The 72,089-nt window shown below is 41.3% G+C and overlaps 1 protein-coding gene across 6 annotated transcripts; it reads right to left on the reverse strand.

Annotated features, from left to right (window-relative positions):
* Positions 1-2,680: 2,680 nt before the first annotated feature.
* LOC126299223 (uncharacterized) lies at positions 2,681-36,558 on the reverse strand. Of its 6 annotated transcripts, none has more exons than XM_049991008.1 (6): positions 36,003-36,503; positions 21,687-21,749; positions 21,342-21,569; positions 20,161-20,211; positions 18,525-18,594; positions 2,681-5,039 (listed from the first exon to the last, which is right to left on the reverse strand). In XM_049991008.1, the coding sequence occupies exons 1-5, from the start codon at positions 36,442-36,444 to the stop codon at positions 18,527-18,529; spliced, it is 852 nt and encodes a 283-aa protein (XP_049846965.1). In that variant the 5' UTR covers positions 36,445-36,503; the 3' UTR covers positions 2,681-5,039; positions 18,525-18,526. The 6 variants fall into 6 exon arrangements, with proteins under 6 accessions (XP_049846965.1, XP_049846964.1, XP_049846967.1 ...); XM_049991007.1 differs by having other exon boundaries at positions 20,161-20,214; positions 36,003-36,486; XM_049991010.1 differs by lacking the exon at positions 21,342-21,569 and having other exon boundaries at positions 36,003-36,558.
* Positions 36,559-72,089: the final 35,531 nt, after the last annotated feature.

Below are 72,089 nucleotides of genomic sequence, written 5' to 3' on the forward strand. Positions count from 1 at the left end.
CCGATGGGACCAGGTAATGCTCAGGAAACGTCTTGTAGAGAATTGTGGTAACACCACATGATAGTGGGGGGTGGGTGTGCTACAAAAGTTTATCATTTACACTGTCAGTGGGAAAAAGAAAGTCTTCAAATTAAGTTTAAAATCTTGTCCTTCAGAAAATTACGTATTTTCTACACAGAGGTGCTGTTATTATTATTACTATTATTATTATTATTTTCAGTGTTGTATCTATTCTAGTATTTATCAGTTTTATATTTTATTCGTATTTGTTTTCTCTCTATAAATTCTTTGCATCCTGGGAGATATTCTATGACATTATACTTTTCATTTATATGTTCAGCTGAAGAAAAACTAAATAAATAAAACAAAAATGTAATCTTACTAAATTATTAATACTACTTCATTCATCAGACGCTCCTGAGTGTCATATACTGCTTTCAGCACACAATCTGCATGTCTGTGTATAGGGTTCATATTGAAACTATTACCATTCTAAAAGTGCCTGGTTTGTAGGATTCTTTAAGCATTCTAATCCATACCCACAGAGCAAAAAGTGCAATCACCTGTGACAAGTTAACGGCCCTACGAATATCCTAGGAGTTTGAAGAAGAACTTAAAAAGTCCTTTCTTAAAACCTACAATATAATCTGGAAATATTGAAGATCCATAGCTCTGACCCACTATTGCTCTAAAATAAGTTTGTACAAATTGATTTATTTTCTCTGTTCCTTTTAATCGGTGCTCAAAAAAGAATTATTTCAACTTTTCTCCCGTAAGTTTCATGTCTGAACAGTGCAAAAATTTCTTTATTTTGTCAGCAGTTTTTTCTTGAAATTGCAAGTGGTTTTTCAGATGTTGTATTGAATATGTTAGTAAGTAAAGTCTCAGTGTTCCCTGAACTACCACTACACATGCTTCCTCCAGATAAGTAGCTGTCATATAAGTCCACATATTTAAGTTGTATTTTGTTTCATTGCATCACTGTTAACTGTTTATGCATGAATGACTTTAGCAATTTTTCTACATAATGTATTTGTCACTCATAAAAGCATAAATCTTCATTTGAAAACACCACAAAATGAATGCTAGCAATACCATACACAATTGCCTCCAGTCACATGTAAAGTACATCATCAAGCATTCTTGATTCATGTGATGATAAAAAGAACAGTTTATTAATGTGTTTCTTGTTCTGTAATCAGTATAAATAGAATTTTTGTTTGATTTTTTGTAACTCCAACTAGCTGTAAGCAAAGAATTATATCCTGTTCTTTAAAATGCGTCAGGGATGCACTAACTGGTGTTTCTTATGAATTCACTAACAATTATGTGCAATATACCTTAATCTCCATGGATATAAATTATCATGTACAGAGTTAGCACAATTATTGGAAGTAATAACTTGGCAAATGTACAATTTGTCGTCGTTCACCTCCCTTTTGAGCTCCTTAATATTAATGTATATATTGTAAGTAAGATCTCAGTATTATCTTAACAGTCATTTCCCTAAAATTTTGATCTAGTTGTGCTACAATCGGTCAAAGATTTGATTTGTATAGTACATCACTGAAGTTGGACTAGACATGTACTCAGTTCTTATTACAAATAATAATGATTACTGGTAGTAGCTTGGTAATGCAATGTACTATTGTTACTTCTCAGAAGTACAAGGCAATGAATATTTACTAGCATCTGTGACCAGCAGTATGTAAGTGACATAGCAAATTTTGCGATGAAGAGGGAAGTTAAATAATCCCGTTTTTTCCAGTGAAGCTTTATGAATAGCATTCTTTGTAAGCTTATCCCTATCTTGTGATGGTAACAATGTTCAAACCACGCAATATGCACACACACCAGATATGATGGAAGTTTTTGGTACAGAATATATATTAGCTTTCCAGGCTTGAAACCTAACAAATATCTTTACCAACCTACATAGCTGAACATTTTATTTTATTTTCTGTAAATAATTTATTTTCCACATGCCTGTTAACTCCTATATCATGCACGCTACGTTTTTTCACATCTTTTGTTTGCCTCCATATGGAAAATGGCCAATAAACACATAGTTCCAAAGGCAAACAATTAGAAAATAACACTATTGGCTGTTTTTCCTATAACTTGCATTACTAAATTGTTTTCCTTAATGCAGCCTCAGAGTATTAAACATTTTGTGACACTCTTGCTCCATTAGTTAATGCAAAAGCATATTACTACATTACATCTTGCAAAATAGTTGAAAATTGTGAATGTTTGATACCTATTCCTATGTCCTTCTCACTAGTTCCTTCATCACATATTCCTTTCATATACCTTAAGAAATAAGTCACAATTCTGGAAGCTATGAACACAGCTGTGGTGTTCATTTATGAAGTCATTTTATCAAATGGAAGTGCCAAACTTTATTTTTCACAGATAAGAGAAAGAGGAAAGTTCTGCATCTCTCTTCATTCCTCCATACACACACACTCTCTCTCTCTCTCTCTCTCTCTCTCTCTCTCTCTCTCTCTCTCTCTCTCTCTTCAGAAAATGTTGAATTGCATTCCCTAATATGTATAATACTGTAGTAGTATCTTGTATACTGTATCAAGCATCGTGTGAGGGTATCACTGTTACCTGTTTGTATACTTGATAGTATAGCAGACAAGGACAATATTGGGAAATAAATGAAGCTACACAGTTCATGTATACATAAATGTATTGCAAAACCACATATGCAGTTAAAATAATCTTTAAAATTCAGAATGCTACAGTAAATTAAATCAACTATAATACGTTTAAGAATAAGTATTATCTCAAACACCAGAGAGATAAAAGTAGATTGTCCATTTGCATTTCAAAACTTTATGTTCTACAATGTTTGGAACACCCACTCATGTTGTTCAAGGCCTTTAATGCTTTTCTTTGCACTAAGAATCATGTGAGAATTATACGGAAGCTGCAATTATACATAAGCTGCAATTATGATATATCCAAAAATTTACAAGTTTCACTTTCTACAAATCTCAGCTGAGAAATGATCATACATAATTAATTTATGTTTACTTGTATGAAAAGTAATTGCAGGTCTAGAAGCACATCTCCATTACACATTAATGGTCTATACACAAACACAACCAATCATCAAAATAAACTAATTTCTGTACTGATATTTTAAACTATTATTGAATTAATTTTTAAAACATTTGTCATCATTCCACTTCCTTTTGTGCTTCCCAAGGCATACACAGTGAAACATAGACATCAAAGGACACAGTTACAGTCACGAGATACAAAAATATATGTGTTATATTCAAAAACTTATTTATTTCATCATGAAATTACATGTGGCTGAAAGCATTTTATCTCGAATTTCTAGTTCATCCTATTGACTGAGTGATTGATTGAGGAGGGTTATGGGACTAAACACTGAGGTCATCCGTCCTAGTTCATCCTAGCCTACCTACAAAATATTGTGGCAAATACTGTAAGAGAAACATGACACAGTTTGTTCTGCCTCTAATTGTTGCTCGATTGTTATTTAGATGTTACAGAATTTGTCAGCAAATATGAAGTAATAGTGCTGAAAGTGTCAAAGAATCAACGCCTAAAATCTAAGGAACAAGATGTTCTTCAATAAAATTTTTGGTAGTTGTTTCTGCAGCGTAAATTTTAGGTAAACATGAAGGTGTTTAATGAAACCATTGATAATCTAGATTAAAATAGAGGACCTGAGAAGAAACTATGTAGAGGTAAAAAGGGTAGCTGTTTCTGCTAGAATCATGCCATCAGCAGCATTGTTCATCAGCATCCAGAGTGGACAAGACAAATCTCAACCAGAATGGTGAGATGGGAAACTGAATCTTCGTTTATCCTAATATAACACCAATTTCATTAACAATGTGCTAATCTACTGTGAAATGGGGCACATGTATTATTTGATAGAATAATACATATAAAATACCCTCTGTTGGACTGGAGGGCTAATAGTAAGCTACAAAAGGCTTGTGTCAAAGATAAGGTCTTGGCTGAGTGTGTTAAAGTGGAAATCTGCTGTACTGTTTAAATATAAACTAAGTGCTTGTTCCTGAGTAGTTCCTTCACTCAAGTACTTTTTATCTATTGCCCCAGAACTTTTTCTCGAGTAACATCAGGGCTCAAATCAATGCAGCAGGAATTAGTAATAACTAAATGTATTTCACAGATCAAAGTGAAACTACTGATCCATATCAACATATATTGAAATAATGATAATATAGGAAGGTAATTCAAGTCTTCAACAAAAAACCTTTCCCTTACCAATGCAATTGATTCAAACTCATAGCAAAATAAATCATTTGTATCTTATAGCACCTTTAACACATGGACAAGAGAGATAGGTTATCTTTCATTCCTGCAGAAAGTGGAAATCATGTTACAAAAGTAATTTTAAAATATTTCATTTCGCTGATTATTTGAACATCTTGTGCCATTAAAAGAAACATCATAGATGTAGGTCAAAAATCATATGCACTTTACTTTTTTGCAGTTAAGCACTTCTCTGTTTTCTGTAAGGCACTTGATAGTGGTAACTGCTCTCCTATTTACATAGCATTTAGTGTCTTTTACACTCTCACTTATCTCATTCACAAACAGAACTGTGTTTCAAGAATGGTATCCTCTCATGTTTAATGACAGATACTTGATACACAGGGTTCTGTATTTTTAAAAAGGAACTAAAGTCTTAAAATTAAGAGAGCTGATGCAAGTAGCAAAGAACAAGGTTATTAATTAAAATCAGAGCAAACAGTGTAAACACTGAAATATTGTCCTGCCATTTTTCACATGGAATGGCTGACATGATATTCTTGCTAAAGGTACTAATCAATAATCTCATGATGGCTACAAAAGATAGCCTCCATCATGTAACAGTCCACAAAGACAAGAGTTCAGCATATTAATCCAGCGTCAGGTAAACTTGGCACCATTTTCAGAAAGCATAATGGATCACCGAAGACCTCACTCATTTCATGTGCGAAGTAATGTAGAGCGAGTATTAGTGTGGTGAATAGATGATGATCCTGAAACAAATGTTTGAACAGTTATAAGCACTTGCATGACTGATTCTGAGTGAGTAGTACTTTAGCCTATCAATTACAGTAAATGCAAGCTTGCAGATCACAGCACCAGCATCATAGATTTTAATTATTTTATTTATTTATTCCAAATTCTGTGAACCCATATTGTGATAAGTCACAAAGGTGTGAACCGAGTCAGGTTTACAAGCTTAGAGATACAAACATAATACACACATCTACAATAACAAGAATGTACCATAAACTGGTGAATGAAATTAAAGATGAAATAAATTTATCAGACATAGTTCAAGGAAAATGACATACTTACTGAAAATAATTTTAGATTTAGAAAAAAATATTCATATGTTGACCATCTTAAACAAATGAGAGGAGTATGGCTAACACATTAAAAATATATTTTTAAAACATAAAATACAAATGGCAACACAAATTTAGAAGAAGTATCTGTGATTTTTCTCCAGTTGTCTGCAGGCACTCATCAAGAGTGTAGAAGCATTTTTCCATGTTGTATTTTCTTAATTTATATTTAAACGTAGGGTATATATTACACTGAACCTACATGTTTTATGGAAAATAACTAAAAACTTTGTGGTAGAATACATTCTTTTACAAGACTGGGATGCTTTAGAACCCTATTAATTAATTTTAGATGTTGTATTGTGATCATAATATGGTTTATCAAGTGCATAATAGGAGTGTTTATTAGAGACAAACATCAAAGAAGATAAGTACTGAGATGTAGTTGTTAATTGTTGTAACTTGAAGAACAGGTTTCTGCAAGAACATCTTTGCTAAATGCCACTCATGATTATTTTGTACAATAAAGTTTTTTTGACTTAAGGTTGACTGCTCCAAGGAATCATACTATTTATGAGACATAACATAGCCAAAATAAGCAACATTGATAGCATCCATACCACCGATAGGGATAATTGGATGCAGGGCATGAGTTGCCAAACTGAATCTTTTAAGAAGATTTAGAATATGCCCAGATCAGTTTAACTGACCATCAATTAGAATGGAATGGAATGGAACTTATAGGCCTCACAATGTATTATATTTTGCCGGCAGGAGTGGCCACGCGGTTCTAGGCTCTGCAGTCTGGAACCGAGCAACTGCTCCGGTCGCAGGTTCGAATCCTGCCTCAGGCATGGATGTGTGTGATGTCCTTAGGTTAGTTAGGTTTCATTAGTTCTAAGTTCTAGGCGACTGATGACCTCAGAAGTTAAGTCGCATAGTGCTCAGAGCCATTTTTTTAAAATATATTTTGGCTATCACAATTTAAGTGGATTACTTTATTTTCTTGCTGAGAGCAATGAAACTGCATTTATTGAGGTTTTTTTTCACTCTTTCACAGCTGACAACATTTTCTAAAAGTTTTGAGAAGGCAATGGTATCTCACCTGAGCAAAAGTAACAGCAAATCATAGTTTTGATTCCAGAAGAGTTGCTCCACTGATAATGCCATTTAGATGTTCACTCACCAAATTTTACAAGTACTAAACAATAAAATAATGCCAGTTGGTATTTTTTGTGATATGTATAAGGCATTTGACTGTGTGAATCATAGTGTACTCCTAGATAAGTTGAAATTTTATGGCACTAAGGCTATAGCCAACCAATGTATCATATTATAGCTAACCAAAAGAATGCAGAAGGGTGTACACAGTAATTCAACCAATGTAGTTCAGAGACATTATTCTGACTTGGAAGAGGTCACAGATGGGGCTCCCCAACACTCACTACTGTTTCACATATATGTAAATGATCATCCATCTAAGACACAACAAGGAGAATTAGTTCTTTTTACAGATAAGAAGAAAATATGGTGAACAATCTCATTGAAAGTACAATTGACTGGTTTTCTGTGACTGATCTCACCCTTACATTTAAAAAGACACATCAATTTCAGTAATCCACATCTATGAGCACTACACCAAATATAACACATGGTGAGGAAATCATATACAGGATGGACACTTCAGGATTCTTAGGTGTTCATATAGATGAGAAAAGCACATTTTAGAACTCCTAAAACAAATTAGTTCAGCCGCGTTTGCACTTAGAATCATTGCAGACCCAGAGGAGAGACAATCCAGTAAGTTGACATAGTTTCCGTATTTTCATTCAATAACGTCACATAAAACTACGTTCTGGAGTAACTCATCTTAAAGAACGAAAGTTTTCGTTGCTAAAAACTATGCTGTGAGTATAATATGTGATGCACACCCGTGATCCTCTTGCAAACATCTGTTTCAGAAGTTGGGTATTCAATAAATGCTAATAATTTTTCAGTATCATGTAATTCCGTCCCTGGCCTTGCTAACCTCCTGGATTCAACTAGATAGTGAGTCTATAAGGTTGTGCAAATATGTCACATCCAAGTTAAACTACTCCCTGTGAATCTGATCGCACAATTCCACCAAATTGCAGGATTGCTGACATCGGCGTTTTACGCGCTGTTCCAACATGTCCCATAGATGTTCTGTGGGGTTCAAGTCAAGTGATTCCGCAGGCCAGTTGAGATGTAACAGGGTGGGGAAGTGTTCATAAAACCAGTCACATATTCTTCCAGGCCGATGAACTCCACTGTTGTCTGAAAAGTAGGGGGGGTCAATAGCATACTCATCAAGTAAATTTTGACCTAAAGGCAACACCTGATCATTAACAATGTGTAGACAAACATGCTCGTTCGTTTTAGGGGTCACCTCAGTGAGCGGGCACAATTCATGATAAGGAAAACACCCCAAAAACTTCACAGACGCCTCTCTGGCTTGAACCTGGCATTGCACACATTTAGGATGAAATGCTTCATTTATTTTTCAGTGCACTCTACAACGTGAGTCATTTGAATAGGCAAAAACTTGATTCGTCAGACCTCATTACGTTCCACCAGTAAGCTAATGTGCACGTTCGATTATTTCTAGCCCAATGAGGAAACGAAGTTTAACGTGCCTGTGCGAGCAACGGCTGGGTGACCGACTCCAGATGTTCATTGCATGCAGTTGCCGTCGCCATGTTCTGTCGTTAACAGGTGGGAATGGACCAGTGTGTGATAGTGCATTCGATTACTACGACAGGTCCCATGGATGTCATCCATTTGCCTGTATCCGTTGCTTGGTGTGTGTTTCGAGCAACCATTCGCCTGAATGACGGCGCATCCACACGTGACCACCGACCTTGCGTAACAAGAAATTTGCCTCATCGGAACAAGCGAGACGTTTCATCGCATGCTCCAATCTCGGTTATCCCGTGTCCACTGCAATCATAATTGACTATTTCGTCGGGTCTGCAGGGGAAAACGTATCCTCCTCTAATGTTCGGCCCTCTGGTCAGTAATTTGCGCTGAAGGTGTGCTTCGAGGCACTTGTGCCTGCACCATCATAGTATTCTGTCATCAGATCTGTTACAGTTCACCACGAATCCTACTTTACAGAGCGGGCAAGCCTCCGACGTCCATGTTCTGTGATGAGTCGTGGAAGCCGAGCAACTTGTCGCCTGTTCATGGTTTCACTAACGTTCAACCACTTTCAATAGAAACTTACGACAGTATCACGCGATCAGTCGACCTGCTTCGCTGTTTCCGAGATGCTCGTCCTAAAACGCACGGTATTAACCAGCCTCTCCTTCGTCAATGTCGCTTGTGTTGTGGTCAGTGGCTAATTTGACGCAGCTCTCCATCCTACTCTATCCTGCGCAAGCCTCTTCATCCCCGAATAACTACTGCATCCTACATCCTTCTCAATCTGCTTACTGTATTCATCTGTTGGTCTCCCCCCACACTTCCTTCCAGTACTAAATTGGTGATCCCTAGATATCTAAAAAAAATTCCATTAACGGATTCCTTCTTCTATTCAAATTGCGCCACAAATTTCCTGTTTCCTCTAATCTGTTCAGCACTTCTCATTGGCTACGTGATCTACCCACCTAATCTCGAGCGTTCATCTGTAGATGAACATTGCAAAAGCCTCTATTCTCTTCTCGTCTAAACAGTTTATCGTCCATGTTTCGCTTTCATACGTGGCCACACTCCATACAAAAGACTTCCTAACACTTAAATCTGTATTTGATCTACGTCCTCTTTCCTTTCTATAACATTGACTTCAAGTTCATCTCGCTTGTATAGGATTTCTATATACCCCTTCCAGATTTCAGATTTCCTTTCTTTGCCAGGTGCTAGTTTTACATCGTTCCAAAGTCACTTATGTCAGTGAACTTTCTCATTTGAAAACAGTATAGTTGATAGAACGATATGATTTCCCATTCGTTTCCACCCTTTTTTTATATTTTCCTTACCGCTTCACGAGCCCGCATTGTCAAAAGGGTGGGCGGTGGTCATAACTTTTTTCCCTTGTACAAGGTGTTCGGAAATTTCCGCAGCAAACTTCGAGGACTTGTAGAGGGTAGTGAGTGGATAATATTTTGAATAGGAATCCGTGTCCGAAAACTTACCGTTTCCGTTCTACGATGGTTTCAGTTCAGTGTGTAACGCGTCCACGTCTGCTAAGGGAACGAGAAAAGTCACCGAGTTGCTTGTTCTGGTATGCAGTAGGGTAGACAGGATGACGTGTACTTTGTTAGGCGGTCACCTGACGTCACTTAACGTCTGCCTTGCTGCGAGACCTATTCAATGCCTGTACGTCTCCGATACAGTTAACATGGTTCGGTATAGGTTTTCGGAATACGCAGACATACTCTTTGTGTATCGCGAAGCTAGAAGTGACGGAAGAGCCGCTTGTCGGCTATCCTTTATGGTGAGGAGGCGAGAATATGGTGCTCCACGGCAACACCGCTCACCCGAATTTGAAGAAGATGTAGTGCATAGCATTTAAGAGAACCAGTCAACGATCATTCTAACAGTTGCGCGTACAGTGGGTATTAGTCACAGCATCGTCTAGGAGGTTCTGCGTGAGCAACAATTATGAGTCAGACATCTGAATCTAAAACGTCCTAGAACGGAAACGGTACGCCTCAGTACATGGGCTTCTGTTCAAACTATTATGTACTCACTTCCTTCTACAAGTCTCAGATGTGTGTAACGGGAATTTATGAACACTTTGCAGAAAGAAAGACGAAGATAAGAAGACAAGAAAAACGGTAGCAAGAAATTAATTTTATTACTTCGAAATAACGAGGAAATATTAAGAGTAAAACGTATTTTGTACATCGATACTATTATAGACGTAGCTTTATTTTAAGTGGCGAATGGCGGTGACGGAAGTGTACATAGTAGGCTTCAACTTCCACTGACGTCGAAAACGAGGCCAGTGTTTTAACCATTTTCTCGCCTCGCTCTCCCTCCGTTGATTTGTGGCGGTTACGGGAAGCGAGAAAATGCCGACTGCTGCAGCAAGCAATGATGATAAGGCGCCTGGGTGGTCTGCCGGCGTTGCCAACTCTGTCAGCGGCTCGGACCTCCCGCTGCTGTAAATCCGTTCATACCTCTTTTCCTGTTATTCTTCACAGTGCCTATAACCGCAGTTTGATTTATATGGACGTAGTTGGAACATGGCATTAATCTCGAGAACGCTGTAGAAGGGAATGTCGTCACAGTTTCCAACAGACTGAACGAGGCGTTGTGACTGCTAACGTCTACAGCTGACATCACAGAAGAAACAGTGCTCATAAGCCACGGTCCCAAAGGAGGAGGTAAGACCATACAGCCCACACACCATACCCTACACGCCGTGCCACAGATCACCGATCTCAGAACTGGGTCACCTAGTCATATGAGTATCTGCGGGAAAAAGGAAAATGTGCCTCGGAACCAGGTTGGCGCTTCGTATTTGGCATATACACCATGCAATCTATACACAAACGATATGACGAATAGGGTGAGCAGCAACTGTTTGCTAGTGACGCTGTAGTATACGGGAAAGTGTCATCGATGAGTGGTTGCAGAAGAATACAGGACGACATGGGTAGAATTTGTATTTGGTGTGATGAATGGCAGCTTGCTCTAAATGTGAGAAATTGTAAGCTAATGCAGATGAGGAGGAACAACAATACCGTAAATTTCCAATACTTAGTGGCGTGCTGCCTGATACAGTCACGTCTATTAAGTATCTACACGCACCGTTGTGAAGTGACATGAAATGGGACGAACGAGTAAAGTCGGTTGTAAGGAAGGCGAGTAACCGATTTCGCTTTATTGGGAAATTCCTAGAAAAGTGTAGTTCATCTATAAAGAAGACTGCTAACAGAACACTTTTGCGACTCATTCTTGAGTATCGCTCGTGTGTCTGGAATCCCAAGCAAGTCGGATTAAAGAAATACTTCGAAACAATTCGGAGACTTGCTGCTAGACTTTTATCGGTGAATTCGATCAACATGCGAGTTTTACTGAAGTGATCAGTGAACTCAAATGGGAATCCCAGGAAGGAAGAAGACATTCTTTCTGCTAAACACTGCTGAGAAAGTTTGGAGAAGCAGCGTTCACGACAGACTACAGAACGATTCTACTGCCACAAACGTACCTTTCACGTACGGATCACGAAGATAATCCGAGAAAAATTAGGGCTCGTTCGGGGGTATGTAAACAGATGTTTATCCCTCAGCCCGTTTGCGAGTAGAACACGAAAGGGAACGACTAACAATGGTTCAAGGGACCCTCCACCGTACACCATATGGTGACTTGCGAAGTGTGTATGTAGATGTATAACTTCCAGGCACCTATCTTAGCAGACTGGCAATCGGTTATTGACCTTACGACTTTCTCATATGCCGGAGTAATGAAAACTGATGACTGACAAGCAGAAAAGGAGAGAAGATCGCTGTTTCTTGCGTAACGGTGCAAGTAAGATATGATTCTCGCTGCCTACGAGTAAGGGACGATGATTACGAACAGCCGTTTTCTACAATGAAGATTGGATTGTGTACGTATACAGTCTAGTGTTTTGGGATCGTGGATGTGCAATAAAAAATTTAGCCTACGATAAGTCAGAAATAATTTCATTATGGCCACTGCACAAGCCATAGCGTCTGCCGTACAGCCACCGGAATCGTCATAATTGGGTGTCGGAAGTGTTCCACAGGCTTCAAGTGTGGAACTTCTGTCCTCGCTGTGAGGACGGAACGTGAGTCGTGCTTGGGTGGCTCAGTTGGTAGAGCACTTGCCCGAGAAAGGCAAAGGTCCCGAGTTCCAGTCTCGGTCCGGTACACAGTTTTAATCTGCCAGGAAGTTTCAAATCTGATTTGCTTTCTCATAGTGGAGCTACTAGCATAACTCCTATGCAACAGACGCGAAATTTGAATAGATATCACCTTTCAGATGTAGAAACTACCAACTTTCGTTTATGTCGCACTAGCCCTTCTTGGCGTTGCCATTTTTTTCCGGTAGTATATTTTAAAAGGATCTGCGATAGAGATCCCCCCCCCCCCCCCCCCCCCAAGTTAATTCACTTGAAACTTCTGTATAAATCTGGGCAACAACTGCATCTGACCCTAATCGCTTATTGAGTTTTGGTAATTTAAGTTGCATTTTTAACACTAACAATGTTGCTAGTTAGTAAGTTGTACAGTTATTCAGTTATGGGAACATTTCCTGAGTTTCCCTGTGAAGGATGCTTGAAAACAGAAGCAAAATTTCGATTTCTGCCCTACTTTTTTCTGTATCGATTGCTGTCTTCCACAAATTTTTGTGCCACTGACAGTCATAATTTGTGTGCCTGACTCATTGGCGTTTGCGGGCGCCCCCTGAGATAGCAACTCATTATGATATTTACTGAAGGCTTCTAACATTGCCCTTCTGGTATCCGAGTGTATTCTGATTAACATCTGCCTGCTTGCAGAACATCAGATTGAAAGAATATGCCAAATTGGATACACGCCTATTAAAACCGATGATGCATAGCGTTTCCGTTGGCTTTATTCCCGAAAAACCACGATAGACGAGTTCGGCAAAACAGGAGGAATGGGCTGCCGACTCCTCTTATTACCGTCCCTTGAGGGAAGTAACGATCACGTTTCTTAACTGTAGTGCCGCTTTCCATTTCCAACTACCTTGTCTGGAACAGTACGACGTGATACAGAGTGGCGTGTATTAATCTCCAACTATTGCATCATTAAATCACTGCAGGCATTTGATCGGAAGATTTCTTTGCTAAAGAGACGCTATGCCCGCGCAAAACTGAATTAATGAGCGGTTTCAGGCGCCATATTTGTCAGCTGCATGAGTAATACCAGTCAGATTATTTCCTCTCGAATGCAGTGTGAACTCGCTATCTGGCTCTACATCGTTCCCTCACACAGAAGCTTTCCATAATTCGTCTTATCGACGTACTGTTTTACGGTGTTTCCCTGAAGCAACGCTAGGGCCGTACTCAATAGCCTTGGGTCAGCCGGCAACGTTACGGAATTTATGGGAGCGTTCCGCGCAGCTGTGCACCACAATGGCGCACTTCGGGGCAGGATTGCCTCACCACACACGAAATACCACTGCTAGTGCCCTTCGTAGAGGTCTCGCGAGAAAACTCAGGCAACGAATGGGTACAGCCCGTCTGTAAGCTGAACTGCATAAATATTCAGTCAGATTTTCATAGTGTTTCAAAGTGTTGCAGAGACTGACAACTTGCTTTAAGTGTTCAGAAACGTAAAAGTGTGTACCTTACCAGACGAGAAAACGTAATATCCAATGACTATAATATTAGTGAGTTACAGCAGGAATAGGCCATCTCATATAAATACCTGAGTGTAACACTTTGCAGAGATGGCAAAAGGAATGACCACAGAGGCTCAATCGAGGCAGACTTGTGTTTCTTGATAGAATCATCGTAGAAAGGAGATTGCTCGCAAATCACTTGTGCGACCCGAGTGAGTGGGATCTGTACCAAATAGGACTAAGAGAAGATATTGAAAACTATCGTCAATTAAGTGGCCAAACGCATGAAGTTGTCCTAAAAATGTATGCCTACCGTGGTTCTGATAAGGAAAACGACCTGGAAACGTTATTTGGATCTTACAATTTGATCTCAGTAATTAACTTTCCAACACAGATTGATAAAGACAGTAGGATCCTAATTGATAATGCTTTCTTTGTTGAAGTTCAAAGCAAGAAAATACCTGTGTGCCCAGTAACAAAGCAAATCCCTGAGCACAATGCACAGTTGCTTAGGACAAATAACATTGTGCCTTACAGTACAGATACTCCTTAGGGGAAATCAGTTAGAGTAATTAATTACAGCAGTGCAAATGATTTTAAGAATAGCTTACAGGAGATGACATGGGATGTCATTTATGATGAACTCAGTGCTGACATAAACCTTAATCTGTCCACGATAAAATCATATAAATATTTGAAAACATCTTTCTGCGTAAGATATTCAGAAAGGGCACTAAACATCCATGTATAAAACCGTGTATCACTAGAAGGATTAAAGTATCTTGTGAAATGAAAAGGGAAATGTATCTTTTGGCAAGATCAAGTAGGAATCCTGTAGCAGTTGCAAACTACAAAAACCAATGACAATTATGAAGAAAAGTTTTTAAAAGATCAAGGAACATGCACATAATGTCAGGATCTAGTACTTATGACAACAGACTTAAGGCTATTTGGAATGTAGTGAAACTAGGGTCAGGAAACCCAGCCACAGAACCAGACAACTTTATTACTGAGCTGAATGGAAGGACTATAAATGAGGAGTCCTAGTTAGCAAAAGCATTTAATTAATAAACATTTCTTAAATATAGTAGAAAGCATAGGGACAGATAGTTCAAGAGCAAAATCAAAGCAATATGTTAAAAAATGTGACTTCCAGAAAATTCAATCATATGGATGTATTAACAACTTCTCCTTCTGAAATTATGAAAATTATACATTCTCTCAAAAAATATTTCATCTGCTTTTGAAGGCGTTTCCAATAGAGTACCAAGAATTTGTGCCCATAACATAACCACAGTCTTATCTGAAATATGTAATGCATCATTAACTAAAGGCATTTATCCAGGGAGTTGTTAAACCCTTCTTCAAGAAAGGTGATAAGAGAGGTATCTGTAACTACTCACCTGTTTCACTGCTGATATCATTCGCCAAAATTTTTCGGAAAATGATGTATTGTAGAATAATATTTCACCTCAGCAACAATAGTATCCTTAGCAAATCACAGTTTGAGTTTCAGAAGGATTTTTCTACTGTGAATGCCATTTACATGTTCACTCATCAGAATTTACAAGCATTAGATAATAAAACAGCGCCAGCTGCTATTTTCTGCGACCTCTCTAAGGAAGTTGACTTTGTATTCTCCTAGATAAGTTGATGTTTTATAGGATTGGTGGTATAGCCAACCAATGGGTAATGTCATATCTTACCAAAAGAAAGCAGAAAGTTGTATTGAGTAATTCAAGCAACATAGTCCAGAGACATAATTCTAATTGGGGAGAAATCATGTAGAGGTTTCCCCAAGGTTCAGTCTCAGATCCAATATTGTTCGCCAAATATGTAAACGATTTTCTGTCTATTATACAACAAGCAGATCGTTTAAAGCATTAATACAGAAACAGAAGAAATAGTAATTTTTAAAAGTATCATTGACTGGTTTTCTGCAAATGGTCTTGTCCTAAATTGAAAAAGACACAACATATTCAGTTTCGCACATCCAGAGGTACTACGCCTGTGATGATTGTAGCATATGGTGAGGAACTCCAAAATTCGTAGGGGTTCATATTGGTGAAAATTGTAATTGCAGAATTTAATTTGGAACTCCTAAAACAACTAGGTTCTGTCATATTTGCATTCAGAATCATTGCAAATCTTGGGGAGAGACAGATCAATAAGTTAACATATTTTGCATATTTTAATTCAACAGTGTCATATGGAATAACGTTCTGGGGTAACTCAACGTTATGAAAGTAAGTCTTCATTGCACAAGAACGTGCTGTGAGAATAATATGCGTTGCTCACCCATAATCATCTTGTTGATATTTGTTTTAGGACCTGGGCATTCTGACTACTGTTTCACAATTTATTCATTACCTTATGAAGTTTGCTGTAAATTTTTCAGTATATTCCAAAAGGAACAATTAGGTACAAAATTACAGCACCAGAAGGAAAAATGACATTCGTTACTCCACATTAAGATTGTCTCTAGTACAACAAGTAACGCACAATGCTGCAAGAAAATTTTTTGATCATTTACCCAGTGCTACAAAATGTCTGACAGATAGCAAACTCAGAAAGCTTCTCCTTCACAGCTATTCTGTAGAAGAATTTCTATTACTGTCATGTGCACAAGGTTGGTGGGCAGAAACTACTATCTCTCATCTGTATATCTTTTTTCTGTAATATTGAAAAAATTTGAAATGTTCAGAATATAACCGTATATACAAATTAATTCGTGATGTGAAAGTAAAATGACTCATTCCACATCATTACAATCTATTGTGGAATATGATCCATAGAAGATGTAACTAACCAACTATGTATCAACAGTACCATACTGGGCAGCATTACCATTAGAATTTTTTCCAATTTAACAGTTTTAACGTATGGCCAGTTTAAAATATGTGTGTTTGTTACTCCATTTTGTGTAGTTATGACAAAAGATGTGTTTACGGTATGCAGAGGCACGGAAATGGTGTAATCTAACAGCGAAATAGACTGGAAATAAAATAAGACCCATAAATATGGTTGATCTCACGCTAACTAAACAATTCTACACCTAAGCGTGTCATTATCTGTCTCACCTATTAACACTATCTGATAAGGCTCCTACATTCTTGGAAAATATCGAAGAATCGGTCGAACGAGGATATTGGAAGAGACTTCTTTCACTGGTGTATTTTAGTTTTTTAGGGATATTTCGATATATCTCTTTTACATCAGTCTTCTACATCTACATGATTACTCTGCAATTCACATTTAAGTGCTTGACAGAAGGTTCATCAAACCACAATCATACTATCTCTCTACCATTCCACTCCCGAACAGTGCGCTGGAGAAACGAACACCTAAACCTTTCGGTTCGAGCTCTGATTTCTCTTATTTTATTTTGATGATCATTCCTACGTATGTAGGTTGGGCTCAACAAAATGTTTTCGCATTCGGAAGAGAAAGTTGGTGACTGAAATTTCGTAAACAGACCTCGACGCGATGAAAAACGTCTTCGCTTTAATGACTTCCATCCCAACTCGCGTATCATATCTGCTACACTCTCTCCCCTATTACGTGATAATACAAAACGAGCTGCCCTTTTTTGTACCCTTTCGATGTCCTCCGTCAATCCCACCTGGTAAGGATCCCACACCGCGCAGCAATATTCTAACAGAGGACGAACGAGTGTAGTGTAAGCTGTCTCTTTAGTAGACTTGTTGCATCTTCTAAGTGTCCTGCCAATGAAACGCAACCTTTGGCTCGCCTTCCCCACAATATTATCTATGTGATTTTTCCAACTGAAGTTGTTCGTAATTTTAACACTCAGGTACTTAGTTGAATTGACAGCCTTGAGAATTGTACTATTTATCGAGTAACCGAATTCCAACGGATTTCTTTTGGAACTCATGTTTATCACCTCACACTTTTCGTTATTTAGCGTCAACTGCCACCTGCCACACCATAGAGCAATCTTTTCTAAATCGCTTTGCAACTGATACTGGTCTTCAGATGACCTTAGTAGACGGTAAATTACAGCATGATCTGCGAACAACCTAAGAGAACTGCACAGATTGTCATCCAGGTCATTTATATAGATCAGGAACAGCAGAGGTCCCAGGACGCTTCCCTGGAGAACATCTGATATTACTTCAGTTTTACTCGATGATTTGCCGTCTATTACTACGAACGCGAGAAATAGCTTCATGGTAGTCGTTCGACCATGATTCGCTTCCGACCTATTTTGTTATATTCTTTACGCATGTGAGTGCTTCTGGGATTGATCGCTGGGCGTGTATAGAAACTCTGTAGGGTCGTTCTTGTCTGTTTACGCACTGTTCACTACATCTGTTTCTTCTGTCTCTGCACAACTACGTCGTCTGCGAACAGCTTAAAGGAACCATTGATAGTCATTCGCGAGAAAAGTTGTTATTGCTCTATGTATAAATGGTACCTACAGTGCACAACTATTTTACGAACAAGAATATAAATGTCGCCGAGGTGCAGTGAAATGTGGCCAGAGAACAGCATTTGAATTCTGGAATGTACAGGATAACGGAATGATTTCTAAAATATTACGTTCGAAATATGGCATGTTCTGAAACAGAACTCATACACATTGTTCCCTCATAAATAATCTCGTTCAATGGATCCACAACCTAACTGACAGTAATGGGGTTTCACAGCTTTTTGTAGGCACAGAGCAGTTTTGAAATTATAACACATTCAGAAGTGATATTTAGTTATATGAAAATATTGTATGCTGCCTAAAGCGCTTATGCAGCACCAGCTGAAATGAAGCGCGCTCCAGTTTTTTTCTTTTTTTATAACTGGTTACTTCATACACAGTTATTCGCGCAACGTGACTAAGTATTGCTGGCTTACCTTTACATCTGCGGCTGAGCTGCAGCCTGGCCCGCGTCTCCAGCATCACCTCCAGCGGCTTGTGGCTCACCTGCAAAGCCAAAATATCCGCTACAATAATCAACAGCATAGTCGATCACCGAATACAGTGAACTCGATGTTACCTATTCCTCTAATGTATTCGAAGCACATTATCGAACTACTCACGTTTATATTTACGCTCTTTCTTGTTCTTCTGTTTAACTTAATAGAACGACCATCATTCTGATGTGAATCGCCATCCGTGTGGCTGAAATAGATTATTAAATCTTGCCTATCATTCGACGAAATACTAACTTCTTCGAAAAGATTCAACAGTGAGGTAAAAAGACAGAGGATTCTCGATGTAAGTAACACAAAACTTTTTCAGTTCTTATCTTAGTACAGTTCGACACTCTTTACGAGTTTTCTTGATATTCTTAGGCAAAGATAGTTGAAATCTGAGAAGTTAATCATCATGCCTCACAGATAATATTAGTTAAATCATAGCAGCAAACGCTGTAATGGACTCTATAGTTAATTTGGTTTCAGGTAGCTATGAACGATTGTTATTTAAATTTGTTAGACGTTTAGTGGCGACGTGAAATCCAGATTATTAGAGTGATTAAGTCAGTGACATTTGTATGATCACATTCATTTCCATAAAGCCTTACAAGTTTCAACTTTTTATTGTCCACCTTTTTGGTGACTTCCATGGTGCAAGGCTCTGGTTGCAGTTCGAGCACGATAAACCTATTAATATTTTAGTCCTCAACTAGAATTTTGATTTAAACACCGCAGTGCTTTACTAAGTATTCTTTTTCCCTAGACCTCCACGTCAACGTAATCAAATAATTATATGGAAGCCTACAGTTTAACGTAGACTTGACATTTTTCGCACATACAGATCACTGCTGGAGGTGAACGACAAAAAAAATCCAAGCTAGATTTTACCTTACCAGGGAGCGTACAGCAATCAGTATAAGTCATATTTTGGAATTAGAGCTGATATAGCTCACAATGATGCCTCACACAAATTTCTAAAATTTAAAGTTTGTTGTACAACAAAAATCCTTTAAGACATTACCCTGCGCTCCTGAGACATCCACGATTGCCTGTCCGGCTTCAGCTTGTGCGTGCACTGCAATCAGAAAATCTACCTCCCTAACAATCACAAATAAGGTGAAACATGGCACTTCACGAAGAAAATTATCTCTTTTCTAGAATGTAATGTTTGTTATTCAACAATACTAACTATGAGGCTCGTATTCTTGTTCTTCTGCAGCCACTACAGCCTGCGTAAATTGAATTATTTCTAGAATCTAAACATTGAAGTACGAAAAAATTCTTTTTGGACCTTATCATGCTCTCCTGGGGCACCCATGGCTGCATGTGCAGGTCCTAAGTTTGGGACCAATGAAATCAGTGAAGCATGTTTGGTTAAAAGTATAGACAAGGCGACACATGACTTTGCACGAAGAAAATTGTGTCATTCCTTGAAAGTTGAATTTGTTGTACAACAATACAACGTACCTAAACGTTACACTCAGCTTCTAACACAGCCATGGCGGCTTGCACAAATTGTATACCACATTTTATATTCTAGAAATAACACAACAAAACTCTTCGTAGGTCTTACCTTGCTCTCCAGCATCTGGCTCGACGATCTGCACATCTGGTACCTGGGGGGCTGCTAGAAGCAGAAAAACCGTATACACTTACCATACTTAAAGTGAAATACACTGGTGTGCAAAACATAGAAACGAAAGTAACTCTTTCATGGTGTGTCACTGTCAAGCAACATAGCTCCACTAAACTTGGACCATACGTAGAATGAATTGCTAAAGGATCGTACGAAAATCAACTAAAAGAAATACGCATTGACACGAGCGAAAGAGACACTTTTATTCGACGACAGTATTAACACTGAAGCCAACGTTAGTCATGATGGTCCCCTGGACATTACAAAAGACGGGACGTGGTTCTTAATAGGATGTGTGCTCACAATGGACGGCAATGCATACTCCTCAACGTGCTTCCACGCTGGCCACAAGGTTGGTAAGTTCTTGTGGTAGAGTGTTCCATTCCTCCAACAGCGCGGTGTAGAACTGCAGGGCGGTCGCTGGTGCATGTGGATGTGTTGCAGTCATCTCCTCAAGACATCCCGCACGTGCACGATGCATTTAAGATGGGGAAGGGGAGAACGGGCAAGTCTGTCTATCAGCCGAATATCCTCTCGTTCCGAGAACACCGAATACAAGCAAGAAAAGAAGCAAATGGGGAAGGAGTACAGTGTTGTCACGGTGTTGACAGGTGAGTGTACCGTGTTCACACGTTTGGAGATCAGTACGGCCACGCAACATTATGCCTCCCCATACCAGAACACCTGGACTACCAAAACGTTATGTTCGACAGAGTTCTTGGGTGCATTACGTACCCTCCTATGGGGAGACGTGTGAACATGTAGTGTACCCAGGAAAACTGTTGCATGGAGCGCCCTATCAGTAGAACCCCTTACTAATCTTGTGGCCAACATGGGTGTACGTTACGTAGCATGCACTGCCATCCTTGGTAATCATACACACAATTAAGTGTCATTTTCTGTTCATCTTGCGATTACTTTCTGTACTATACTTAAATAGTTATTCCTATGAACACTCTAAGTTTCATCGAGCTATGTTACTTAACAGTGGTATATCTTGCGGAAGGCATTCTCGTACTTAAGTTTTGCACAGCAGTGTAGGCGTTCCAGACAGGGAACTATGTTATACTTCTAGTATCTAAAGCTTGTTATAAATCACAATTCTCTTTAGACGTTACCTTGCTCTGCTTCTGCAGCCGCGTTGGCCACTACCTGTTCAGCTGCTATTTGTGCTGCATCCAGAATCGGAAAATCATATTTTGCTTCAAGTGCAAGTGATATGAAACAGTCACACGGCAAGAAGAAAATGTTATCGTTTCCAGAATGAAAATATATATATATTTTGACCGCACTTTCGTCTTCTGCTGTAGCACCGATAGAGTAAGCAACATATAATTGCGCAGTAACTACAAGCATAAAATCGTATTTTGTAATTATCACAAGTAAGGTGGACGACAACATTACACACAGCAAACTGAGTTGCTTCCAGTTTACAAAACTATTTATACAAGAAAATTCTTTACCGGGTTGATCTTGTGCTCCAAGTAAAGGCAAGTTGGCTTGTGGACCTGGTTGTGGCTGGGGCGCTAGAAAATAAATATCGAAAATCTTATTCTGGAAGCAATAGATATTAAGATTAAATCTAATAATTCACAGAAAAATTTACGTTAGTTCTATAATACACTCATGGAAAAAAATCGCAACACCAAAATTCTATAAAGATTATGCGAAAGGACTTGCTCCTGTTCTAGCAGTAATTTGCCGTAGATCGCTTGAGCAATGAAAGGTACCGAACGACTGGAAAAAAGCGCAGGTCATTCCCGTAAGACACATCCACACAATTATAGACCAATATCGTTGAAGTCAATCTGTTGTAAAATTATGGAATATGATTTATGCTCAAGAATTATGACGTTCTTGGAAAATGAAAAGCTCCTCTATAAAAATCTACATAGATTCCGCAAGCAGAGATCCTGCGAAACTCAGCTCGCTCTGTTCCTCCATGAGATCCACAGCGCAGTGGACAACGGCGCTCAGGCGGATGTGCCGTGTTCCCTAATTTAAGCAAGGCATTCGACACCGTCCCGCATTGCCGTTTAATGAAGAAAATACGAGCTTACGGAGTATCGGAGTAGATCTGCGATGGGATTCAAGACTTTCTTGCAGATAGAACTCAACACGTCGCTCCTAACGGAACTAAATCGACAGATGTACAGGTGATATCCGAAGTGCCACAGGGAAGTCTGATCGGACCGTTGCTGTTAACAATATACGTAAATGATCTAGTAGAAAGCGTCGGATGCTCTTTAAGGCTATTCACAGATGATGCAGTTGTTTATACCAAAGTAGAATTGATGAATGGTGCAGACTCTGGCAGTTGACTATGAAAGTAAATAAATGTAACATATTGCGCGTACATGGGAAAAGAAATCCACTACTGTACAGCTACACTATTGATGACAAACGGCTGGAGACAGCGTTTACCGTAAAATATCTAGGCGGAACTATCCACTCAGATCCATCGGAATAATCTTAAGGAAATGTATCTCATCCACGAAAGAAGTAGCTTATAAGGCGCTTGTTCGCCCGATTCTTGAGTACTGTTCATCATTCTCTATCAGGTAGGACTGATAGAGGAGATAGAGAAGATCCAACAAAGAGAGTGGCATTTCGTCACGGGATCGTTTAGCTGGCGAAAGAACGTTATGGAGATGCTAAGAAAACTCCACTAGCAGATGTTACAAGAGAGACGTTGTGCATCACGGAGAGATTTACTGCTGAAATTTCGGGACAGCACTTTTCAGGAGGAGTCAGACACATATCACTTCCCCTCACATACATCTCGCGTATTGACCACGAGGGGAAAATTCGAGAAATTAGAGCCAGTACAGAGGCTTACCGACAATCATTATTCCCACGCACTATTCGCGAGTGGAACAGGGTTGGAGGGATCAGATAGTGTTACCGAAAGTACCCTCCGCTACACACCAATAGGTGGCTTGCGGAGTATGATGTAGATGTAGATGTGGAGTAATGAATCTTCTGAAATACATTTCTCTAGTTAACATATTTAAGTATTAACATCGCTAGATCACAGGTTAATTTAAGCACGAGATAATCCATTGCTAATGTCAAATACTGGTACAATAATAACCAGTGTAACTGGCAGAATGATGAATGCAAGCATGCAAACGTGCATGCACTGTGTTGTACAGGTGCCCGAAATCAGTTTGTAGGATGGAGTTCGATGCCTGTTGCTCTTGGTTATTCAATACAGGTACTGTTAACGCTGTTTGTGGATGACGCTGGAGTTGGTGTCCCATGGTGCCCCAAATGTGCTCGATCGGAGAAAGCCCTGGCTATCTAGAAGGCCACCGCAACATGTCGATATACTGTAGAGAATGTTGTGGTACAACAGCGGTATGTGGGCGAGTCTTATCCTGTTTGAAAACACCCCTGGAATGCTGTTCAAGAATGGCAGAACAACAGATCGAATCACCGATTGATGTACATATTTGCCGCGCGGGATTAGCCGAGCGGTCTCAGGCGCTGCAGTCATGGACTGTGCGGCTGGTCCCGGCGGAGGTTCGATTCCTCCCTCGGGCATGGGTGTGTGTGTTTGTCCTTAGGATAATTTAGGTTAAGTAGTGTGTAAGCTTTGGGACTGATGACCTTAGCAGTTAAGTCCCATACGATTTCACACACATTTTAACTATATTTTTGTACATATTTACAGTCAGTAGGAAATGGCACTCCAGACCATAACTGCAGGTGTAGGTGTAGTGTGTCTTGCACGCAGACAGATCGGTTGCAGGCCCTCAACTGGCCTCTTTCCAATCAACACACAGCCATCACTAGCACCGAGGCACAACCAGCTTTCATCGGAAACCACAACAGACATCCCCCCTGTCGTCGAACGAGCTCTTGCTTGACATCACTGAAGTCGCAAATGGTGGAGGCTTGGGGTCAGTGAAATGCACGCCACAGAGCGCCTGGCTCTGAGCTGCCCTTGATGTAAACGATTTGTAGCAGTTCGTTGTGCCTCTGCGGTGGCAACTGCTGCTCAAATTGCTGCTGCCAATGCGCCAGAGCCGTGCGCCGAACACGATGGTCTTCCCTCTCGGTAGTGCCACGTGGCTGCCTTGAGCCCGGACTTCCTGCGATCGTATATTCCCGTGACCACTGTTGCCAGCAATCATCTACACTGGCTACATTCCTGCCAAATCTTCTTGCAGTATCGCAGAAGGAACATCGAGCTTCTCGTAGTCCTATTGCATCACCTCGTACAAACACACTGAGATGTTGATAATGGTGTCTATGTTGCCATAAAGGCATTCCTGCCGAACATAAAGTCACCACGTCCACCCTCAAAGGTAACAAACGCTCAGCGTGTATTGAAAGCAAACCTGGTTTTGCATCCTCATAGTAGTGCTACTAGCGCTAAATTTGAACATACATCATATTTCAGGTGTAGAAATACGCCTACCAACTTTCGTTTGTGTCCTTCTTGGTGTTGCGATTTTTTCCGTCAGTGCATGGTATTTACTATGTGACAGAAATCAATCTTTAAGAAAACCAGCTATGACAAAACTATTCCCCTTGTTGTGCAAGATATATGAAACAGATTAAATATCGTCAGACTTCAAGAACAATGTAACAACTGAAATTCCAAAAGTTGAGTTGTTGACGGGGAAATGTGTTACAGAAACACATGCTCAAAAGAATTATGAGAACATGACTTTGGGCCTCTGGCACAGTCCATTGAGCAACAATTGAGGACTGGTTATGTTACCAAATTATGCCTCTACCTGTCACAAATTTAGTGCACAACAAGGCAGTTAAGCTCACAACCAAATACCATTGCAACCTCGTTCACTTACATAACAAGAGTTGAAATTTCCGACAAGTGTCGAAAACTGAGTGGGAACAGTCATTCATCCAGTCATCCTGAATGCTTTTCGTTAGACTTTGACAGCTTCAGTAACGTGTATGCCCACCTTGAGGGTTTATCACTTCGCCACATCTACTTGGCATGCTCCGTATAAGTTTACGGAGGTCACCCTTCGGTATACATTACCATTCTTCAATGACGGCCCTTTAGAAATTTTATAGATTGTGTGGTGGAATAGGACGACCACGAACACATTTGTCAAGCAAGTCCCACAGATGCTCGATGCGGTTTCAGATCGCGACTCACCACTGGCAATTCCATCACTTCAACGTCCAGGTGTTGCAAGACATTCCTGGCGACGTCCGCCACATGAACCCTATCATTACCGTGCAGGAAAAGGAACTCAGCGTCACCACCGTACGCAACAGCCATCGCATGATTCTAGAGGATCTGTTCGATGTGCTGCCTGGTAATAAGGCGATCATGGACAAAAACAAGATCCATATGGCTGTCAACACTGTTGCCACCCCTACCGTTACAGAACCTTGGCCGAATCTGTCGATTTTTTGGACAACATTTGGTAGAACGGCGCACCAGGACGTGTCTACACACTAACTCGCCATCACCTCGCGTCAGAGAAAATCTGGTATGTGAATAACATGTATTACCAGTGGCCAAGTTGGCAGTTTACATGGGACGGGCAGAACTGAGGGCGAGCTGAGGTACTAGGAGGTGCTTAAAAATTCCTCACTTTGGTGCCTAATAGTTGAAATTAAAAAAATGTGGGCTCATTTGATGTATTGAAATCTTAATATGTAACTGTGTAAATACCAAGTGTTCACTATCCGTACACCATGTTCTGTTGCACGAGGAAGCCCGTATGGTAGAGTAACAAGCAAGCTTCTCGTGGTTGAAGTTACCGGCCGTCATGAGGTATTTGTTTCTATCGTCAATGTTATTCAATCTCTTCATTGAAAAAGTAGCAAAGCAAACAAAAAAATGTGGAGTTGGAATTCAAGTTCAGGCAGGAGAAATAAAAATTTTGAGATTTGCCGATGACATTGTAGTTCTGCAGAGACAGCAAAGCACTTGGAAGAGCAGCTAAACGGAATGAACAGTATCTTGAAAGGAGGTTATAAGATGGACATCTACAAAACCAAAACAAGGATAATGGAATGCAGTCGAATTAAATGAGGTGATGCCAAGGGAGTTACGTTAAGAAATGACACCCTTAAAGTAGTAGATGAGTTTTGCTGTTAAAGCAGCAAAATAACTGATGGCCTAAAGAGAAATGATATAAAATGTGGACTGGCATCTACAAGAAAAGCATTTCTGAAGAAAATAAATTTGTTAACATCGAATATAGCTTTATATGTTAAGAAGTCTTTTCTGAAGGTAATTTGTCTGGATAGTAGCCATGTATGGAAGTAATATGGACGATAAACAGTTTAGGCGAAAAGAGAGTAGAAGCTTTCGAAATGAGGTGCTACAGAAAAATGTTGAAGATCACGTAACTAATGAGGAGATTCTGAATAGAAAGGAGGAGACAAAAAATTTATTAGATGTGAACTTTTACAGCCGGAAATGTTACAATTAATAAAATGTTCCGCTCTGTTGTGCCGTGATCGAATGTATTTCACCTTAAAACCCAACGTCTTCGGAGGATATTTTCAAGGGGATCGTAGCTTTTCTGAATGTCCGATTCACACCTTGGCTCGCTACTGACTACAGCAAAATCCCGCTTTCACGTGCTTCCGCGCAGTGGTGTGAAGTCACGTGTTCTGAATGCCAGAGCGCAATTGGCCGTTGCCGACGATATCTATAGGACAGTTCTAGATTAAATGACAAGTAAGCTTTTTCATGACATTTCTAATTGAGATCATAACTGTCTAAGTCTCAAGTCAGTAAAAAGAGAACACGATTTCCAGCGCAGTTTGGAAACTATTCAAATTCTTTGAAATGTGGTAGGCCATGTTATGTTGAAATATGGTTCAACAGGGGCACTCTGTAATTTCATGGAGCACCTGCAGCTTGTAGTGGTCGGTATTGCCAATACTATTCGAGTCACAGCACAATATTAGGCTGGTATATCCTCAAGAACAATAGTCGCACATGTATTAAAAAAAAAAACAGGTTTCGTTTAGGTTTCAATCACTGTAAGCAGGGGTAAACCATTCTTCTCTGACTGTGCAATCACCTGCCACACCACACGTTATTAATTAGCTATTTGCCCACTGCAGTCTGAGTCATCTACGATCTGGCATCATGTTCCACGATGCATTTTTGTTGTGTCTATATCGGTCTGATAATGGACACGTTGCTAGAGAGTATCATGGATCATCATTGATATTAAATGGTACAAATTGTTGATAGTCCCAACAGCAGACACTACCTTAGGAAAGTTATAAGGGCAAAACCCATACAGTTCTTATATATACGTATCTCTATCCTATGCTGCAACAAGAGAACGCCTAATCACATGATTTTGAGAATGTCCATATCTCCAAACCAATAAATGCATCTTCCCAACGTGTCTATCATATCACTTTTTAGAATTGTATGGTTATGTTGACGGAGATCGAAGCAGCCTAATTAGTAATAACACCTTACATAAAAAATAGAACTTATGGCAGTTTCATAATACAGTGATTAATGGACATATGTTTATACATACATATAATTTACCCACTTATGTATAGAAAGACTGATGCTCGAAACAAAAAACATTTCCAGCATCTCTAAGAGAAAGATCTTGCCGAGAGTGCCAAGCGACTGATAAAAGCAAAGTTTGGACCCACGTATAAAAGCTGTAAAAGAACGGACCCACAAAATTACACAACTATATCCTTAACGTTGATTTTCTGGTTAATAGTTGAGCGTATTCTAAGTTCGATTTATACGTAATATTTTTCAATGAGACAGAAAAGCTTTCGTCCACGAATCATCACGGATTTAGAAAACATCGCTCGTTAAAGGCCCAGCTTGTTAGTTTCTCGCATGATATCCTATAAACCATTGGTGAGGGGCAACAGGCAGATTCCATACTCTTTTATTTCCGAAAAGTGTTTCATGTAGTACGGCACTGCAGACCGTTAACGAAGGTCCTAACATAAAGAATGGTTTCTCAGATACGTGAGGGACTCGAAGACTTTTTTAATAACAGGACCCAGTACGTTGTACTGGATAGTAAGTGTTCATCAAAGAGAAAGATATCGTCAGGAGTACCCTACGAAAGTGTGATAGGACCGCTGTTGTTCTCCATATACTCGTACATAAATGAGCTGATGAATAAGATGAGCAGCAGTCTGCACCTACTTGCTGAACACGCTGAGGTGTACTGTAAGGTGTTGTCATTGAGTGAGTGAGGGAAGGAGGGGGAGGGGGGAGTAGAATTACTTGCACAGAATATTTATTCAGTGTGATGTACCTGTATGGCAGCTGGCTCTAAATGAGGGAAAATGTAGATTAATGCAGATGTATATGAAAAGCAGTCCTGCAGTGTTAGAATGCAGTATCAATGATAACGTAGTCACATCGATTAAATATCCAGGCGTAATGCTGCAAAGCGGCAACTAATGAAACGAGCATCTACGTTAGGTTATAGGGAAGACGAATGGCCGAGTTTGGTGGCAGAATTCTAGGAACGTGTGGCGTAGCTATAAAGTACATCGTATTCAGAATATTTTTGCAAGCCATTCTTGAATAATGGTCGAGTTTTTGAGATGTGCACCAGGTCAGATTAAAGGAAGACATCGAGGCGATTCAGAGGTGAACAGCTACGCTTGTCGCCTGTAGGTACAATCAACAAGCGAGTATTACGGAAATGCTCCGTAAACTTAGACAGGAAACCCTGGAGTGTCAAAGACATTTTTTTCGTGAGAAATATTCAGAAAGTTTAGAGAACTGGCATTTCAACAGATTGCAGAACAATTCTCCTGCCACCAACGTACATTGCATGTAAGGACCGCGAAGTAAAGACAAGAAAACTCATTTTCAACTGGAACAGGAAAGGGTATCCTCCACCGTGCGTTGTATAGTGGCTTCCAGAGTAGACAGCATGTTTGAAAACTCGACGGAAAAGCTTCTGGAATGGATTCCTCATATAACAAGAAGAAAAAATGGCCGTGTCGACATGTGTCCGGCAACGCATATTTACCGAGCTATTCGAGCATGTTATTGTTACGGAGCCACGCTGAGAAGTGCTGTTTACCGGAGGTAAATGTACGACGCCGGTTACAAGTCTGGCACAAGTCCGTGGTTAGTAATTGTGGTGTGCAGTCTGCTCTACGGTGACACGTAAGTACTAGTAAAGTTGAATGTATCCGTAGCCATTTGCAAATGTGTGTGTAGGGTGGTTTTTAATTCCCTGTGGCCGTGGTTTGTAGTCTGGAAATGTACGCCAGTCAAGAGCTCGCGACCCCGCGCGTTTGGCGGACGGCAGTGGGTAGCAGGCACGTCGCTTGTCCCAGGAACGCTACCCATTGTGTCGATTACCAGACCGAAAGACATTTAAAGACACTCATCGCCGCCACTGTGAATGCGGGAGGTTCACATGTCCACCAGGCAGCAGGCGTCGGCCAAGACCAGAGGTTTAGGAAGGTCTGCTAAACGCTGCAGAGAAAAGTCATGGAATCAGCACAAGGCCGTTAGGCTTGCAGAGGAAAGGGCTGCGCGTAACATGAAAACGTGGTAGACCCACACTATCTGAAGAGTGTATAAGCCTTGTCTTCTGTGGATTATCCTCCTAGAACATCGTTGATTCAGTGGTTTATGCAGAAATTTGTTCTGACTCCCAAATCCGTAGCTGTTTTTTTTTTTCCCCAAAGATGAAGCGACGTTCGCAAGGGACAGAATCCAGAATTTGTATAACCAGAACGTGTGAGTGGACACAAATCCCTACACTACTGTCTAATCGTCTCACCAACAGACGCTCTCCATGAACATCTGGGCAGCCATTGTCGGCGAATGCTTGTTGGGGCCCTACGTTCTTCCAGAGAGACTTAATTGAAGAATTACATTGATTTTTTGCGTACTGCATTATCTGAGTACATAGAACACATGCTATTTTCATCCTGTTGACGACCGTATTTGATGCACTATGGTGCTCCCGCACATTGCAGTCTGTCTGCCCGCAGGCACCTGAATGCACATTTTCCTGAGCGCTGGATAGACAGGTGGAACGTCTACTTGGCTACCCGATTTGCCTCACTTAAAACCACTGGACTTTCTCCTATGGGAACACTTAGAATCTCTCGTGTATTCTGCTGCTGTTTTAGATGAACCAACGCTCCATGCACGCACTGTGGCAGCCTTTCAGACAGTACGAACTAAAGAAGACATTTTTGATCGTTTGCGGACTTCAGTGTGGCGACGAACGGAGGTCTAGATTTAGGCAGGAGATCTCTTAACATTTGCTCTGATCCCACAGTGTAATAGCTGGCATTAAGATATACAGTGTAGCTTGTAGGCAACGAAGGTCGAATAAATCTGTAATGATGTATTTCCGGAGCCATGTTGACATAGCCTTTTTTCTTCTTGTTGTATGAGGAGTCCATTCCTGAAGTTTCACCGACGAGTTCGGAAACATCCTGTATATGTAGGCCTATATGTAGAATTTCTGTCAGATAACTTCGGCAATAGTTATCGCCTGATGGTTTATACACAGTGCAGATAGTTTTTGGTGAATTACATCACAGAATGACTTTCGAATGCATCCCTTGATATGAAATTCGGAAGGAAAGGGTCCTTTTCCCAACTGATGTTGAGGTGACTGAAAGTAGAGGACAGCTTGAGCCGAAGAAAAGTGAGGAAGGAAGTTTTCTGTTCAGTGTTCTCATCTGTTAGGAAAGTCACAACTTTGAGTGCTTACTAAAGCAAATCTGCAATTTGTACCTTGAGCTAGGAGTCTTGGCGATTAATCAGATGACAAGGTGGTTAGATTCATTTAGAATAAGGTCATGTGGCAAGTATTAAGCCTTGCTCTGCTTCTTTCCCTAGTCACCGCTTCAGCAGCTAACGTCGTTGTACTTGTTAAGTCCAGACGTTATTGTCATGTGTGTTGCTGAGATGCCCATTGCCAAGCTCAATATTCAGGGTTCAAGGTGAGATAGTTGCTTACTAGTGATACATTGACGTAATTGTATATTACATGATTTTTCAGATTTGCAGATGAGTTTTCATTGTAAGTAGAGTCAAGCCTTTGTTCACTACGCCTGTTACCTAATATATTGAGGATTGTAAGTCGGTTGGCGTGTTTCTGCATCTGAGAGGTGATATCTATTCACATTTCACGGCAATGGCATAAGTATGGGGCTAGTAGCCTCACTATGAGAATGAAAATCAAGGTTGCTTTAAATATACGCTGTAGAGGTCGTGAGCGTTAGCCATCTTTGAGACTGGACGTGTTGAGTTGATGTTAGTCAAGAATGCCTTCAAGGCAACAAAGACGCCATTATAAACTCAACACCTCACTTAGTTTGAATGCTAGGTCATGTAATAGAGTTACGGGAGGTGGATGTTCCTTTCGCAATATTGCAGAAAGACTTGACAGGAATGTAGCCACAATACATGACTGCTTGCAGCGGTGGTCAGGAGAATGTACGTTTGCCAGCAGACTGGCACCAGATGACCACGTGGCACTGCCGAGAGGAAAGACCATCGTGTTCGACGTGTGACTCTGGCGCATCTGCAGCAGCAATTTGAGCATCAGTTTGCACCACAGTGACACAACTAACTGTTACAAGTCGTTTACTTCAAGGGCAGATCCGTGCCCGACGCTCCGTGTCGTGCATTCCACTAACCCCAAACCACCGCCATCTGCGCCTTCAGTGGTGTCAAGCAATAGCTCATTGGCGGGCAGGGTGAAAGTCTGTTGTGTTTTCTGACGAAAGCTGATTCTACCTTGATGCCAACAATGGCTGTGTATTTGTTAGAAGGAGGCTAGTAAGAACTTTAGACTACAATTTATAGTATTCAGGGGCCACGAGCTACTCCGAGAAGTGAAGTGGCGGCCTGAGCTGCACATTTATATTAAGATGTAATGCAAAATACACTCTTTGATTTTGTAGTGATTAGAATTTTGAAGCTTGTTCTATAAGAGCAGAACTAATGTGAAGCTCGTAGTAATAGTTACGGCACACTGGACTCCACCTGATGAAGAATGACACATCGCAATGTTAAGTGGACTTTTAATAAGGGCAAATCTACACTCAAGTCCCTTATCATTTCATATAATCTGACTCTCCCTCAAATAGTTTATAACAGAAATACGGTAATCAGTTGTTCTGCTATTGACAAAATTTCTATAGATGCATGGAGATTGGGAAACAACTTGTGTAAATACTTGAAGTTAGACTATAATACTAATGAATAGGTAAGCAGTTAAGTACTGATAAACGAAAAACGACTGGTATTAACACGGTAGAAATATGTACATAGCCCACTTGGCATCAGTGAAAAATGTAATATATTCTACAAATTAACCTGCTCTTCCCAGCAAAAGTGTTTCAAAACAAGGGTAATAAACAACAATTCCCGTTTCCTTTATTTTATTTTTTGCAAGTATTCGTGGCGATACGCATGTCAATTGCGACTGCTGGTAAACGCAGTAGTTCATTTTACATAGCAGAAATTTTCGGCACAGTGTCGTTCCTAATACTGCTTGAAATTCCTTGGAAAATCGTTTGTGCGTAGCGGAGTCTAGGCGAGCGACCAACTGCAGCGATATCGCATGCGACGGATTGCTGCGATCCGTCGATCGTGTGTGGTGCCCTTTAGGTGACGTCATGTGTCCTTTGCTGTGATTGGCTGACAGAAACAAAGAAAACGGACGACATATTGTATTGCAACGTTGTCAAGTGAAACTGCCGTAAGTGTCCTAGGAAATACTAGTGATGGGCTAAACTGCGATTTTCCGATATCAGTGATTTCTGTGAATTCTACTTTTCAGTATCTGCTATTCTTAACTGTGATTTGTCGCAGTTAAGAGTCGCAGTTAAGGAACGTAGGTCGCGTATCCCTCCGCCACTGCTATTTCTGCGATTTCTGCTACTTCCGCGATTTCTGTGACTTCTGCGATTTTTGTGACTTCTGCTACGTCTGCGATTTCTGCTACTTCTGCGATTTCTGCTACTTCTGCGATTTCTGCGACTTACCACCGTATGAAAAAGTTACATCTGCCCACACAGAAAATTGCATCTCAACAAATCTGTCATTGGTAAGTAAGTTTTACGTTTGTTCTTCCGTTGGCTTTAATTATGTATTAAAGAAACAACTGTGAAAATATTAATAGTGTAATTAATATGTAAGTAGCCATACAGTAGCGTAATAGTTCATGTTTAGAAAATGAATTCTAACATATTGTTATGTTCACAGGTACCCGAACTACATTTCAGTCACTCAGTAAAATGATAACTCAAAATATCTTTGTCAACAGATCTGGAGAAATTGCCACTGCGTCTTTAGACCGTTTTCGTCAGACGAGAGGTTAGTTTCTAAGTGTTTCGATGGACTTAATTACTTCAGTGAGATCGTTCTTGAAAATGTGAAATATACCCCATTGAGTGGCTTTCATTACAGCAAATATTAGCAATCTACTCTGTCAATTATATTGCTTGTAATTAGTGACAGCAAAAATTGTTTAATAATCCTTGTGATTTTGCAGACACAGTTCTGACTCTTGATTACTGGTTGCTGTACGTATCTAACCACATCAAGGCTATTGAGAGAGACTCGTGAAGATTCAAGACAGCTCTTAGAAGATTTGCAGTTTAAAAGTGACATAATTGTGAAATAAGGGTGCAGATGAGTGATTGAACTGTGTTTTATTGAAGTTGTTATGCGATTTTAAAGGAATAATAAATGTTAAATACAGTGACTGAATAATGAAAATCTCATTTTCCACATATTTAAGCCGTCCTATACCCGTAATTTTCCGCCACATATTTACTGGTAAACACTAGTTGAAGAGTGACATGCCACCGCCCCCCCCCCTCCACAATCTTGGTGTGACACTGACCCGTAACATAGCCCGAGGTATAGAATATGCATTTTGAGGCTGTTGATATGAAAGTGGGAAGTACGGATCTTCCAGTTAAATCAGGAATAGCTTAAGTGCAGTACTTGAAAGTAACACAGGAAAAGCTTACTTATGTAGGTGGTTGTAGTGTCGGCAAAAAGTTCATGTGTGTGAAGTTGCAATGTAGAACACCAGGGGCAAAACTTTTATCCCGAGTCTTGAACTGTGCCAGAATAAAATTGAGGCATTCATATGACTCAATAATGCTGTTTTCATTTCACTACACTTATACAGATGTCTGAGTTCTGCTGTGTTAACATTGCAAAGTCCTGTAGACATGTGGAGTATTAACCAAAATTGTCATATTGGAAGCAGAATCACATTTGTTACGTTACTTGATATTTTCAGGAGAAAAAGGCAATGTTACTTCTTATTAATATAACACATTGAGAGTCACAGCTGTGTTTGACCAATCGTAACTGATGCTGAATGTGCATGTCGTCATATAATGTGAAGGGCTTATTTCAATAGTGGTACAAGTCCATTACCTCCACTTTTCTGTCTATAATGCTTCTGAAATTAATTATCCAAACAAACATTAATAAAGGTTTATTTCTAGAAAGAAGCCATATGCTTGGTTATTTCTGGTATCTCAACTGTAGATTTTTCAGCGCTCATTTAACTTTACGACTCCGTATCTGAAAATGAACAAAAATGGACTTGTACCACTAAGGAAATAAGTCCTCCTTCTCGTTAGGCACAAGGCTCTTATAACGAAGTACGTACGTTGTTCAACAGATGGCACTAGGAAAAGAATGTTAACTGCGCTTTTTAGTTGCTACTTGTGACTCTTAGTTGCGATCTGTCACAGAAATCGCAGTTAGACTCGATAGCGTGTCGCAGAGATGAGCATAGTACGAACTTTGGCCAACAGATGGCACTGTTAACTGCGCTTTTTAGTTGCTACTTGCGACTCTTAGTTGCGATTTGTCACTGAAATCGCAGAAAGCAGTATGGAATTCGGCCAACAGATGACTCACGGCGTTTATTGTGAAATGCTACTTGCGACCGCTAACTGTGACTGAAATCGCACTTAGATTATGTAAAGTTGTTACGGTGATATCTGTGACTTCTCAATCACTGTGATTTCTAACAGATACGCGATTTCCTGCCCACCACTAGGAAATACGCTGTTTCAGTGCCACGGCACACTAATGATGTCTCAAAAACTTGTCGCATTTCATACAGTTAGTGGAGGGAACGTGTCAGCTAATGTGACCCTGCCAGATAAAACTGTTATTTCTATTTTACAATTTTTCGCATATTGGTTCATGATTTGGAAAACTTTCTCTCATTTTGACAAAGTCGGAAACTCGTGAATTTTATGTCTAATATAAGGTTTGCTTTTAAATAAAGAATGAAAAATATCGAGAAACGTACACACATTAATAAGTCCGATGATGATTTCCTCTTTAGAGCGAGCCCATACCTGGATCACGAGCACTTGTACTGCTTTTTCTAAGTGACTAGTATAATTGCAATGTATAAAATAATTGTGTAAACCTGTTGTATATGCTGCTACTAAATAAGCGTATAAAAACTAAGTCTCCATTAAGGATAGGCCAAACTAGACAGAGAGATAAAGTCAAAAAAATGAAATATTACTTATATAGTAGTGACTACTCCATCGCTGACTGAACCAAAATAAGATGAAAGAAACACTCTTGAAAGTTCGGAGTGATCGTTCACTGAGGCATTAAAACATCTCGAACAACAGTTCGAGCAGAATTCCGCAAAAGCGCTCAAGCCTTAAAACCCTCTCCACATTCTTGTTGTCGCTTTTACGTAAAATAAAATGCAGATCATTTGGTAGGCAAATTTATGTTCTCAGACGAATTAAATTTGATAAATTCATTTTTTTAGTGTACTCACGTAGATTCCTGTAGTAACTGATGACGCCATCCCAGAAGCGAACGAGCCGGTCGCGGTGCTTCCGCTCCATCTCGCGCTTCCGTTGGCGCATGAGTTTTCTCAAGCGCCGAGCCCGCTTGCTCCCTAGTTTTGGTGGCACCACTTTCGGAGTCTTCTTCCGTTTCTTCGACTTGCCCTTCGCTGATTTTCCGTTCTGCAGCGCTTTGGCTAGCTCTTCAGGTTCCGGATTCTGCGAGTCTGGCTCTTGCTGCTCTCCGGAAGGCCCCGGCTGCGGTGAGGCCGCGCGACGAGTCGCTGCTGACTGTCGTGCTGTGGAAGTACTCGGCCCCGGTGCTGTGGAAGAGCTCGGCTCCGGTGTCGCTTCACGAACTTTCTGTCGCTTGGGCTCTCTTTCTCCATCGGAGTCGCCGGCGCCGCTACCACTTCCCAGTGAATCCGACATCGTACACACTGCAGACGCTCCCGCCGCTACTGTGGTCGCTCGACTACTGCCTCCGCTCTGCAAGTGTCGCACTGCTGCCAACCTCCCAGCTGCTGCCAACAGCGCGCCCCTGCGTACAATGCGCGCGTCAGTTACGTCGACTAAACCAGACTCCATGAAGTGTTCTCAACGTGATACAGTTGGTCTAATATACTATCGCAAGTAGTATAATAATTCTCAATGACAGATAGGGTTACCGTGCATCCACAGTTATGCGGATATGTCCGCATTTCCGACGTTTAATTTAACGCCCACATACATTTTTACGATCTGTGCTAATATACACATTTTTTATTTTTGAGAATTAAGTTTTTTTATTTTTGTTTTCGTTTCTTATCGTCAACAATTTATATCCTTTTTACTTCGGTATTGAACTACTTCGTTATTTGCTTACAATAGATATTTTATGCTAGTTAAACTGAAAATATCGGCTTATATTGGTTACAGTTGATGTTTCGATCTTATTAGCTTCGAGATGTCTAAGTTCTTTGGCTCTGATAGTCCCCCTTCCACCCAGTTTTCGCTTGCCAATTTTATTTTTGTGCGATGTACGTATTTTTACTGAAGCAGTGTATTCATCCAGATGTATATTCTTTAAATTACATATTCCTCACCAATAAATCATCTTTTTAGGTAAGCTGAAACAACAGCTCCATGGTTTTCAAATGAATAGCTCACGGTACAGAAATATTGTTTTATTTTGTAAGTTAAAAGCGTTTTGATCATTCTCCATTTCGATTGTGTTTCAGATAATTTAATAATTTCTCTTCAGGCCGAAAAGGAAATGCACAATGACGGATGCGCTTCGAGAAAAATATATAAGCTTCCATCTCGGAAGAGTACAATAGGAAGCAAAATGTGTGGTTTGTTGCCCAGAAACCTATGTTTCAATATCAAATCACGGCGCCAGCGACCTGGAACTCCACTTGGAAACAGAGAAACATATGAGTTGTGTTATGAGCGCAAGTTCATTAAGTAAAGTGACTAATTTCTCTTTAAGCCAGTACTGAACTGTAAAATAAAGTAGGTGCTGATTAAGACACTCTTGCTTATTATACTGAAGCAGACCACAGCAGTTATAAATCGATGTATTTTACCTGTGGACTATTGAGAAAATTTTCCATCGCTCATCCATATCATCAAAAATCTTGTGTAGAAATACCTGAACTGGAGCGACAGTAAATTCAGATTTAGCACCTGATTCAGTAGTATGTATCATGAAAGACTTGTAACTTATTCCTTTTGTTGGTGTCTCATCAGATGCTAGCAACCATAGAGATATTAAAATAACCACCATTATAGTCTGTTACTTTGATAACAGAAATGGAGAACTGCAAATTAAGTTTCTTGATAATGAAAGTAGTCAATTGAAATTGCAAAAACTGTTTCAACTCTTATCACCGATACCCTTAACAAGTTGAAAATAGGGATAAATGTTTAGCGTTTAATTTTCGGTGCTGTCAAAAGAGGGCAGGGTAATAATGAGTTTGTTAGCCTCGAGAGGTATTAGATGGCGTAGGATGTCCTACTCATGTCCTGAACAACTGCATTCAGCATCGAATTGACATCCTTGAAATTGACATGCATGGTTCACTAATGAAATCATATAACCATTTCTCAACATACACTGGCCGTGTTGAGTCTCTAAAGAAATTTTGTGACTTTGTTGAAATATATTATCACCTTCTCAGTCGTAAGACACGATGGAAAAAACCAGCTCCTGTAGTTTACCAGAAACTTTTCGTGGACCGCATCAATGACATATATTTAAAGCATATCCAGTGTTTTGCTGGTGTTTTTCGTAATGATATCAGCAACTTAGAAAAGAAAGAGAACTCCCTTATTGGTGATTACCATACTCGATTCCCTTCGGATTTTTCTTCAGTACAGGAAAGATAATAATTTGATGACTGTCAGAGTGAAAGAAAGCTTGGTGTAGATGGAAAATGATGGTTATGCATGTAAGGTGAGGGCAGGACCGTTACTAGGTGTTTTGTCCCCTAGGCGAGAAATAAATAATGACGCCACCTTTCTTTTGCTGCCACAGGTCTGGCCAATATACGCCCCCTCCCTCCACCACCATACAACATCCACCGGCCCAATAATGCAAATCTCCTATTATACTTCTAATCATTAAACTAAGGTGACCAGACGTCCCCATTTTCTGGGGACAGTCCTCAATTTTCATGCTTTTTTCGTCAGTTCCTTTAAAACTGATTGAAGACAATAGATGTTATACGTTAATTTTTAAGAAAACAACAGCTGATTTGTTTGAGTAAAGATAGCGTAGTTCTTTTCTCGTGCTGTGTGTCTCAGACACTCAGAGAGAGACTTACAGACAGACATCAACTCATTTTTATGTATGGGTATGATGAACTGTATTTACCTTTTACTTCTTTTAGATATGTTGAAAGAAAATTACAGAACCTTGCTTGTAAATATGTGTTCGATTACTCACAGGAAGTAATAGTAGAACTAAAAACATCAACAGCAGCTACTGACTACAACATCCGCTTAAGAAGTAACCTGCAGGGATGAAAACATAAAGCTGGACTGAGGGAGGTATGGTATCAAGTCGCAACATGATCGCAAGCCAGTGCACATGCCAAGCTCTAGCGCTCCACAGCGGCGAATCAAGGTCACGTTTCTTTCCATTTGGTACGCAGTAGCAGCTACTTTAATTTTCAGGTAGGTAAATGCAATGCGTTTACTTTCGTCAAAGTAAATAAAGAATTATTAAGTAACTGTTCCATATGATTTTGAAAACAATCTGGTTTTTTAGTTTTTCTTCTTTTTCGTTTTTCTTCTCATTTCTTCAATTTTTTCGCTGTCTGATTTGCAATTAACTTTTCTACCCACTGCCGCCCTTAAAATTTTGACCCGCTAGGCGGACGCCTAATCTTGCCTAGTTTTAGAAACTGAAGGATTTTAAATGCAGTGTAGGAGTCCTCTGTGATGGGTGTTTAGAGTATCTGAACATGTGGATGCAACTGTTCAGTGAATTTTCTTTGTTGTTAGTGGCTTGTTTTTGCATATGTACCATGAACTTACGTCGCAGAATCTATCAAATTTTTGTTGAAAAAAAAGCATTAAATTGATAATGGAAAATGTTTCGATTAATTTTCAAATTTAAAAAAATAGTTTCCCATAAGCTGAAAAGCCTGAGCAGAGGCAGAAGAATTGGTACAAGTACATTGAGTCATGTAGTAATGATGAATAATTTAGTGAATTAATTAAAAGTGTGCAGTTCTTCTTTGCAGTACTAGCCCATGGCGGTTGTCTTGAGATGTTGTGCTCCTTCATAACGGCACAGAGAACAAAGGAGATAAAAAGACTGACGGATGACTCTGCTAAATTCATTTTTGACAGTTGAATTGCAAAACATTTTTAACTATTTGTGTCAACAAAAGGAATGTTTAAGCAAGATTGGATCCAGTGGAAAATACACATGGGACATGGGCGCTAAAGTAATGTAGGTACGTGAGATGTGTGTAATTCATCTACGTCCACATGGATACTCTGAAAATCACACTAAGTGCCTGGCAGAGTGTTCATCGAACCACCTTCACAGTCGTTCTCTAGTATTCCACTCTCGAATATCGCATGGAAAAAACGAACAGCTATATCTTTTCATGCGAGTTCTGATTTCCTTTATTTTTCTATGATGTGAAGGTCGGCCTCAACAAAATATTTTCGCATTCGGAGGAGAAACTGGTGGTTGAAATTCCGTGAGGAGATCCCGCCGTAACCAGAAAAACCTTTGTTTTACTTACGGCCACCACAAATCCTGTATCATGTCCGTAACACTCTCTCCCCTATTTTTCGATAATACAAAACGTGCTATCCTCTGCCGAACTTTTTCCATGTACTCCATTAATCCTATCTGGTAAAGATACCACACAGTGTAGCGGTACTTCAAGCGTAGTGCAGGCAGTCTCTTTAGCAGATCTGTTGCATCTTCTAAGTGTTCTGCCAATAAAACGTAGTCTTCTGTTCGCCTTTCCCATAAAGTTTTCGATGTGTTCTTCCCAATTTAAATTGTTCGTAACTGTAATTCCGAGGCATTTAGTAGAATTGACGGCTTTTACATTTGGTTGCTTCATCGTGTAACCGCAGTTTAGCGGATTCCTTTTAGCACTCATGAGGATGACTTCACACTTATCATTATTTGGGGTCAATTACCAATTTTGGAACCATACAGATACCTTTTCTTTATCGTTTTGCAATCTGTTTTGCTCTTCTAATGATTTTACTAGACGATAACCGACAGCATCATGTGCAAACAACTTAAGACAGCGGCTCAGATTATCTCCTAAATCGTTTAAATAGGTAAGGAGCAGCAGAGGGCCTACAACACAGAACTGTCAATTACCAATTTTGGAACCATACAGATATCTTTTCTAAATCGTTTTGCAATCTGTATTCCAGTCTTTAGGTACATATCTTTCGTTAGGTAGGCGATTGCATGTGATTGTTAATGATTGAGCTATTGTATCAGCATACTCTGAAAGGAACCTAACTGATACACAGTCTGGACCAGAAGACTTGCTTTTATTAAGTGATTTAAGTTGCTTCATTACTTTGAGGATATCTACTTCTAAGTAACTCATGTTGGTAGCTGTTCTTGATCGAATTCTAGAATATTTACTTCCTCTTCTTTGGTGAAGGAATTTCGGAAGGCTGTGTGTAGTAACTCTGCTTTAGCAGCACTGTCGTCAATAGTATTCCCATTGCTATCGCCTGGAGAAGGCAATGATTATGTGTTGCCGCTAGTATATTTTACATACGACCAGACTCTCTTTGGATTTTCTGCCACGTTTCGAGACAAAGTTTAGTTGTGTAAACTATTATAAGCATCTCGCATTTAAGTCCCCGCCAAATTTCGAGCGTCTGTAAAAGATAACCAGTCTTGGGAATTTTGCGTTCGTTTAAATTGGGCATGCGTTTTTCGTTGTTTCTGCAGCAGTGTAATAACCTGTTTTGTGCACCATGGTGGAACAGCTCCGATGTTTGTTAATTTATTTGGTATAAATCTCTCAATTGCTATCGATACTATTCCTTTGAGTGCAAGGCACATCTTGTCTCCATTTACAGTGTTAATTTGGTAGGAGTGGAGATTGTTTCTCAGGGAAGCGTTATGCGGATTTTTGTCCGATTTTATGAATAGATATATTTTTCGTTTATTTTTGAAGGATCTGGGAGCTACGGTACTCAGTCTCGCTAATTCAGCTCTGTGTTCATTAATCCCTGTATCCCTTTTGATTAGTTCAGGATCATTTGTTGCCAATAGGTCAAGTGTGTTTTCACACAAACGTTTACTATTCGAGTGGGTGAACTAGTTTTCAGAGAACGTGTTTGGCACAATTTCGGGTGATGTTTTATGCGTACGTCCGGATTTAAGTATGTATCTTCGCCAGAATATCGTGGGTTAATTGAAGTCACCACCAATTATAATTGTATGAGTCGGGTACGTGTTTGAAATTAGACTCAAGTTTTCTTTGAATCTTTCAGGAATTGTGTTATCTGAGTTTGGAGGTCGGTAAAAGGATCCAATTATTATTTTATTCCATTTACCAAGAACGACCTATACCCATACTAACTTACGGGAACTAACTACTTCAATTACGATACAAAATAAGCTATTTCTAACAGCAAAAAAATACGCCACCACGAACTACATTTAGTCTATCCCTTCTGAACACCGTTAGGTCCTTAACAAAAATTTCGGCTGAACTTATCTTCGGCTTTATCAGTCTTTCAGAGCGTACAACGATTTGAGCATCAGTGCTTTCTATTAGCGCTTGGAGTTCTGGCACTTGCCCAACATAGCTACAGAAATTTACAATTGTTATACCGATGATTCCTAAATCTCCATTCTTCCTGTGTTCGACCTGCACCCTTTGAGACTGAGGCCCTTTTTGTGTTTACCCGAGAACCTAAACCTAAAAAACCGCCCAGTCCACGCCACACAGCACCCTCTACCCGTTTACCCGCCTCCTACGTGTAATGTACACCTGACCTATTTAGCGGAACTCGAAACCCCACCTGCCTATGGCGCAAGTCGAAGAATCTTCAGCCTGCTCGGTCGCAGAACCGTCTGAGCCTCTGATTCAGACCCTCCACTCGGCACTGTACCAGAGGTCCGCAAATGGGCCTTGTCGACTGTGCTGCAAATGGTGAGCTCTGCTTTCATCTCGCAAACAAGACTGTCAACCTTTACCACTTCTGATAGCTTCTCGAAACCACATCATTGGTACTGACATGAGTCACCACCTCCAGATGGGTGCACACTGAGCTCTTCATGGCATCCAGAAGGATCCACTTCACGTCTAGAATGAATCCAACCAGTAAGCACACGGATTGCACAATGGTTTTCTTCCCCGCCTTGGCAGCCATGTCTCTAAGAGGCCCCATAACGCGCCTAATATTAGAGCTCCCAACTACCAGTAATCTCACCCTTGTGACTGCCCGGATCTTGCGGGCTGAGAGGTTTCATCTGAAACCGGCCAAGCGGCTGCATCTGGCTGAGGGACAGTGTCAGCCTCAGACAGCACTTGGAACCTGTTTGTCAGACTAACCGGTGAGGTCTTACTTTCGGCCCCCCGGGAAGTATTTCGCAGCCTGCCACATCCCGAGGAGACCTCCCACGTGTCCACGGTTGAGGGTCCACCTCTGTGCGAGCAGTAAAACTTCATACTTTGTTTGTTTCATACGTTAGACAGCCATTCGCCAACGCAAAATTGAACAAATAATGTTTCATTCGGTAGTCCTAAAGGGATTTGTACTGATCTCCAAAGGAACATGACAGTCACTGTTTGCCGGCCGCTGTGGCCGAGCGGTTCTAGGCGCTTCAGTGCGGAACCGCGCTGCTACTACGTTCGCAGTTTCGAATCCTGCCTCGGGCACAGATGTGTGTGATGTCCTTAGGTTGGTTAGGTTTAAGTAGTTCTAAGTCTAGGGGACTGATGACCTCAGATTTTAAATCCTATAGTGCTTAGAGCCATTTTTTGAACAGTCACTGTTTATGCCAATCGTATTTTCTTACCAGAAACCAAAAAACTGTCCTACGTAGTACCGATTACGCAGGCTACGCTACAAATAATAGGTACGGAAGTCATAATTTAATGATTAAAGAAAACAGGATTGCGCAGCTAAACACACTGATGGAAGACAATCGCTACACTGAGAAAGAGTTGTGCGATACAAACGAAAGTTTGTGGGTGTGTTTCTACATCTCAAAGACTATGTCTGTTCAAATTTCGGCCTGTCGCGTAGGAATAGCGCTAGTAGCGCCACTATGAGGATGTAAATCAGGTTTGCTTTAAATACAAACTGTAACGGTCGTGAGCGTTAGTTACCTTTTGCGTTGGACGTGGTCAGTTAATGACGGTCAAGAATGCCTTTAAGATGACAAAGACGCCCTTATCAACCCCTGACCGAGTTTGAACGACGTCGTATAACAGGCCTACAAGAATCTGGATGTTACTTCTGCAATACTGCAGAAAGCCGTGGCAGGAATGTAGCCACTGTACATGATTGCTGGCAGCAGCTGTCACGAGAATGTACGATCGCAAGGCAAGAAGACGCCCACGTGGAACTACCGATAGGGAAGACCATACTGCAGCAGCAATTTGAGCAGCAGGTGGCACCCCTGTGACACAACGCACTTTTAAGAATCGATTACTTCAAGGACAACTGTGAGCCAGGAGCGATGAGGATGATTACCTCGTCTTCTTCTCTTGCTGCCAGGTACGTAGGCAGTTCTTCTTCCACTCGGTGGATGTGGCCCTGGTCCACGATGTCACCCACAGCTGTGAAGATTCCCGTGAAGGTGTCTGCTAGTATGCTGGCTTTGTCGTCTGGAGTGCAGACGACGTTCTAGCCAACCTGAGGCGGCGGGATGCGCTGTCCCCGGCCAAGGAAACTCTTCACGACTTGCCAGGCGCTGCCATTTGGGGATTGAGCGTGGCCACCAGACCAGCCTAATCTTGAACCTCGACCTCCGTCTTGGTGCCTCGTCTCATACAGTTTAAGCGGCGTTTGATTTCCGGCTGGCCTGTGACCTGCCACTCTCAGAAAGTCGTATTCTTCTTCCTTAGCTTCCGTGAGTGGTCCTGGGGTGACTTATTCGGTGGCTCGTAGTAGCTGGCGATTCAGGAATTCCAGTACAGCGTCCGCTCCCACGGCGACAGGGTCCGGCGAGTCTTCCAGCAGGTCGAGAACTTCGTTTTGGAAGCGCACTCTGTTCATTTTCCTGTAGCAGCGATGGCGAGCAGGCAGCACTGTGCCTACTATCTCGATCTCTTAAACCACCGGTAGCTAATCCGACAACAGGACGCACAGTGTTGTGGTGCACGTGTGTTGCTCGACGCCTTTGAAGATGGCGAGGTCGAGTACGGTCGGCTGTCCTCGGGAAGGGTAGATCGTCGGATTGATGGGCTGCTCAGGAGACGACGACCACTGACGTTTATGAGGCAGGAGTTCCACTGCTTGTATTTTGCAGTGAAATCACCAACAATGAAAAGCCGCCTCATCATTGCCAGCAGTGCGTGAGCGGCTGGCACTCCAGCTTCGTCAGCTGGCTGATACTTCTTTGCTGTGTTCTTCTGTTGATCTTGTCCTGTTGTTTTCGCCTGTTGCTGTCGGGGGACCGCAGATGCCTCCCCCTTCACGGAGTCCGCGGAACTGGTGCATTTTTGAGCCATCCCTGACGGTGCTGCCCTTCCTCTGGTTGCAGCGCACTTGAAGCAGCGAGGTGGCATGTAGCAGTACTGTGCGACGAGTAACACTGGGACCGCCTCCCCTCTGTTCGGTGTGGCTCTACAGTCATTCGTGGCCAGGCGACGTGATTCATCTGGAGGATTTTTCGGTTTTCGGTGTTATCGACGAGCACGACGCAGAACAAATGCGTGTTCCCACTCGACCAGGGCGACTTCATCAAACTTGTCGATCGGACGCCATAGCATAGCGCCTCCAGTTTCAGGTTTGGAGCGGGCGCAGCGGTTTCCTTCTACACCTTCTTCTGTGGCCGCGACACGGTACAGGCGGCCTGAGGCGACGTGTCGTCCTCATCAGAAACAACTCGGCATTTCCGGATTCTTCTTGTGCGGTGCCCATAGGGACAATTCCCTTTACGTACCCCAGTGTGGCTGCAGCTCCCTGCCTTCGCGGCAGCCCATGAGGCAGGCGTGTTCTGCACGGCTGCGGATGGCGCAGGAGTTCCTACCTGCGCAGCGGCCGCTGCCGCATCTCGTGTCTCTACTCCTGGCTCCGCGGCAACCCGCGAGGAAGGCGTCCTACGCGTGGGTGCGCGCAGCGCAGGCGTTACCGTCAGGGCGACGGCCGCTGGCTGCGTCTTCCCGGCAGCTACGATGATTCTTACGTCTCCCTCTCGGCGGTAGAGGTGATCGCTAGTTGCCATGTGGTGCATGGCAATATGGTACTCATCAACCGATTGTGTACGATTTGGCGGGTCGCGTGTGAGCGCCGGTCAGTCGTAGGTGGCAGGCAAGGTGAGGCCGACGATCGTCCGAATCATTCGCTCCCACAGCCAAGGCTGTGGCCGCATAACGACTTTCCGGTCCTCTAGTAGCATTCGTATCTTCGTCTGCAGTCGGAGGCGGCACCGTCGTGGGTGATGGGTAGGATGGGGCCGCCGACAGAGGAAGTCCACATGGGGCTCTGACGGGCGACGGTCCGCCACACCCTTAGCTTCGTCACAGCATACCTCTCCCTCGCCACCTCGCTAATGACACCATTAATGCTGCAAAAACCAATGCACTTCCCAGTTTATACCCTCTGTACATGATACTACGGCCATCTGTACGTGTGCATGTCACTATCCGATGACTTTTGTCACCTCAGAGTATTTAGGAGAAAGATGTTTTTTTATTGTGACGATTTGATGTAATAACACTGACTATGAACTAATAAAGTTAATACTGGCGGTGCTTGTACTACTGCTGCTCCTGCCACTAATAGTCATAATATTTATACTAATAATAACAATAGTAATGACAGTTGCAGATATAATAATACTTTATACCTGTACAAAACAGATGTTTTATGATATGGAGATTTCTGGGGAAAAGCAATTTAATGAAACAGCATCAGCTAAGAATACTGTTAAATGTGGACGATCTAGTTGAAAAGAAGGATGTATCATGTCGTTTTTGGAAACCCAGAATCTACTCTGTAGGAATCAACATGGATTCCGGAAACTGCGATCGTATGAGACCCAACTCGCTTTATTTGTTCATGAGACCCAGAAAATATTAGATACAGGCTCCCAGATAGATGCTATTTTCCTTGACTTCCGGAAGGCGTTCGATACAGTTCCGCATTGTCGCCTGATAAACAAAGTAAGAGCCTACGGAATATCAGACCAGCTGTGTGGCTGGACTGAAGAGTTTTTAGCAAACAGAACACAGCATGCTGTTATCAATGGAGAGACGTCTTCAGACGTTAAAGTAACCTCTGGCGTGCCACAGGGGAGTGTTGTGGGACCAGTGCTTTTCACAATGTATATAAATGACCTAGTAGATAGCGTCGGAAGTTCCATGCGGCTTTTCGCGGATGATGCTGTAGTATACAGAGAAGTTGCAGCATTAGAAAATTGTAGCGAAATGCAGGAAGATCTGCAGCGGATAGGCACTTGGTGCAGGGAGTAGCAACTGACCCTTAACATAGACAAATGTAATGTATTGCGAATACATAGAAAGAAGGATCCTTTATTGTATGATTATATGATAGCGGAACAAACACTGCTAGCAGTTACTTCTGTAAAATATCTGGGAGTATGCGTGCGGAACGATTTGAAGTGGAATGATCATATAAAATTAATTGTTGGTAAGGTGGGTACCAGGTTGAGATTCATTGGGAGAGTCCTTAGAAAATACAGTCCATCAGCAAAGGAGCTGGCTTACAAAACACTCGTTCGGCCTATACTTGAGTATTGCTCATCAGTGTGGGATCCCTACCAGATCTGGTTGACGGAGGAGGTAGAGAAGATCCAAAGAAGAGCGGCGCGTTTCGTCACAGGGTTATTTGGTAAGCGTGATAGCGTTACGGAGATGTTTAGCAAACTCAAGTGGCAGACTCTGCAAGAGGCGCTCTGCATTGCTGTGTAGCTTGCTGTTCAGGTTTCGAGAGGGTGCGTTTCTGAATGAGGTACCGAATATATTGCTTCCCCCCTACTTATACCTCCCGAGGATATCACGAATGTAAAATTAGAGAGATTCGAGCGAGTACGGAGGCTTTCAGACAGTCGTTCTCCCCGCGAACCATACGCGACTGGAACAGAAAAGGGAGGTAATGACAGTGGCACGTAAAGTGCCCTCCGCCACACACCGTTGGGTGGCTTAAGGAGCATAAATGTAGATGTAGAAGGAAATAAGTGTTAATAGGCACAGTGGTAATCATTATTACTGCTTTAGTAGATTCGTCATTAACTGTGTTCTGATACGTCACTAACTGTATTCTGAATATGGATATGTTATTCAGTTCTCTAAAATGATATAGGAGGTTATTCCAGAGTTTAGTTCCTGCTGCTGAGGAGGACTTCGAGAAAATGAGCAACCACTGAGTGGGACAGAGAGGATTTGGCACTCGTGGGAACAGGTGTTTCTTCCTTATTGTTTAGGCAAGAACATTAAGGTCTAGGGGAGGTATAAGGGACCGTATACCTTAATCAGACGTCAGAGAAGACAGAGAGATGGAAATCTTTGCGCTTGTCTGCACGCAGCCAGGATAGCTGTGCGTATGGTGGTGAAATATGATCGAAGAGTCGAACATCGCAGACATACCGAACACAGGCATTCATAACCAGACCTAGGCGCCGCCAGCTTTCGTGAGAAAGACCTTGAGGGATAACATCGCTTTAATCAATGATTGGAAGTATAAGTGTTTGTACAAGTTTCTTTCTCAGGTGAAGAGCAAGAATCTTTTTAAATTTTTGTAGGGCGCGGAGAGATGCTGATGCTTTGTTGCACTCTGCAGTTACGTGCGCAGTCCAATTTAGTTTTTCATCTATTATTGATGAACCAGTATCACTTCGCGTTTAGAAGGGTTGTGCTCTAAATCTATATCCTGCGCCCATTTTGATAGTGCACACAGATCGGTATTGAAATTCTCGATAGCTGTCTTCAGGTTTGTTGGTTTTGCACTTGTGCACTGGAGAACATCAGAGTATATGTGGTACTTTCAGTAGCATAAAACTGATGGCACATCATTGACATACTTTGAAAAGGGTGTAGGGCCTCATACTACCTGCTTCCATTGTGACCATATGGTGCCAGAAATGACGCATTGCTGGCGAGACGTCAGATATGAACAAAACCATTACACTTGGCTAGAAATTTAGGCTGATAAGTTTCTCAAGTAAAATGTCGTTTGTGATAGTCTCAAAGGCTTCGATGAAGTCTAAGAAACAAATGATAATCGCCTCCTGTACATCCATGGCTAGCTGCAGGTCATCTGTTACCTTTATTAAGACAGATGTTATGCTGGGATGTTTACGGAAACCTGATTGTCGTCTAGTAGGCTGTTTCTAGTTAGTTAGTTTGTTGGCTGGTCGTGGACTAAGTGTTCTAATACCTTGGACAGTGCATGAAGATTGCAAATAGGTCGGTAATCAGTGGGAGCTTTATGTTGCAGCTTATCTAGTACCTGTTTCCAGAACTCGGGAAAAACACTTATTGTTAACGAGCGGTTGAAGATATTTGTTACAGAGGGCAGTAGTGAGTAAATAACAAGCGCCGGTATTTGGACTGCGACAGCATTGCGTCCAGTAATGCTGATCCGATATGCATGATGGCTTTATTGACGGTATTGAAAGTAACATGCTTCAGATAGAGTTTTTCATGGCTACAGTAGTTTACACCCTTGAAGTAATCAATAAATCTCTGTTTCGTTCGTGGTTCAGTTGTAGTTGTAGGTAATGTGAAGTACAGGTTCAGTTCTTAGGCTGGGAGGATGGCATCAGCTGCAGCTTTTACTCTGCCTACACCAAGACCACCCTGATTTTTTCCATAGGACCACTGGTTATTTCTGTTGTCGGTTAATGTACGGGCATGCCTGAGTTTTGGATTTCTCACAGTTTGACTGGTTGTGTTCCGCTTCAGCGTGTAAGCAATATGATTTCCAGCATGGGGAACAGTTTGTATGCCAGAAGTACAGTGTTTCTGAGATTCATCAGCTGTTTTAGTCCTTCAGTTTGCCTAGGTGCAGGTTTCCTTCTGACTTTTCCTATCTTTAGGATAACAAATTTGTCAAATAGTTGAGAAAGTTTGTAAGTAAACCCATGAAATTTCTCGATTATGTCCGAGAAGGGAATAGAATATGTCCCCCAAACTATTTCTTGCGCCTTAATTCAGACAAATTAACGCATTTGAAGTCTCGGTATGTGGTTATTTGTGGTTTCTTTCTGCGAATTCTAGCTAGTACGTCATGAAAATTATGTTATGAGCACAATTTTCAGCTTCAGTTATTTGAGAGGTACGAATTACTCTGTTTGGGAATTTGGTTGCTAATATGTCTACAAGGAAGTGACTATTGTTCGTACGATATGTAAGAACAGGCTCAAGAAGCGACATCTTTGAGGAAGAAAGCATCTGCTTTAATTTTACACTGGGAAGACAACTGTATAGAAAATTTATATTAGTTTCGCCAGCTATAATTAAATGTTCGTATGTCGATTCGAGATTTGAAAGAGTAGATTAGGAGGCTTAGAAAGATGAGAAGGTTTGCAGAGGACACACATCAGGCACTAACTGTTAAGGGATTTGATTTCTATATCCACTTGTCTATCTTCATTATCGTTAGATGGGTGTAGCAGCACAGTAGATAATAAATTATAGGATATGGACGTCCCTACTCCACACCCCCGCCTGTTACATCTGTCGTATCTTAGAAAGATGTACGAGGGTGAGTCAAATGAAAATCTTAAATTTGTAATATCAAATGGAAATTTCGCGCCGTTATCCTGTAAGTTCGTAAGCGTGCTACAAACAGCGTGCAGAATGGCCTGTAGGTGTCAGCATAGTGCAGATGCACACATGCCGTCGCAGTATCTGTATAAAGATGGCCGCCCCACTTGCGACTTGCACCAGGGAAGAACAGCGTTCTGTTATTCGGTTTTTGCGTAGTGAAGGTGTGAAACCTATTGAAATTCATCGACGAAGGAAGGTTCAGTACGGTGATGAATGTTTGTCACAGCAGCAAGTGTACGAATGGAGTAGGAAGTTCGCAAATGGTGTGACTTCAGTAGAAGATGCTCCTCATCCAGGTCAAGTACAACGAGTCGTGACTTCACAGAACATTGCAGCAGTTGAAGCCATAGTGAAGAAAAACCGCCGAGTGACACTGAATGACATTGCAGCATGTTTACAGATTAGTCATGGGTCATCACACCACATTGTGCATGATGTGCTCCAGTTTCATAAAGTGTCTGCAAGATGGGTGCCACGGCAGCTGACTCCTGAAATGAGAGAACGACGTGTTGATGCTTGTGAAGAATTTCTTCGGCGCTTTGAACGAGAAAGTGATGGCTTCCTTGGAACGAAACCTGGGTTCACTTCCATCAACCGGAAACGAAGAGAGCGAGCAAGGAATGGCGCCATTCCTCATCACCAAAACCCAAGAAGTTTCGAACAGAACCATCAGCAGGGAAGGTTATACTGACTCTCTTTTGGGACTCAAAAGGCGTCATTTTGGAGTATTACATGCCTAGAGGGACCACAGTCACCAGTGTATCATACACAGATCTCCTAAAAAATCATCTGCGGCCTGCAATCAAATCAAAGCGACGTGGATTGCTGTCAGTAGGTGTCCTTGTGCAACATGACAATGCAAGGCCCACACTGCCCGTACAACAGTTGCAACAATCGCAGACCTCAATTTTAAGTGTCTTCCTCATCCACCATACTCACCAGACCTTGCCCCAAGTGATTTCCATATGTTTGTACCATTCAAAGACGCAATGGGAGGCAAGAAGTTGCTTTCTGATGAAGAGATACGCCACGCGGCGCATGAGTGGTTGCGCGGACTACCGAAAGAATTTTTTTCTAAAGGAATTTATGCACTTTGTATGCGCTGGAGGACTTGCACTGAGCGTGGGGGAGATTATGTTGAAGAGTGATACAGCTTCGTACCACTTATGCACAATAAATAATATTAAAAAAATTTAAGGTTTTCATTTCACTCACCCTTGTATTTTCTTAGATTTACCAAGCTTCTGGGAAGACTTGGTTTGAGTCATATCTCCGACAGAAGTATCACTGGATGTCAGCGTCTTGAAATATATGATGGAACTCATCGAAATGAGCCGGAAGAGATTCGTCATTTGTGTGTGCAGTGAGTTCATGTGCATAGCTCACTAGGCTGTCGCTGCTAGACATTAGCGTCTAAGGGTCAGCTCAAGCCAGGGAACAAAGCGAAGCGCTCTGATGTAGGGAAGGTGAGTTCCTGGAAGGTGAGTTCCTTCTTCGGAAGGCCCAATGGTACGCACCGACCGCCGTGACATTCTCAGCCGATAGGCGTCAGTGGATGCTGATGTGGAATGACATGTGGCACACCGCTCTCCTGGCCTCTGTCAGTTTTCGTGACCAGAGCCGCTACTTCTCCATCAAGCAGCTCCTCAGTTGGCCTCACACCCATCCAAATGCAAACCATTCGCGACAGCGCTTAACTTCGGTGATCTGATGGGAACCGGTGTTACCACTGCAGCAATGCCGTCGCTGTTTTTAAAATATAGTAAATAATATTTCCCTTTTTTGAAATTTACAGCAGATATGTTACCAAGTTATTGGTTGATCTCAGTTATAAAACCATTTGGAAGCCATAGGCATGTAGCCGTAGACCACAGAAAAAATTCGATGTATATAGTATTTCGAAATATCCAGTAGTTATTTCTTCCGGTATTGGTAAGCAAGGTGTTAATGTCTTCTGGAGGATCACTAGCGGGAAAACGCACATGGTGTCAACACCCACAAACTAATCTGTGGTCTCGTATTTCTTTATCAGTCATTGAGTTGTACTTTCAACATGTACCTTAGGAGAACCAAACATCACAAAGATGTTCCACCTGATATGCAAGATATGTGAGACAGACATCAGAAAGAAAATAATAACCCTAATTCCAAAGAAGTTTAAGAAAACATGGTTTCAAATAAACAAATTATTTACAGAAGAATGGAAAGAATGGTAGAACCCGACCTAGGGGATGATCAACTTGGGTTTCAGAGAAATGTAGGATCACGTGAGGCGATACTAACCATACGACTTATCTTAGAAGATGAAACTAAGAAGGGAAATCCCACGTTCATACCATTTTTAGATTCACAGAACGCTTCTGACAATGTTGATTCGAATACTCTCTTTCAAATTCTGAAAGTAATAGGGCAAAATCACGGGGTGTGAAGGCTTATTTTCAATTTGTACAGATAGGAAGGACGTGAAAAGGAGATAGTTGCTGAGAATGGAGAGAGCCAGTGTTGTAACTCATTCCCGATGTTAGATAGAGGAAATAAAAACTTTTACGTTCGCCGACGATAGTGTAATTCTGCCTGAGACGACAATGGATTTCGAAGATGTATTGAACGGGAAGGACAGTGTCTTGAAAAGAGGCTATAAGATAACAATAAACAAAATTAAAACAAGGGTATTGGGCTATATTAAATCGAGCAATTCTGAGCGAATTAGATTAGGGAATGCGACACAGAAGGTAGTAGACGAGTTACGCTAGGTAGCAGCAAACTAACAGACGGAGACCGACGTGGTGAAGACATGAGGTATAGACGGGCAAGAGCAAGAAAAGTATTTATTGAAATGAGACATATTTCAACATTTAATATAAAACTAAAGTAAGTGATGTCCTTTGTGAAACTATTGCTTGGAGTGTAGCCTTGTACAGAAATGAAACGTGGACAATAAACAATGTTGATGAGAAGGGAATAGAAACTTCTGAGGTATAGCGATGCAGAATAACGCTTAAGATTAGGTAGGTAGAACAGATAACGAATGAGGAGGTACTACATCGAATTAGGAATAGAAAAAAATTTACTTCGCAACTTGACTAAAATTAGGGATTTGTTGATAGGACACGTCCTGAAGCATCAAGGTATCGTTAATTTTTTAATGGAGGAAATGTGACAGCTATAAATTCTAGAGGGAGACCAAGGCTTAACTACAGTAAACAGTTTGAAGTGGATAGAGGTCGCAGTTGTGCAAAGAGAAAGAGGCTTGCAGAGTGCAGAGTGTAGACCAGCGTTGAGACACCAGGCGGTCGGAAAAAGACAACAACGCAAAGCTAACCTAAACTTTCAAACGATTTGTGAACTGCCCTCTCACAACAGTTCCATAATTGTAATTCTTTGTAACCATAGCAACATTTTCCTCAGTCATGGGGCGCTTAGTGGTTCTAAGCGTAGTATCACATTCCCGATAACGCGAAATCAAATGGAAATGCCGTGTGGCTAGGGCCTCCCGTCGGGCAAACCGGTCGCCTGGTGCAAGTCATTTGAGTTGACGCCACTGCGGCGACTTGCGCATGGATGGGGGTGAGATGATGATGATGAAGACAGCACAAGAGCCAGTCCCTGAGCGGGGAAAATCTGCGACCCAGCCGGCACTCGAACCCGGGCCCCTTGGCATGACAGTCCGTCGCACTGACCACTTTTTTTAAAAAAATCTCATTTTGTTCGTTTTTGATCGTTTGTATCTTCTCGGGGCGGACGTCGCAAGACACCTGTTTCAGTTCGTCGTTGATCCATTAACTCAGTTTTTTTTTTATTACAGAGGGCAGCTAACCCTCTGACCGAACACGCTGAGTTACCGTGCCGGCTACCACTCAGCTACCGTGATGGAAGCGAAATCTAATAAAAAAAACTTATACTGTTTCAGGAACTCTCCGACTACAGAGACGGACACGTATCGTTTATACCTTCCACATTCTTTACCGTGTTAAAAGCGTTGAACATACGAGTCAGTGAGGTTCTGGAAGTTACCGACAGAGATGTGGAGCTATGCCGACTTGAGTACAGTGGCCAGTTTCACTAGGTTTCTCGGCCGACGATCTGTGGTGCGAACAGTCCCATCCAGGTAGTCCCACATATTCTGGATTAGGTTTAAATCCGGTTTATTTGGTGGCCTGCGGAGTACGGTAAGCACATGCTGGTGCTCTTCGAATCACGCTCGTACACTGCGAGCTACATGTCACGTTGCATTGTCCTGTTGGTAGACGTTATCATGCTGAGGAAAAACAAACTGCATGTAGGGGTGGGATAGATGCATACTTATGCCGATCCACTGTGCCTTCCAGAAAGAAAGATCACCCAATGAATGCCACGAAAACATTTCCCAGACCATTCAGACCATAATGCTCCCTCCTGCGGCCTTGTCCCTTCTGACGATTGCTGAAGGTGTTTCTTTCAGGTGTTTTGGCGCAAGGCCACCTGTCACTTCTCAGTCGAAGTGCAGCTTCCATAACGGAGTGTAAAATGTAGACTTCGCCGCCGATGAACACCAGTCAGCATAGAGGCGTGAACCAGGTGCCTGCTGCAGAGACCCACATGCAGCACCATTCGCTGAACGGTCTTTCAGGAGACCCTGTTGGTAGCCCCTTCGTTTATCTAGACCAGGCTCGTCCAAACTGTGCCCCTGGGCAACACCGACTCAAAGGAAGGCCTCGGCGCTTGATCGTAACGTCACGTCAGCTAGGCACGGCGAACGCCAGGTCTGTTGCAGGCATACTCGTAACACAGGAAAATGTGAAACTATTGGCGGTAGTTGACCAACACACATTGTTCTGAGAGATTTCTGCAATCAATTAATTGTGCAATTCATTACACTTCTTAACAAATAGTGTACTCCTGAACTTAAATTTCTGCCTGTTTTAAGGGTTGACATACAAAAACAACTGCATGGTCTAGCACCCACAGAATTCGTGCTTCTTTACCTTATTTGTAAATCTGAGGAAGTTACGTTTGTACTAGGTTGCTCTTACAATAAACTGTGAACATATCGGTGCTCTTCTTTAGGTATCTTGGTTGACTATGGGGTGAGGAGCACTGAATGTTAATGAAATATCTTGCGATTGTACACGTTTGGGGATGGGGTGGGGGACAGAAGAAGAGGCAAGAGGTAGATACTTGTTTTATGAAATAAATTTTTTTTGTCTTATGAAGTTTCTCCTTTCAGTTGCAGGAGGGGAATATTTATCTTTTCTAATGTGCATGTTTAAAAAAGTTTAAGCTCAGCAGTATTTTCGATGTATGAAGCTATTTTGTTTCCTGTTTAGAATTCCTTTCGTTGAAAAAGACTGCAATCTAATGATTGGCAACAGCTGGACATTTACACATGTAAATTAGTTCACATTTCCAGTGACGATGTCAAACGAAAACAAATAAATAAATAAAAGAAACGAGTTCATTGTAAGGGGCTTGGGGTAAGTTGCGATAGCAAAATGTATCAAGTAAATATAGTTACTTGAATGTAAAATTTCCGAAGCTTGCAATGGGGCAAATCATCTTCTCATATTGATCTACGTTTGTTTCGACAGGATTCAGTAATAGAGAACTATGATCTTCATTTGTAGCTTTACGATAGTAAGAAAATCTTTCATCTAAATAGAACTGCAGAATCCGAAACAATACCAAACATTTTGTCCTAAAATAAGAGATTTATAGTGATAAGCACGCCGAGGCGTTTCTGCCTGCGTTGGCCGTGCCTAGCTGACGTGACGTCACCAACAAGCGCCGTGGGCTTCCTTTGAGCCGGTGTTGCCCTGGGGCGCCAGCGCCGGCGGCCAGCGCCCCGGGCCAATTCGTTTGTTGTCGCAGTGGCCGAGCCGTGCCGCTTAGCTGGCTGTGCGGACCGCCCGCCGACCCTCGCCATGCCGCTGTACACGCGCTTCGTACGTAATTGTCTTCTTTAACAATGTTGATTGTGAGAGTCAAAGAGCTTTATAACCTTAATTCTGTTTTTAATCAGTATTCAAACTTGGTCAGTTAAAATTATTACATACAAAACAGCAAACTAAGGATCCGATTTCCAAATTCTGAAAAGAGATACAAAAAGATGTAGCCCGAAGTAAAACAAAAAATATTTACTTGTAACTGCTAACAGTAAGAATGAGACTCTATATCCCTTACACGAAATTACTTCTAAAATGGAACATTTATGACTCTAGTTCATTTAAGAAACTGATATATTTTTCGGAAGACGCCTATTGTACATAATGACGAGTGTGCATGTGCAGAACTATTAGAACGAACCCGTGGATCAGAAAACAACTCAGATGTTCTTCGATTCTTGTTTTGGATATTGTTTTCTAAAGCTTTGCGTATTAATTCTGCCACACTAATTGTTACCTAAACAATAAATGGTTTGCTTGTTTTACCGCTCATCGACCTCTTTTACAGCTGTGGGCTACCTCTGTTACTTTGTTTACGTTGGATATGACTGCGGGACAGTCCAGCGCAGCGCAGTGTTGTGCGGTCTGACTCGCGCCGCAGCTCCTACGCCGACACTAGCGACACACGGTCGAGGACGGGGCGCTGAATTACACTGCCTTGCTGCCGCAGGACGCGCGCGCGCCCGCCGGGCGCAATTCTTGGATGAGCCTGGTCTTGGCGGTTATAGTGCAATTCTTTTATCTTGGCGGATCGCGCATGCCCGCCCGGACGCGGGAGATAGCGGCGTTGCCAGTTGCACGCGCCAAGAGAAGCAGCGCCACAGTATAGTTGGCAAACTTACGTTTAGGGGGGAGAACACAGTTTATGAAGTAAAGCCACCACGGCCGCATTAACCCTTTCGCTGCTACAGAGACGTGCTCCCCGCATTCCGCGCTGTGCGCGATTTTGTCATCACTGCACTGCTCGCCTGGGCAAACACATGGTGCTTCGACTGCTTTGACACACTTTATCATTCGAGTTCACAAAAACTATTTGGCCCAATAATTTGATTTTTACACATCTTCTTGACTGATACCTTCACCCCATAAATGACTTAATTTTGTTTCGACGTTCAACGCAGTTATTGTGCAGCATTAGATGTAGTAAACCATTGTACGAAATTTCAGAGTTTGCAGAGGTAAAAGTCCATAGCGTATACTTTCCGTATGGTCGATTTTAGTTGCCACTAGAAATTTCAAAAAATTACATTCAAACGAATAAAATTCGTGAAGTAAGACACTTCGATATTGTTCTTAAATAAAGATAATATTAAGCAGCGAACAGGGTTTAAACTCAGAACTTTTCTTTTAGCAGCCAAACTCTTTAACCATTACGCTAACACAGCTCGTCATGTAGTAGACCTTCCAAAGAACTTTAAACTACCACGCAAAATATCGACAAACACTGTTGGTATGACTATGAATTACTCACATTTCGTCGAAGTACAATAGGAAAGAAACAATTACCGCTGTTCTTTATTGCGAAAAAGTGGTTAGTGAGCATGATACAAACACCTTTCCTTGCTCTCGCCTGAATTAGGAGGCTTATTGCTTGTTTGGTTTAATTAATTAATAGAATATGAAGCAATTGGTATAAAGAATGCTTTTTCCAAACTTTCTATAAAAGAAAGTCTGCTATCAAGACATTGCTTTTCTTCAATTACTTTATTTATGACTGAACGTTTCTAAAACTGAAGACACTCGTCCGTGCTCTGCACTGCAGTCGAGCTCTGGCAACGTCGTTCTCTGTTTATTAGCTGACTGTGTTTTGTGACGTCAGATGCGCAGCAAGAACCTAAACTCGGCCGCCATCGTAAATGACGCGTTCTTTAGTTGCTCGACAGTTGCACGTCTATTTGCTCGAACACATCTCCACAGCGTCGTTCACCCCTGCCATCTGTGGCCCGTGGTGCACTACAATTACCTCGGTCCAGTTTTGGAATGCGCCATTTTGCCATGCACTATATACTTTAACAGCACAAGAACAGTTTACAATCTTAGCTGTTTCTGAAATGTTTTTCCCTTGGCCAAAAAGTCAATAATCATGCTCTTTTGGACGTCAGATAAATTGCTCCCTCTCCGCATTACGACAACAGCTGCACTGTTTTCCGCGTCCCCTCGACACGCTTTATATATCCTGCACTGCTAACACTACCACCTGCCATCTGTGAATAATTATTGCATGTTGACATCGAATATAGGCGGTGGTCACAGTAATGTGACTGTACCGTGTATATTTTCACCTATACAAGTAGTCAGAAGCATATATTTTCTACAGGTCAACTTGCTTTTCGATACACTTTTCTGGCGTTGTGACTTACCTGCATAGCACACTATTATTTGCGATAGTCTCATGAAACTCGTTACCAATCAAATCATTTATACATATCGGGAAGAGCAGCGACTTTACACCATCCCGTTGGGTACCCGAAGCTTCACCAAGACTATAAGTTCATCAGTTCTCGTTTCGTCGGTTATAAACACAGTGGGCAACTGTAAGTTATGAGCAGAGTGTGAGACGTACTGAAAAAGGAGAAGCGGAACAGTTGAGCAGTTCTGTAGGCACAGCAACCAACATGACTGGTGCAATACAACATTGCTCTCTTCATTTTGGATTCCCCTACCGCCAACAGCGGCCCAGAATTGAGGAATTTGACGGATAGGATATTGAAAAAATTACATTAAGAGAAGATGAAATAATTGGCTTACAATATTACTTCTTGCCTAACAATATCTACATTAATGTGGCAACAGATGAGAATTGTTGTTGCATGGTACCGAACTTCAACAGAGCGGTAGAATTTAGGAATATTTCTGGCGAAACATTTGTCCGTTTTCTGACCTTGGCATTTCCGTCCCTTTTGGAGACGCACTTCCGACCAACCCGTTTTGCACTGTCATATTTCCGACTCGGCCTTCCCCACTCTAGCAGTTTCCTTTGAAGTGACAACAGACAGGTGTACTGTCATTGCTGCTAGTATCATTTGCAGCAATTTAACTTTTTGTTTTTTAATTAAATAAAATATGAAGTGAATTCCTTATGACAAACCAGTCGAAAAAGCCACGGTTAACACCAACCAGGTTTGCTCTATGGTGTCCGCGATCAGAGCCTCCCCAAGTTTTGGGGATTTCTTCAGGCTCTGAAAAGCCACGACTAAATTATTTGTGGTCAGGAACCCTGCGTTGATTCACGAGTCGCAAAATCCACCTTCGGAAAGTCCACGACACCTAGATAATCCAGTCAACGCTCACAAAAAAATGTGGACGGGAGAAAAAAAAATCCTGTAGTCCCAAATTTTTGTGTGGTGGTAGGGGGAAGTGTCATGAACAACATATTAAATATCCTGACTGATGGGGCGTGAACGTGGATGTACGGTGGCGTGTAAAGGTCACTATTTTACGTTTTTTGGCTATCTCGAAAACTGTGGTTTCTAACGAAAATGTTTCCGAGTACAAAATGAAACTACTTTAAATTTACTAAAAATAAATTTCTATTCGTTTTCTCTCTAGGAATAATAGTTTCCGCATGGGATGAAAAAAATTTTAGGTTATTAGAAACTGACTTTTAACTGTATACAATTGATGTTCACTGTTAAATGAAGTGGATTAAGAGTAAACATTATATGTGTGTCCACATCTAAGTGCTGCAGAAAAGTATTAAGTGATGACTTGTGTTTGGAGGGTGTTACAGTGTGAAAAGGTCGAACGGAGGTTAGGAACGTTAAGGAAGGAAGGTAGGTCGCCGGATTGTATTCCTGCACTCCTCCACTTCACAGGTCCGCGAAATGAAGCCGCGAGGAGTGGCCGCGCGGTTTGAGGTGCGATGTTACGGACTACGTTGCCCCTCCTGCCAGTGGTTTGAGTTCTCCCTCGAGCATGGGTATGTGTGTTATTCTTATCATAAGTTTGTTAAAGTTAGTTTAAGTAGTGTGTAAGTCCAGGGACCGATGACCTCAGCAGTTTAGTCCCTTAGGAATTCACACACATTTGAGCATTCTCAAAATGAAGAGCGAGCAGGCAATTCCTCATTCTCTTAACGCCACAAAAAGCAGCTACAGGACGTTATATCGCCCCTTCAGCAACGAGCCTTAGAATTACTATTAATACTAACGCAAAAAAATACATATGGACAGAATTTATGTTTTTGTAACGTGTTCTGTAATGCTAGAGGGAAATTCATTCTTAGTAATCCTGTATGGCAGCTGTAGCGGTTTGGAAAAGGCAGCTTCCTCCCACCACTACCGCTGCTTGCTTTCCAGTTTACAAACAGACTGTAACTCCCTATTATTTCCTGCCCAGTTTTCTCATGTGAGTTGACAAAATCACTGAGTATTGCGAAATTATTTCCAGTTCATATGGTTGCACCGCAGTTACAAGTGGCCCTTCAGGTTCGGAAATTCTGTTGGGTATGACACTTCGTAGATTAGTAGTATACCTCAACGGCGCCCACTCATACAAGTCTTAAAGCGCGCTATCCAGAAAATTCCGCGAAAAGAGCTCTTAAATTTTAAACATAGCTCATACACACTTCACATACAGGTCACAAGCAACAAAGAATTAGGTAAGGGAAGTAGCTCCGTCAGTATTGTGCTAGCATGTCATACGACCTATCTGGGTTTGGTCCTACCAACCTCCTGCTATGGTTTGATTTTGCTTTTTAATTGTGTTAAAAAACATAACAACTGTTAAAAACGTTAATGACCTTAAGTATTATCAATCAAATCACAAATAATTATATTTTTTTGTGAAACAGATGTCACAGCTACTTAAAATATGAATTACACTCATCAATATTTTCTTTTCAAAAAGTTGAGTAATCTCAAATACATTTTAATGGAGGTAAATTAGTTACTACTATTAAGAAATTCTTAGAGGAGTTTCAATAATATAAAAATTCTTACAATATCATGTTCATCTGTCAAATTTGTGTTTTATACGCAAGCACCAGTATGATAATTGTCATAAAAACACTTAAAACAAAACAATATTTTGGCATCTTGCACAATTTATGACGGACGATTGTTTAGAAAACCAACGTTTTTTAAAGAGACCTGTTGAAAAACATATTTCGTTGACATTCCTGAAAACTAATCTTTCATCAGAAAGCCTGGAAGCATACCAAGCATATCGGATCATTTCTTTAAAAATTTGCAAAGACGGTCTTCACGAAAATTTATTTCTCTATTATTTTCAATAAGATGAACGAAGTTTTTTATACGCTTTATTAGATTTTATACTTGTGTATAAAAATAAACGTCACATGGTTGGACAAGTGGAGTTCATTTCAGAGGAATAACTTTGGATGTCGCATAATTCAGGCGTTTCTTGCCCACCCCAAAAGTCAATAATTAACAGAAACCGTTCTTGACCCACATAAGACTTCAAACAACAGTTGAGAAAGTCAGCATACAGTTTTGTCATTAGCTTCCCAGAATAGGAGCGGCCGAGCGGTTCTCGGCGCTCCAGTCCGGAACCGCGCTGTTGCTACGGTCGCAGGTTCGAATCCTGCCTTGGGCATGGATGTGTGTGATGTCCTTAGATTAGTTAGGTTTAAGCAGTTGTAAGCCTAGGGGACTGATGACCTCTGAAACGTCCCCTTAGATAAATTATACATGACTGTGCTTAAACTGACACACAATATTTTTAGCACAACGCAGTCTGACTTTCAATAATCCCTACAAAAGAATGGCCCTGACTAACATTAACCTATACCGTTCACAAATCACTTACCTCACAAAAATCTTCGTTACTCGAAATACTGCAATACAGCCAGCGCCACTACTACCAACTAAATAAAAGATTCAAACTTCGGAAGGCACTAACTACTGATGTACGTAGTTAGCGAATGAAAGATTTTAATAGAGAACAAACAATGTATTTACCTTAATAGTCATAATATATATAGCAGTTCATGACATCCATTCTTACAAATTTCAAAACTCCGCCATCTCTCTTCCCACATCCACCACTGCTGGCGGCTCACCTCCAAATGCGCAATGCTACGCGCTGTTAACATCCAGCTGCCCAACACTACAATGGCGAATATTACAACAATGCCAACCAGCCACTGACTGCACACAGCACAGCCAGTGATTTTTCATACAGAGCGCTATGTGGCGTTACCAATAAGAAAACCTAAACAGCCTACTTACATAGGCCCCATGCTCCCCACAAAAAAATGTACAAATTGTTTTGGGCAGTGGCCAATACAGATTTGAAATTTTTTTTCATAATTACAATAACAGAGAAATGAAATGCACACACTTGTCGATGCAATGTTGGTCAAAAGCTAAAATTTTCTCACAGTCCTTAAAGACAGCCCCGATGGTTCATCACAGTAAAATAGCAGTGTTTTTGCTCAATGTCTGAGCAGTAAAAGAAAATGCACATGGAAGTAGTGGATTTCCATGCAGTCTTGAAGAGGTAGTGTTGTCCTTTCAACGGAAAGACAGTGCTGACTCTTGACATGCTGACAGGTAATGGGCCACAACAGAGCAAACCCACAGCAGAGTCAGTCGAAGTTTTGAAGAACATTGGTAGGTTGGTCATCACAGAGCAGACCCACTGTAGTCCTATTATGGTATTGGTGGGCCACCAGAGGTGCAGACCCACTGCAGTCCTTGTAGAAATAATGGTATTGTTGAGTCAAAAAAGGTGTAGACCCACTGCAGTCCTTGTAGAAATAATGGTATTGGTGGGTTATCAAAGGTCCAGACCCACTGTAGTCCTTGTAGAGACGGCCAGCAGCCATCTGTTGCAACTGTGCAGGTGCACAATCACCATCGAAGAGTCTTGCAGAGTCCATAAACCACCACATGTCCACTCACAAAGAATTTGTTTGAAATGTCCATAGAACCAGCAATGCTGTTATCCAGTCCCTTGTTGAATTATTAACACACGTGCAAACACTATCAGTCCCTATTTCTCACATATTGTCCATATACTATGACCAACTGAAACGTGTGCAGTGAAATGTAATTCACAAGTTACTTAATTTGATGAACTGGTGTCAATTACAATTTTATAACATGAGAATACAATAACAAAGGTACAGAATATATAATTAAAAACATAATAATACGGATAACATTTGTAGTAATAGGGGCTTTACAAAAGAATAGAAATAAACATATACATCAGTGTTACAGGAATTGTGACATAAGTAAATACACTCCTGGAAATGGAAAAAAGAACACATTGACACCGGTGTGTCAGACCCACCATACTTGCTCCGGACACTGCGAGAGGGCTGTACAAGCAATGATCACATGCACGGCACAGCGGACACACCAGGAACCGCGGTGTTGGCCGTCGAATGGCGCTAGCTGCGCAGCATTTGTGCACCGCCGCCGTCAGTGTCAGCCAGTTTGCCGTGGCATACGGAGCTCCATCGCAGTCTTTAACACTGGTAGCATGCCGAGACAGCGTGGACGTGAACCGTATGTGCAGTTGATGGACTTTGAGCGAGGGCGTATAGTGGGCATGCGGGAGGCCAGGTGGACGTACCGCCGAATTGCTCAACACGTGGGGCGTGAGGTCTCCACAGTACATCGATGTTGTCGCCAGTGGTCGGCGGAAGGTGCACGTGCCCGTCGACCCGGGACCGGACCGCAGCGACGCACGGATGCACGCCAAGACCGTAGGATCCTACGCAGTGCCGTAGGGGACCACACCGCCACTTCCCAGCAAATTAGAGACACTGTTGCTCCTGGGGTATCAGCGAGGACCATTCGCAACCGTCTCCATGAAACTGGGCTACGGTCCCGCACACCGTTAGGCCGTCTTCCGCTCACGCCCCAACATCGTGCAGCCCGCCTCCAGTGGTGTCGCGACAGGCATGAATGGAGGGACGAATGGAGACGTGTCGTCTTCAGCGATGAGAGTCGCTTCTGCCTTGGTGCCAATGATGGTCGTATGTGTGTTTGGCGCCGTGCAGGTGAGCGCCACAATCAGGACTGCATACGACCGAGGCACACAGGGCCAACACCCGGCATCATGGTGTGGGGAGCGATCTCCTACACTGGCCGTACACCTCTGGTGATCGTCGAGGGGACACTGAATAGTGCACGGTACATCCAAACCGTCATCGAACCCATCGTTCTACCATTCCTAGACCGGCAAGGGAACTTGCTGTTCCAACAGGACAATGCACGTCCGCATGTATCCCGTGCCACCCAACGTGCTCTAGAAGGTGTAAGTCAACTACCCTTGCCAGCAAGATCTCCGGATCTGTCCCCCATTGAGCATGTTTGGGACTGGATGAAGCGTCGTCTCACGCAGTCTGCACGTCCAGCACGAACGCTGGTCCAACTGAGGTGCCAGGTGGAAATGGCATGGCAAGCCGTTCCACAGGACCACATCCAGCATCTCTACGATCGTCTCCATGGGAGAATAGCAGCCTGCATTGCTGCGAAAGGTGGATATACACTGCACAAGTGCCGACATTGTGCATGCTCTGTTGCCTGTGTCTATGTGCCTGTGGTTCTGTCAGTGTGATCATGTGATGTATCTGACCCCAGGAATGTTTCAATAAAGTTTCCCCTTCCTGGGACAATGAATTCACGGTGTTCTTATTTCATTTTCCAGGAGTGTACATAGAAGATCAGAATAATTATTGAAACATCAACTTCACACATGAGCATTAGAACAAAACAGAATAAATAATGTGTAAACACCTTTACGAAGTAAATAACATGTTATTAATGCAAATTATATTTGAGGATAACAGTATTCCTCATCATAGTGAATGTAGCTTAGTGTTAGAAGAGAAAAATTCTATGAAACAGTACACAGAGACAGGAAGAAAACAAATACACAAGGGTACACAAACACATAGTGGGATAACACAAAAGGAAAGGACAGGGTTTGTTTCCAGTGTAACATTTGGTACTGCAGTCCAACCCAAAACTTCAATCGATAGATCGTCCCTCTTATTTCAACATTGGCTCCAGCCAAAAAAAAAAAAAAAAAAAAAAATCCTATCCAAGCATGCTTTCTGTATTCTGTTCACATCCTCTTTCAAAAATAGTTTTTCTCCACTGTACACTACTTTTTTGGCCAAACCATTTTCTTATAGCTTCTCATTGCTTTTCTGCCAATTCATCGCAACTCATTCTTTTATATAGGCTACCCCCTCTTAAGCTAAATTAAATCTACTGAGCTCAGATGCTAAACTAAGGGACGAGGCAATGCAGCAGCACAAAACAAATTAACACAAACAGCAATGACAAAAAAAAATGCAAATTGGCAAAAGAAGGCAGCAATATAGGACTTCGAAAAGCAAATGTAACATTACACCTAATATGAAGCAATGAACAGCAACAAGAAAAATAAATCAGTAGTACAGCTGGCTCAACAGAGTAATACAAAGTGAAATTCAGTAACACTATGCCTGGCAAACAACAGCAGCAAATGCAATAACTTATATCTAAACATGACAAAGCTCAAGCAGAAAAAATATTACAGTAAAGACAACAATGCAGAAAAGGGAAATGTCTATTCACATATTAATATCTATGTCATTTAAGTGGTGCATCACAAAACTTATTCTACAAAAGATATTACCGAGTAGTTGATAAGAAAATTAAGTATGCAGTAACTGTTATTAACCCCATTTTTATTGTTCTTTCCTTTCCAAGTGCTCCTTTTTCGAAGAACGTGGATCATAAAATCACTATTTAATAGATCTGTTGACAGAAAGTGTTCACATTAGCAAATGCATTTAATTTTATTTTATAAAACCAATGCTGCAACACAGCTGAAAACCAGATATCAAATGAAATAAGCAACTATGAAAGGCAAAGCATAATAATATCATTCAATAGTCACGTGACATTTCATAAGTTAGTACAAATTCTCTCAACTCTCGTAGAAAGACGCTTGTCATTATCAGGTGTGCAGATGTAAGAAAGTATCTTTCCAAGTAATGAGCGTGTCGTTTTTGCTATGCTTTCTACAAAGAAATGTCAATAGCGAGGATAATGGCCTCTTTTTTTTCACCTAATGGCTTTCTTTTGTCAGGTGGCTGTGTCACGCAGCTGGATGCCCACGACGCATTACGTGCAGGTGGTCTCTTAACTGTCTTACCGAAATATTTACGACATAAGTTTCCGCTACAGTGGCAGTCTCATATAAAAAATTTCACAGGTCAAGAATTTACGTTACACATCTGTAGAAACAAAATCCTATTGATATAATAGTGTCCAAAAAATTTTCGCCAGCATAGTGATACATACACGCATATACACACATTTCATAACTCTTAAAGTACGATTCTCGGCGTCCAACATCCTTTTTCACAAACCAGAGTCCCAAACCACTACTCACTATTCCTTACCTTATTACACATATACATATTCGTTGACACTTCTTCAATATTTCATCATAACAGATATGTAGCATAACCAAATAACTCATATAGCATCAGCTTAAACATACCTCACCAGCATAATTCACATCGTCGTCGTAATAATAACATCATAACACCTCAGTCAAATCTCAAAAACGTCATAGCTTTCTCCAATAATTTCAAAACCTAAAAAAAATTCTCTGCTCATGCCAAAAGTGTCATTTACCTCAAACGTACTTTAAAAATCATGATCTCATACCAAATACATCATTCAGAGCTCTCATAGTATTACAATGGTTCCGAAAAAATATGAAAATTTCACAAAGTACAGATAAAATACAATTTCATAAGTGTGAAGTTATCCAACTGTGTAATTGCGTAAGCCGGCCGCAGTGGTCTCGCGGTTCTATGCGCTCAGTCGGGAACCGTGCGACTGCTACAGTCGCAGTTTCGAATCCTGCCTCGGGCATGGGTGTGTGTGATGTCCTTAGGTTAGTTAGGTTTAATTAGTTCTAAGTTCTAGGCGACTGATGACCACAGATGTTAAGTCGCATAGTGCTCAGAGCCATTTGAACCATTTTTTTGTAATTGCGTAAACATCTGTCACTGACGTAGCAAAAAAAATTTTTGTTTCTCTGTTAAATAATCAGACAGCTGTGTAATTCTGTGTTAGAGAAATATGGCAGCGATGTGTAAAATTGTATAAGCAAATACCATATTAGCTATGGCTCCTTGTGCTTACCAAACACATGGTACACAAAGTAAGCGTGTACCCCCCTGAGGATTAATGTAATTATATCCTCAGGTGTTACAGATTACACCAATGGAATGAATTGTATCACGGAAAACCTTTGTATCATTGTACTTCAAATATCTTTAAAAATAAATGTTTTAATCACTCAAATATGTGTACTGTAGCGCTAAACTGTGCGTCTTGTTGTAAGATAATCTCTGTGGAAGTGTCGTAGTTATCGTCCTCCGAAAGCTAAGTTCTACAGAAGTCAATGTACAATACCACAAAAGTTACTACTAAAACATGTTTTATTTCCCAGAAGAATTCAGAGAAACTGTGCAGATATAAAACAGATACACCGCAAAAGCAACAATGTAAATTGTGTCACATATTAGTAGCGTCGTGATATAATCGTGTAGCTATAAAAGAAACCAAATGCTAAGTCATCTTTAATCTCACCGAATGTACTTCAAATAAAGAATGTCTTTTCAACTAAACCAAAATGTTGCATTAAAATCTCATGAACAGTATATGTTCTAAGTATGTAAGCCTTATAGTCGTTACGTAATCGTGCAACTAACAAGCAAGGATGTACAAATACAACACTGTGTCGTCTGTTCACTATAACAATGCATTCGTAATTATTGTCTAAATATGTTCCGTAGGTTATAAACTGGATAGTTAATTTTAAAACATAGTTGCATGTTAACAGTCTCTAAGTGTGACAACGCGTACTAGTAGCGTGAAGTGAAAAATTGTATGGCAAAGACTAAGTTAAAAAGCAGATTATCTCTCAAGAAAAGGTTTTACATGTGAAATGTGGTGCAATCATTTACCCTTTCTAGTGCACAGAGTTTAAACTTCCAAGTAAATTATCATGTTGTATACGTCCGTACGGAATGCTAAAACTTTATCTCACGGTTAGCGTCTATGTTATTTTTCTCTGAGCCAGCTGGCGCACGCGGCTGCCTGCGGTGCGAGTCATTGTCTGCTGTCTCTTTGTTGGCGTGCATCGTTATTGGGATTAGGAGACCTAACTTCTACAAGTTCACCTTGCCGAGAGGGCCCTGCTCTGTTTGAATCCCGCCAGTTCTGCTGCAATTCAGATCTGTCGTTACGATCATATCGTCTGTCGTCATGTCGCTAGATTCCATAGTTTCTTTCTTGTCGGTCACGTGGTGGAGAATTTCTCCCTGAATCGTAACTGCGCGCTGGACCATTGCGTCTTAAGTTATTCTGTCTCCCTTGATAATAATTATTTTGGTTTCCTTATTGTCTGTTTCTCTTATTGTCTCTGTGATAGTCATTACCGCGGAGAGGTGATTTTTCCCTGTAATTATTACTACTCTGCCAACGGTTGTCATCCGGTTGGTGTCTGTTTTGGTCACGATTTACGTTGTACGAATAGCATTGTCTTGTATTATTTCTGTCATCGCGGAATTGTGACAGGTGTGACCTGTAATTGTTGAGCTCCCGTTTTCGCGTTCCGCGACTGTCAGTGGCAATTTCCAGTTCTTGTAACAGTCCCTGAAAAGCTTCAATGTCGTCTTTGCATCGTCCTGCTAAAATAATCTGTCGTAAATGTTCAGGTAATTTGATTAAGCAAATGCGGATGAGTTCTGAGGGGCTGTATGGGTTAGAAAGATACTGATTCTTATGCAACATGTCTTCAAAATATTTCAAAGGACTGGAAAATTCAGATTGTTCGAAATGTTTCATCATAATGATGCTATGTTTTACTCGGTCTTGTGTAGCTTGAGACCAATATGCTGAGAGGAAGGCATGGTGAAATTCTCCTTCACTGTGGCAATCGTGAATGACCGATCGCATTCTTACAGCTGGTTCATTCTCTAAGTAGCCACACATAAATTCTAATCTGTGCTCTAGTGACCAGTTGGGAGGAAAACAATGAGAGAATTGATGGAGCCACGCTTGTGGATGAATGTCGTTGCCAGAATTCTTGAAAGTTTTGAATTTACGTGTAGTAATGAACGGCTTATAGTCAAAATCATCGTGTCGCCGGGTAGCATATCGACCACTGTTACGTCGTGTCGGCGGTTCCATCTCAAAATTCGGTGCACCTTGCTAATTTCTTTCATAATTTCCGAAATGCCCTGTGTTATTATTTTGTGGCTTTTCCGTATTTCTAAGACCCTCTTCCCGTGTTGGAGCGCCAGTGTCCTCTGAAATACGTAATTCTTCTATTACCTGTGTGAGCTGATCTTGTACTTCCCGGATTTCTCTTTGGTGTTGTGTATTAATTTGATTCTGATTTTGTTTGAATTTCCTAATTTGTTCGCACTCTTCTGTGTCATTCAGGTCATCATCTACCTTTGCAGATAAGTTAATGAACTGATCCGAAAGTTCGGCTACTTTCTCCGATAGTGTACTTATTTCCTCAGTGTGTTTTTCTGAGCCAAATTTCAGAGCGTCCATTTGTGTTGAAATCTTATCTACTGTGTCCTTTAAGTTTTGCTGAGTTTTTGCATGTTGCGTAACCGAATCGGTAGATGCAACTGAGTCAATTTTAGCTTGCAAGGTCTCATGATTTTCATGAACAATAGTTTGCAGTTCTTTTATGGCTGATTCGTGACTCTGTAATGTATTTTCATGCCGCGAAAAAATAGGTTGGAGATGCACACAAATTTGTGTTTTTACGTCATTACAGACTTTTTGACATTTCGATTCGATTTTATGCAACTCAGTAGTTAAATCTTCACATGTTTGTTCAAGCGTATGTTCCACTGAGTCTAACTTTTTAAGATTTTGTTCCACTGTCTCTAACTTTTGAAGATTTTGTCCCATTTGTTTCTGATTTTGTTCAAGTGTTGTGTCTAACTTTTGTAGCCTTTGTCCCATTTGTTGCATTAACTGTAATAACAGTGCACTGGTGTCTGAAACATGTTCCTCAGTGCTATTCGGCAGCGCATTTTAACCGGCAATATTTGCATTTTGAGAAGCAGAAAATGTGTCTTGATTTATTTTAGAAAACGGTGAGGACGCAAAACCTGAATCTACAGTATTTGCAAGATTGTGTCCTGTCATTTCGGAATCCTGAGGCGAGCTGTTGCCGACCGATCGATCGATAATACTTCCCTGTTCACTAATTCTTTTACTACCTACACCGTTATTTGCAGCCCGCTCCATTTCCCTACGCACAATTACCAAATTACTACTTTAAACATTAGTTAATTCATTACATGGTGGCGCTAACACACTGCTTTCGTCTTCACTGTCATTTCTCAGTTTACTTTGGAGCCTAGTATTACGTTTTTCACACGCCATTATTGTCACAATATTTCACACGATAACACATAAAAGCACAATTTGAAGAGCAACAGTAAGAGAACACATTAACATAGCACTGAAAATGTGTTGTTGTTGTTGTCATCAGTCCTGAGACTGGTTTGATGCAGCTCTCCATGCTACTCTATCCTGTGCAAGCTGCTTCATCTCCCAGTACCTACTGCAACCTACATCCTTCTGAATCTGCTTAGTGTACTCATCTCTCGGTCTCCCTCTACGATTTTTACCCTCCACGCTGCCCTCCAATGCTAAATTTGTGATCCCTTGATGCCTCAAAACATGTCCTACCAACCGAACCCTTCTTCTAGTCAAGTTGTGCCACAAACTTCTCTTCTCCCCAATCCTATTCAATATCTCCTCATTAGTTACGTGATCTATCCACCTTATCTTCAGTATTCTTCTGTAGCACCACATTTCGAAAGCTTCTATTCTCTTCTTGTCCAAACTAGTTATCGTCCATGTTTCACTTCCATACATGGCTACACTCCAAACAAATACTTTCAGAAACGACTTCCTGATACATAAATCTATATTCGATGTTAACAAATTTCTCTTCTTCAGAAACGCTTTCCTTGCCATTGCCAGTCTACATTTTATATCCTCTCTACTTCGACCATCATCAGTTATTTTACTTCCTAAATAGCAAAACTCCTTTACTACTTTAAGTGTCTCATTTCCTAATCTAATTCCCTCAGCATCACCCGATTTAATTTGACTACATTCCATTATCCTCGTTTTGCTTTTGTTAATGTTCATCTTATATCCTCCTTTCAAGACACTGTCCATTCCGTTCAACTGCTCTTCCAAGTCCTTTGCCGTCTCTGACAGAATTACAATGTCATCGGCGAACCTCAAAGTTTTTACTTCGTCTCCATGAATTTTAATACCTGCTCCAAATTTTTCTTTTGTTTCCTTTACTGCTTGCTCAATATACAGATTGAATAACATCGGGGAGAGGCTACAACCCTGTCTCACTCCTTTCCCAACCACTGCTTTCCTTTCATGCCCCTCGACTCTTATTACTGCCATCTGGTTTCTGTACAAATTATAAATAGCCTTTCGCTCCCTGTATTTTACACCTGCCACCTTTAGAATTTGAAAAAGAGTATTCCAGTCAACATTGTCAAAAGCTTTCTCTAAGTCTACAAATGCTAGAAACGTAGGTTTGCCTTTTCTTAATCTTTCTTCTAAGATAAGTCGTAAGGTCAGTATTGCCTCACGTGTTCCAACATTTTGACGGAATCCAAACTGAATTAATACCTAGTTAATTG

The sequence above is a fragment of the Schistocerca gregaria genome, chromosome X (assembly GCF_023897955.1).
Source record: "Schistocerca gregaria isolate iqSchGreg1 chromosome X, iqSchGreg1.2, whole genome shotgun sequence".
Classification (NCBI taxonomy): domain Eukaryota; kingdom Metazoa; phylum Arthropoda; class Insecta; order Orthoptera; family Acrididae; genus Schistocerca; species Schistocerca gregaria.

Bases quoted from the DNA above. Each gene is read 5' to 3' on its own strand.
- LOC126299223 (XM_049991005.1), bottom strand. From the start codon at position 36,444: ATGTCGGATTCACTGGGAAGTGGTAGCGGCGCCGGCGACTCCGATGGA. The intron at 21,750-36,002 runs GTGAGTACACTA...TTTATTTTCTAG, and splicing joins CAGTTACTACAGGAATCTAC to CGCCCCAGCCACAACCAGGT. The intron at 20,215-21,341 runs GTAACGTCTAAA...TTCTGCTTCTAG, and splicing joins GGCTGCAGAAGCAGAGCAAG to CAGCCCCCCAGGTACCAGAT.